The sequence below is a fragment of the Eurosta solidaginis genome, chromosome 1, assembly GCF_040869045.1.
Source record: "Eurosta solidaginis isolate ZX-2024a chromosome 1, ASM4086904v1, whole genome shotgun sequence".
NCBI classification, from domain to species: Eukaryota; Metazoa; Arthropoda; class Insecta; order Diptera; family Tephritidae; genus Eurosta; species Eurosta solidaginis.
Genome location: NC_090319.1, coordinates 105,274,025 through 105,346,113, shown reverse-complemented (window position 1 = coordinate 105,346,113; position 72,089 = coordinate 105,274,025). Strand labels below are relative to the sequence as shown.

Here is a 72,089-nt window from a genome sequence, read left to right as displayed (position 1 = left end):
ATGTCGGCTCAAATTTCAGCACAGATATCATCGCAGATCTCTGCTCAACTGGAAGAGCAAGAAGGACGTATTTCCTCGAAGTTGGAGGCGCAAGATACAAAAATTTTACAGTTTGAAGAAAAAATCGAGGCCGATGTGTATGCTTTGAGAGGACGTATCGAGCAGTTGCAACTAAATCGCCCAGCAGTTTCAACTAGTAATCCAAAGGTAAAAACACCATCCTTTGACGGTTCTGTTCCTTTCCAGGTCTTTAAGCTACAGTTTGAGAATACCGCAGCAGTGAACCAATGGAATGCTGAAGATAAAGTTGCAGCTCTGTTCATGGCACTGAAAGGGCCTGCCGCGGAAATCTTACAGACCATCCCAGAGTACGAGCGGAACCACTACAAAACATTGATGAGCGCTTTAGAGAGATGTTACGGAAGCGAGCATAGGAAACAGATATTCCAAATTGAGTTGCAAAACCGCTACCAAAAAGCAAATGAGACATTGCAGGAGTTTGCTTCAGATATTGAAAGATGGCTCATCTTGCAAATGCGGACGCACTCGTGGAATACACTGAAAGGGTAAAAATCCAGAGCTTCATAAATGGCATACGAGGTGTGGAAACGAAGCGGGCTACATATGCGAATCCAAAGCTAACGTTTGCTGAAACGGTATCGCATGCACTGACTCAGGAAACAGCCTCACTTTTGAGTAAGCCAGCGTACAAAGCTCATCGCGTGGAAGTGGAAAAGCCAGACTGGGTAGACGCAATTTTGGAAGCATTGAAGGGTACGCAGCAGAAGAATAATGATGCAGTCAAATGCTTTAAGTGTGGAAAGCCAGGGCATATTGCGCGTTATTGCAACACCAACCCTAACAGTTCCAACAATGTGGGTGGTCGTAAACGCAGAGCAGAAGGAGATGAGCAAATCTCCAAGACAAATCAATCGCTAAACTAAAGCGAGTCAGCAGCAAGGGGCGACAGCTGACTCCCTCAATTGAATGCCCCATAATCTCTATCTCACAAATTGGAAGAAGGTCGAGCAATCTTACTGTCGGAGGACATGTGGATGGAAAGGAACGTTTACTGACTGTAGATACGGGTGCATCTCATTCCATCATTCGAGCGGATTTAGTCAACAAGAAGATAAGACCATTGCATGGAGCAATATTGCGTACAGCCACTGGAGAAGACACCCAGGTAATTGGAGAAGTAGAATGTGAAGTAGTAATTGGGAACGTCACGGTACTACACAATTTTATAGTGGCAGGTATTGTTGATGAAATCATAATTGGAGTGGACTTCTTAATCAACCAAGGCATCAAAATCGATATGCAAAGCAAGACGATGCGATATAAGAACATGGATGTGCCACTTAATTTCGGCTACGAGAGAGGCTACAGCAGTAAACGAGTGCTGGTGGAAGAGAGTCAGCAAATACCACCAAAATCAGAAGCAGTCATCTGGGCAAAGGTTGATGGAGATTGTGGGACAAACAAATTGTGGGTTGTCGAAGCAGCAAATAAATCAGCACTGAACATACTTGTAGGAAAAACCCTGGCTATGACAAAACAAGATGGACGTATTCCGGTAAGAGTACTCAATGAGTTCAAGTCACCATTCAATTTGACCAAAGGAGCTATTTTGGGAAGATGCCAAGAGGCCGAAGTAGTTATTAACTGTGAACAGCTCCAGGAACACGTTTCATCTAGTAATACTGATCTTTCAAATGATATCACGGCATGGACGCATGGGCCAGAGGAAGCCTATCAGAGTAAGACAAAACAACTGCTGATAAAATACGCGAACATATTTGACCAGGATGGTTCCAAACCAGGCCGCACCAATGTTGTGAAACATCAAATTGACACTGGAGATGCGAGGCCGATCCGTCAAGCTCCACGTAGTGTTCCACTGGCGAAGCGGGAAGTTGTGAGTCAAATCATACAAGAAATGAGTGACAGCGGCGTCATCGAACCATCAGCTAGTCCATGGAGCTCACCGGTAGTACTTGTAAAGAAGAAGGATGGAAAAATGAGGTTTTGCGTGGACTACCGAAAGTTGAATGACGTTACGAAAAAGGATAGCTACCCGTTGCCAAGAATTGACGACACTCTGGACTCGCTATCTGGTACGAAATGGTTTTCCACACTGGACTTGAAAAGCGGCTACTGGCAAGTTGAGGTGAAGGAGGAAGATAAAGAGAAAACAGCCTTCAGTGTCGGTGATGGTCTTTGGCAATTTACAGTGATGCCTTTTGGACTTTGTAATGCACCAGCTATTTTGAGAGACTCATGGACCTGGTACGGAAAGGACTACATTGGAAAACATGCTTGGTGTACCTGGACGACATCATCGTATTGGGCAAGAGTTTTGATGAACATCTTAAAAACTTGGAGGAAGTTTTCCAGAGAATAGCTGGCGCTGGTCTGAAGTTAAGTCCCAAAAAGTGTACGCTGTTTAAAAAGGAAGTAAATAATTTGGGCCACAAGGTAACGACAGAAGGTGTCTGTACAGCAAATGAAAAGATAGAGGCAGTAAAGGATTGGCCAAGACCACAGAATCTGCATGAATTGAGAAGTTTCCTTGGGCTGTGCACATATTACAGCCGATTTGTATCAAATTTTGCCAGCTTAGCCCATAGTCTCCACGAGCTAACAAGGAAAAATAAAGCTTTTGAATGGAAGAAGGAGCAAGAAGTAGCTTTCCAAACATTGAAAGAGCGGTTGTGCACTGCCCCAATGTTGGCATACCCGGTTCCAGGAGCAACGTTTATTCTAGATGCAGATGCGAGCGGATATGCTATAGGAGGCGTTTTATCACAACTGGTCGATGTACAAGAGAAGGTAGTTGCATATTACAGCCGTTCAATTGGAAAACCAGAGAGGAATTATTGCGTTACACGGAGAGAGCTATTGGCATTGGTAGAGTGCATTAAACATTTTCACAAATACCTCTACGGCCAACGATTCCGTGCCAGGACAGATCACGCAGCGTTGAAATGGCTTCTGCAGTTCCGTAATCCGGAAGGACAATTGGCACGGTGGATCGAGCGACTACAAAGCCACGACTTTTCCATTGAGCATCGAAAAGGTAGTACCCATGGAAATGCTGATGCAATGTCACGAAGACCATGTAGTTTGGAATGCAAGCACTGTTCAAAAGCCGAGGCTAAAGAAGACATTATAGATGTCCGGCTAATGAATATAACATGTACAGGTGAATGGGACAAGGAACAGCTAAGAAAGTGCCAGCTAGAAGATGCAGATCTGTCACGTGTTATGCAAGGGCTCGAACGAAATGAAAGATCAAACAGAGAAGAGATGTCAGCAGAGAGTCCCATTGCGAAGTCATATTGGGCACAGTGGAACAGTTTAGAGTTGATATCCGGTTGCCTTCATCGACTATGGGAGAGTGAGGATGGTAAATACAAGAATAAACTGATAGTTGTTCCCAGAAAGAGGATTCCTGACGTGCTCAGCGAGCTGCATAATGGTCCAAGCGGAGGTCATCTTGGAATCACGAAGACGCTCGAGAAGATTAAACAGAGATTCTATTGGGTTGATTGCCGTCAGTCAGTCACTGAGTGGATTGCGAACTGCGAGGTTTGCAGCAGAGCGAAAGGGCCCAGAACACGAAGTCATGGCCAGATGAAGCAATATAACTCAGGTGCGCCATTTGAAAGGATCGCCATGGATATCGCAGGTCCATTTCCTACTAGCAACCGCGGAAACAAATACGTACTGGTGGTTATGGATTATTTCAGTAAATGGCCAGAGGTATACCCAATCCCAAACCAAGAAGCCGGCACAGTAGCAGAAGTGGTTAAGAACGAATGGGTTGCAAGGTATGGTGTACCAATGGAGTTACATTCTGACCAAGGCAGGAATTTCGAATCAGCTGTGTTCCAGGAAATGTGTAAGTTATTGGGCATTCGAAAAACACGGACAACTGCATTGCATCCTCAATCCGATGGTATGGTAGAACGATTGGAGGAGCACTTAAGGAAAGTAGTAGACAAGTACCATAAAGAATGGGATACCCGCATACCGTTATTCTTGATGGTTTACCGATCAGCAGTGCATGAGACAACGGGCCAAACCCCTGCAAAAGTAATTTTTGGCAATGACCTTAGACTGCCAGCTGATTTGAAGTTTGGGATAGATGCCAATGCGAAGAGAAATGTCAGGAAATCCACTAATGATTTGGAAGAAGAGCTAAGAGAAATACATGATCTGATAAGGCAACGAACAAAGATTATGAGTGACAAGATGAAAGCCAGATATGATAAAGCAATTAATTCAGAAGGTTTTCAGGAAGGAGATTTGGTGCTGTTATACAACCCACAACGTAAAAAAGGTTTGTCCCCGAAATTGCAGTGTAATTGGGAAGGCCCATACAAAGTTGTAAAACGGATCAACGATGTAGTGTACCGCATACAAACCATCGGTAAACCACGAACCAAAATGAAAGTGGTCCATTTGGAAAGGCTGGCAACGTTTAGATCGAGAGATTTGTCTGACCGGGACGATCAGACTTAGGTGGAGGACAGTGTCACGGATATTAGCATCACTAAGTTATCCCATCACTAAGGCGATCTAAGGCCACGATAAGCAGTATTTACGTCAATAATCAAATCATGTATACAAATATATAAGGCAGCCGAAACAAGTCACACACAGATGCATTTACTTATACGCCTATGTATGCGCGAGAGACTGTAAACTACAAACATTCACATCAATAATTCAGTCATTATGTATCTACATAAACGAATAAATAATTGCGTCTACACATATGTACGTATACGAGCAGCGGAGCGGCAATGCACAAACACATGCATATATCTTATCTGAGTTGTCACAAGAGAGAGCAATAATTTGTGCACGTATTTGTGGCTGGCGATTTTGTAGCCGAAAATAACTAGTAAGTTCTGGAAATCGAAGAGCCTAGAAGTATGCAGCGTAAACTATAAAAGCGGGGCAGGCGAGTAAGAAGTAATTCAGTTTGATTTGAGTTGTTAAGCAGTTGCAATTAAGACGATATCTAGCGAGCAATAGCAGTATTATTTTGAATAGTAGAGTTTCATTGAGCTATCAATCAGTGTGGTTATTAAGCAAGCTATTCGTTGCACAGTTTCAGTGTTATTGTGAAGTATTTTAATAAAGGTCATTTTTCCATTATTCAATATTGGAGTTATTTATTCAACAGTTTAGCGATACGAACCTAGCAAAAGGGCAAATAAGAGGATTTGCAGAAAATTCGTTACAATATGTTATTTTGTGTCCTGTTTGTTTATAGTTCAACCTGAGGACGGTTATCGTGCATAACCGAAATATATTGGTAAAAAAATTTAAAACATCTGTGTTTTACTTTCCAAAACTTCAGACCTCAAGCCGGCAAATAAAAATTTATGAAATAGAAAGGTTGCCAAACTAATATTTACATAAACGGAAAGCACGCCGTGAGCATACACCAACAACAAATACTTCAAAATGGGATATGGAGAAATAAGGAACAACTATGTAAAAGCAAGAGCAGTGAGTATCAAATTACATCAAAGAAATTAGTGAAAATTAGATCTAGTATTAAGTTTCTTTTAAAATGCAGAAAGTCAAAACTTATTCCAAAATTTATAACAGATTCGACTAGATGTAATAAATTATTTTCCTTTGACCGTGATACACACATAGATATGTACAGAAGTTTAGATAGATATACATATTTCTACCACACGAAAATATTAAGTTTACTTATTCAACAAAAACACATCATACTAAAAAGACAACAACAGCAGGTGGAAAATATAAGAACAAAACTGAAGAAGCAAATGAGCGGTGATGACTTCGAAGAATTTATGATGAGAGAATATAATGTTGCCAACAAACTGACAAGGAAACTGAAAAATAAACAAGAAACAAAACACGATAAACTCCGAAATAAACAAAATGACATCTTGGTTAACAACAACAGCAAAAGCGATGAGTGGTTTGTAAACAAAGCCAAAGTAGAATTTCCAGCTGATATAAAAGCCCTATTATCGAAGGGTCTAAAGTTCTCGATCCCAATAGAAAATAAGAGCTTTCCATTATTCAAATACATAGCTGACGGTGAGAATTTAATACAAACACACAAAACCAAAGAGCAACAAGAGGAAGCGCAAAATTAGCAATATTGATAAAAGATCATACAACAACAACACAGCAAAGTGCAATAGATCGTGCAATACTAGATACAGTGGGGCGGACACGTAAATTTCTAAATAAAAATGACAAAATTTGTATTTTAACTTCTGACAAGGGAAACAAAACAGTAGCAATGGAACTATACTGACTATAACAATAAAATGGATGAAATATTAAATCACCTGACGATGTATAGAATTCAGAGACAAGATCCCACTTATAATTACAAAATAAAAATAATAGTCTTGTAGATAAACTTTTTAAAATGGAATTAATTTCGAAGGCAGATAGAAATAAACTTACGACTACAACGGCACTACCACCACGGACATATGGATTGCCGAAAATCCACAAGGAAGGAACACCATTAAGACCGATATGATCGGCCACGGGATCACCAGCACACGCACTCTGCAAATATGTTGCAGATATTTAGAAAACGTCACCGCCAGTTCATTATATAATAAAAAGAACACACAAGACTTTAAAGAACAGATCAATAACTCTTATATTTATGACGATGAAAAGATGATATACTTTGACGCAGTTTCATTGTTCCCTAGTATACCGACACATCTAGCACTTGACATAATAAGAAAAAAGTGGAAAACAATAGAAAAATATACGAAAATACCTAAGAAAATGTTAATAGAAATATTAAAGTTCTGCATTAAAGATAATCGGTATTTTAAATTTAATGAAACAATATATACAAAATATATATAGACAAAACTTACCATAATGACATAGAAAATGAAATAAAGATATTGTTAAAAGCCAATGATTTTCCTGATAAAATTATAAAAACTCTTTTAAAACGATATAAATCACCAAATAGTCAACGTAGAGGGGAAAACCCGAAAATATTCAAGTCGTTAACTTATGCACCTAAATTATCTGAGCGCCTATCAACATCTGACATCTATAATAAAGAAGACATTAAAATAGCACACAAACCTATGAGCACTTTAAAAAGTATGTTTAACCAAACGAAATCGAAAATACCGCAAATGAAAAAAAGCAACATTACTTATCAAATCCCGTGTAACAGAAACGACAAAGAATTATGCAACAAAGTATATGTTGGAACAACTAAATCTAAATTAAAGACTCGATTAGCACAACATAAATCAGATTTTAAATATTGTAATGATTTAAATATAAATAACCAAAAAACCGCACATATGACCCATTGTGCAACGAGAAAGCACTGCCCGAATTTCGAAAAAACAATAGTACTTCAACAAGTACAACAATATGGAAAGAGATTCACACTGGAAATGCTACATATACTAAACACACCAACTAACACAAGAATTAACTACAAAACAGATGTAGCAAACACCGCGCACTCCTATAAGCATCTAATAAAAAACAAAAATAGTTAACAACTCCACGTACAAAGGGAAAGACGTGTCAAAAATGTATGTTTTCAATGTTTAAGAAGTTTTGTTAATAAATGTTAATTGTTGTTTGATGTAAATTATATGTTATTTTGTGTTCTGTTTGTTTATAGTTCACCCTGAGGACAGTTGTCGTGCATAACCGAAATATATTGGTAAAAAAATTTAAAACATCTTGTTTTATTTTCCAAAAAATTAGACCTCAAGCCGGCAAATAAATATTTATGAAATAGAAAGGTCGCCAAACTAATATTTATAATGGTTTTTTTTAATAATCACAAGTTGAGCAAGCACAAAATTGTTTAGTTAAATAACAATCTAGAGACGCTTTCTAGAAGGAAGGTTTTAGTCAACTTTTGCCTATTCGGTGAATGATAATTAATCCACGGTTTATGCACTAGCGCTTGTACTAGGCAGCTCCAGTGTGCTGGTCAGGTACTGTAGGTTTTATTTTCTGTTTACGCCATTTACAGATTCTGATAAGAGCTGTTGTCTAATTGAAATTCAACTTGAGCATGACATGTTAAAAATACTCATATAGAGTGATGTTCCAAACACTAATTTGAGCTTGAGCCATCAAAATCGTATAAACTAAAAAAATCTCAGGAGCCTATGGACAACTAAACCATTGCCCAAAAAATTTAAAATACGTTGAATTTTCTTATTTTAGGTGTGACCTATATCTATATAAATAAAAACCAAATTCTGTGTGTATGTTTGCTATGGAAACCTATTTCCCACACTTCAACCATCGCCAAATTTTGGTTATAGGTTTCTTCGATCAACGGGAAGGTTTTAGGATAAAAATAATTTCGATATATAAAAGGGGCGAGGCACCTCCCATACAAATGGAATCTTTGGTTCTGCATAACTTTGAAGGTATACATGCCAGAACATTCAAATTCAGTAAGGAGTTATATGAGGTCAATCCCTAATACCACCAAGAAAATATGGAATTGGGAAAATTGAGGCGTGGCATCTCCCATACAAATGGAATATATCATACTGCTTATCTCTGGATGTAGTAATGGTAATATAATGAAAATTGCTTTTGCAATTACAATCAACAAAGCACAAGGACAATCGCTTACTGTTGCAGGCTTAAATTTAGAGAATCCAAGCTTTTCCCATGGCCAGCTATATGTTGCTTGCTCTACAGTTGCAACACCAAAAAATGTGTTCTTCTTTGCACCGAACCAATAAACCAAAACTATTGTGTACCCACATGCATTACAATAAGATACAAGAATAAAATGTATTAACAGAAAATTTCACCAAATATGCGTGCAAAATTCCATTCCATTTACAGAACAATAAATTAAATTATCAACAAACAAAACAGAAAAAAAACGCAACATTCATTCGATCTCGGGCGTTACAACGTACGCCGGGTAAAGCTAGTCTTCTATAATATAACAATTAACGAAGCCTAAGTTCGGGTAAAATCGAACATTACATACCTCGCTGTATACTTGAAATGCTGTTGTTGTTGTTTTGTGTGCTTAATAGTATTACAAGGCTGCGCAATACATATACATATCATATGGTTCTATTTTGAACTAATTTTCGTTTAAAAGAAACAAAAAGGATGCAGAGGCTAACACCAATGACCTTGAGTGGGTAATAATGCAGTTTTCCTTCAGATATGGGGATTTCCCTACTGTTTCTTTTAAAATAAAGATATAACAGAACAATAAAAATACGATTGGTACAAAACTATTTTTCGCTAAGATTTAACTTATTTTTTTTGCCTACGACTCTTTTTAAAGTCATTTATATAAAAGCTGGCGTGGTCCTTAACCAATCTTATCCATTTCCACTAGAAATATTTCCTGTTATAAGGAAAATATTGCAGCCAATTTTGTTACGATATGTACATTTTTCTTCTATTTATGGCTCTCGAAACATTGATAATTGCTTAGACAAAAAAGGGGCGGTGCCACACCCATTTTCAAAAATTTTAGTTTTTTCCAATTTAATGTTATAATTCAATTTAGAAAGTAAAATTCTATTGATACAAAGTTCTTTTTCTCTTAGACATAGCTTATTATTATTGTCTACGACCCTTTTAAAAATCTTTTATATAAAAGTGGGCGTGGTATTTAACCTATCTCGTCCACTTTTTCTAGAAATGTTTCCTGCTATAGGGAAAATTTGTGTACCCAATTTTATTACGATCCGTTAATTTTTCTTCCCGGAACATAGAAAATTGCTTAGTCGTAAAAGAGGCGGTGCCACGCCCATTTTTTTTATTTAAAGTTTTTCCTATTTATTGTTATAAATCCACTTGAGGAATGAAATACCATTGATATAAAGCCCTTTTTTGCAAAGATATAGCTTATTTTATTCGTCTACGCCCCTTTTAAACATCTTTTATATAAAAGTGGGCATGGTCCTTAACCGATTTCGTTAATTTTTCTTCAAAACATTCCTTATAGTAAAGGCAACCTCTCTGCCCAAGTTTGTTACGATAGGTTTAACGAGTTTTGATTTATGATTAATAATATTTGTAAAATTGATTTTATCACAAGTGGGCGGTGCCATGCCCATTTAAAAAAAAAAATTTTAAGTTTGTATCAAGAGTCTCAGTATCAGTCCACATGTCAAATTTCAGCATTATAGGTGTATTGTTTACTAAATAATCAGGTTTTTGTATTTTCCAAAATTGTATATATATAAAAAGTGGGCGTGGTTATCATCCGATTTCGCTCATTCTCAATACAAATCTATTCTGGGTCCAGATAAGCTCGTGCACCAAATTTGGTGAAGATATCTCAATATTTACTCAAGTTATCGTGTTAACGGACAGACGGACGGACGGACATGGCTCAATCAAATTTTTTTTCGATACTGAAGATTTTGATATATGGAAGTCTATATCTATCTCGATTCCTTTATACCTGAACAACCAACCGTTATCCAATCAAAGTTATAATACCCTGTGTACAAGTAGTATTATCACTATTATATTTATAAAACTCTTTTAGAGCGTTTGGAAGCTTGTGATCGGTTTTTGAGTAACTTCTCATTGAGATAGAAACTTGAAACCTTACACATAGTTCAGTGCATCGTGACAATGCAACAAATAAATTCCGCTAGAATGCTCACTGGTATAGATAATTAAAAAATCAAACTACGCCATATTGAACACCCTGTCAAAACGCGGATAAGTAACCATATTGAACATCCTGGCAGGCAGTTGACAGATAAGATATCAACCTTACAGCCTGATTCTAATGTAGTAACAACTTTCTTCACCACGGCAACTTTCTTCATGTGGTAACTTTTGTACCCTTTTGGTATTCTGCCCACGAAAGCAGCCGGATAATTGTTTACCCACTAAAATAGGTGGTAACATCGATGTAACCACACAAAAGCTGTTGTTTAGAAAAAGGCAATATTGAAAAATAAAGAATTTTGAGCGCAAATAAGTAAACATAATAGTAAAAAAGTGTTGCCTCTTGCTATACATATTTGTTTCCATTTATATTACAATATAGCTATGTAAAAACGTATGCATGTATGCACATATATATGTATTTACACATCGTCCCGTTTATTCGTTAACATCGTATCTACGAGTGACACATTTTCGGTAAAGCCATGGCGGAACCATACACGGTGGCAGCATGGTGACATACCTACAAACATAAATAAAAATTCCATGTACTCCGTTTTTGTAAATTCGATGGACAAATGTCAAAATCGTACTGCGCCGGAAGTTGATGTATCAAATTAAATAAAAAAAGTTTATATTCAGCTGTACCATGCTGCCACCTTGTCTCGTTCCGCCATGGGTAAAGCGAAGAAAACCAATTTTTAAATTTCACCACAGACAATGGTGAGTTTTTCGGTGATGACAGCGTTTCCACTTTGGCCAGAATCGCGAATAAAACAACTGGTAACGAATTTTGGTTACATAATGTTCTGGGTACTATTTTACCAGTAACGCTAAGAATCGGGCCGTTAATGTATGATTTGGTTTGTGTGCATAGCTTGTGTTACTGCCTGGTATGATTTTGTGTAATGTTTTGTTGTCTGTTAGGTGTGGTATGTAATGCTAATGTATGTTCTTTTTTGGTATTTTCGCTATTTGCTGTGTTCAGGTTCAGGTTCGAATGGATCGTGCAATACTAGATACAGTGGGACGGACACGTAAATTTGTAAATAAAAATGACAAGATTCGTATTTTAACTTCTGACAAGGGAAAGAAAACAGTAGCAATGGAACTCAATGACTATAACAATAAAATGGATGAAATATTAAATGACCTGACGATGTATAGAATTCAGAGACAAGATCCCACTTTAAAATTACAAAATAAAAATAATAGTCTTGTAGATAAACTTTTTAAAATGGAATTAATTTCGAAGGCAGATAGAAATAAACTTACGACTACAACGGCACTACCACCACGGATATATGGATTGCCAAAAATCCACAAGGAAGGAACACCATTAAGACCGATATGCTCGGCCACGGGATCACCAGCACACGCACTCTGCAAATACGTTGCAGATATTTTAAAAAACGTCACCACCAGTTCATTATATAATATAAAGAACACACAATACTTTAAAGAAAAGATCAATAACTCTTATATTTATGACGATGAAAAGATGATATCCTTTGACGCAGTTTCATTGTTCCCTAGTATACCGACACATCTAGCACTTGACATAATAAGAAATAAGTGGACAACAATAGAAAAATATACGAAAATACCTAAGAAAATGTTCATAGAAATATTAAAGTTCTGCATTAAAGATAATAGGTATTTTAAATATGATGAAACAATATATACACAACTAAAAGGATTACCGATGGGATCACCAACCTCCCCAATAATTGCATATATTGTAATGGAAGAACTGTTGTACAATACGATGAACAAATTAGCACGAAAACCAAGATTATTAACTAAATACGTGGACGATCTTTTTACAATAATCAATGAAAACGAGGTACAAAACATACTTGACACACTAAATTCTTTTGACAAAAATATTAAATTCACTACGGAACTCGAGAACGACGGAAAATTACCCTATCTAGATTCAATAGTAACACGACGAGGAAACCAACTAAAGTTAATATGGTATAAGAAGTCCATAACATCGGGTAGAATTATAAATTATTATTATAAACATCCCAAAAACATGATCATAAATACGGCAATGGGCTGTATAAGACGAATGATGAATATTACAGATGACACCATAATGACATAGAAAATAAAATAAAGATATTGTTAAAAGCCAATGATTTTCCTGATATAATTATAAAAACTCTTTTAAAAAGATATAAATCAACAAATAGTCAACGTAGAGAGGAATACCCGAACATATTCAAGTCGTTAACTTATGTACCTAAATTATCTGAGCGCCTATCAACATCTGACATCTATAATAAAGAAGATATTAAAATAGCACACAAACCTATGAGCACTTTAAAAAGTATGTTTAACCAAACGAAATCGAAAATACCGCAAATGGAAAAAAGCAACATTATTTATCAAATCCCGTGTAACGGAAACGACAAAGAATTATGCAACAAAGTATATGTTGGAACAACTAAATCTAAATTAAAAACTCGATTAGCACAACATAAATCAGATTTTAAATATTGTAATGATTTAAATATAAATAACCAAAAAACCGCACATATGACCCATTGTGCAACGAGAAAGCACTGCCCGAATTTCGAAAAAACAATAGTACTTCAACAAGTACAACAATATGGAAAGAGATTCACACTGGAAATGCTACATATACTAAACACACCAACTAACACAAGAATTAACTACAAAACAGATGTAGCAAACACCGCGCTCTCCTATAGGCATCTAATAAAAAACCAAAATAGTTAACAACTCCACATACAAAGAGAAAGACGTGTCAAAAATGTATGTTTTCAATGTTTAAGAAGTTTTCTTAATAATTTTTAATTGTTGTTTGATGTAAATTATGTTATTTTGTGTTCTGTTTGTTTATAGTTCACCCTGAGGACGGTTATCGTGCATAACCGAAATATATTGGTAAAAATTTAAAACATCTGTGTTTTATTTTCCAAAACATCAGACCTCAAGCCGGCAAATAAAAATTTATGTACTACAAATATGTATATAAAATTGTTTAGTACAGCTCTTAAATACATATGTGTACGTCATCTTTTTCGAAAAGGTTGTTTGATAGAATAATATCCACATTAACACCGCAGTAAACTTCATCTGGGGTTATTTTCGTCTGAATCAATATTTAACATCCAGATAGGACTGGAGTCTAAATAAGATTTTTTTATAAAATTTTTAATTTGGTAGTAAGTAAATGAATGCGAATATCTTCAGACTGCATTTCTATATTCACATTATTTATTTCATTTAAAATATAAGAAAGAAATGTAAAATATACCTTATAAAAAGGGTTTTGAAAAATTTCAGATATAAGATTAATATTTTGATTACTTTTATTTTCAAATACGTAAAAATTAAAATAATACTTGAGGGCATCCCATTGCTCAAGAATTCTATCTATGACTGCTTGTCTAGAAAGCCACCTTGTGGGGCGTACTTGCATTTCTGTACCGGAATGTTCTTGAAAACTCTTTAAAGTCTGCTCTACTAAGGGGGCTGTTACAAAAATTATAGTTTACGTGTTTTAAAGATTTATCAATTTTGTTGGGAAATACATCACAAGCGGCCATTGAAGCTAATTTTAAAATGTGACAAACACATCCATTAACATGCAGATTTGGAACAAATTGCTTCAGCCTTGCTTGCACTCCGCTTTTTGCTCCCATCATAACCGAGCAATTGTCGGCAGTGAAACCAATAATTCTTTCAAGTGGTATTGAATGGTTTTTCAAAGATTTAATAATGGCATTAAAAATATCCTCGGTGCTACTATCGGTCAAAGGTATCAAATCTAAAAATCTATCAATGCACTTTTTATCAAAAATTCGAATCGAAACTGCCATGGCGAACGATACAACGTAGCAGCATGGGACAGCTGATTATAAACTTTTTTTATTTGATTTGATACATCAACTTCCGGCGCAGTACGATTTTGACATTTGTCCATCGAATTTACAAAAACAAAGTACATGGAATTTCTATTTATGTTTTTGGGTATGTCACCATGCTGCCACCTTGTATCGTTCCGCCATGGAAACTACCAAATGTTTTGATATACTTATATCAGTCGTTCCATCTATTGTTATGGATTTATAATTTTCTGGCCCTGTGTGAGTTATTATCTTTTGTGCTTTAATTCTATTGATGCAAAATTTGTTCACAATTTTAGAATCAGTTATGCTATTTTTTGTAAGCATATTTAAATGATCCATAATTGCAAATGGCAAATTGTGCTCGGCAACAAAACAACTTAACTATATATTTTCTTCGAAAAATTTAAAATTTGTTTGTACATTCAGGGCTGCTTTGCAAATGATTTGAAGTGTAGTGCTGTATTTTACAAAAATGTACCAAATATGTCAATGTATTACCATCGTACTTTCGTGAAACGAAATGTACCAAAAAAAGTACAAATGTAACGTGATTATAATCACTGGTTCTTATTAACCCTATACACATAACCTTGTAAGCTGCCCTTTTAAACATAACCATTCGTCAGAAAGTCGTGTGAAAATATATATTTCTGAAAGTTTTAACACACAGTTATATTAACCAAGTATAACTTAAGTAAAACACACAATAAATTAAATTTTTTGTTAGTATATTTTTTTATAATCTATGTTTTTATAAAACGCTCACTTTTGTGATCACTGTGAGATAACATACTTATAAAATCTAAAAAAAAAAAAACCCCAACAAAAACAGCCTCTTCTTCTTTGGCGATATTTAACTATATTCTATTATTAATATGAAAAAAAAAAATTCATTGCAAATTTTTTGAAGCACGTTGTGTGCAAAAGTCGATTTTGTGTTCACCACAAATTACAACATTGCATTTCAAGCATGATGACTTCGTCATACGTCTCTTTTTATATGAACAGAAATTACAGATTCTTCTCTTATTGGAATTGGGTACTTCAACTGGCTGAAACTCATTGCTGGTTGAGGGCAGACTTTCATCGTGACCTTTGACCTCATTTCCTTTTAATACATGTAGAATATTGTCTATTACATTCCGTGGCATTGTGCGACACTCTAATCGGGGTTTGAGCCAAGGTTCTACAAGTTTTGAATGTAGCTGCTTCATGAACTCACGCCGGGTAATTATTGATTGTCCCAGTACAGAAGCCTTATGGCAATAAAGTATGTAGCTGTTGATATAAGATATATTTATCATAACATAAAAGACACACATTAGCCATCGATTGGTTTTTCTGTTGCATGACATTACTGAGCACATTTGGTCGAACGTGTCTATTCCACCTTTTGTACTATTATAAAACTCGACCATAGACGGCTTTTTTGTTTCCGGATTCACCGATCCCTCTTCATCGCAATATGATAATAGGTAAACCATTTTAGAGGGTTTAGGTTTGTATGACAGTAGAGTAAGTGGGCCATCGTAACAAAATATCGATGTATTGATATTTCTCAACCGATTATTTTTCATTTCTTCTGGGATTTCTTTCTTGTTTGCTCGCAATGTTCCTACAATTGTCAACTTATAATGCTGCTGAAATAGCTGCTTCGCTAGTGGTATTGACGTAAACCAGTTATCATTGGTAACATTTCTGTTTGAGCCATGTATACTACGAGTAAGTTCTTTGACGAAATACTCTCCTAAAGGCAGGCCTCCAGTATATGTTCCTTTTCCAAGATATGGCATAGTATCAATCATATATCTAGTGCCACTGTCACACATCATAACCAATTTAACGCCATATTTTGCCGGCTTATTCGGAATATACATACGAAATTAACATCTCCCACGAAACGCTAATAATTGCTCATCAATTGTGGCATTTGTTCCAGGCATATAGTTTTGACGGTACTGAGCCATGAGTAATTCCCAAATGTTTCTTATGGGTATAAAAGGATCTTCTGTTTGCTTTTGTAATCGTAAGATTTTATCCTCAAAACGTAGACAACGGAGAAGAAAATCGCATCTCTCTTTACTCATGCGCGATATATATCTAGTCCCAGAATACTCTATATTGAAGAATTCGTTGAGTGTCAAATGATTATCTTTCAACGCTGCAGTTAATACTAAAATACCAAATTTGCTAGTTTCACTCTTTGAAATTTAGTTTTCTTTCCTGATTGTAATCTCCGAGTTTGTCCACTTCACAATTTCTTCTAACATTTGATCAGTCATAAAATGCTCAAATAATGCAAGTGGATCAGTTATATTTTTGATAGAACGGGCAGGTCCTCTAGCAACACGATGTTCTTTTTGAGCTACTCCCTTTACTTGTAGCCCAAGTATGTCGTGAGCGACTACGAATGCTACTTCTTGAAAAGCTTATAATAAATGGATTGTTGTTTGAAAGTTGGACTGAAGGAGAACGCGACTCTAGTGAACGGTCCAGCGAAACAAAAGAAGATTGATCTTGTGTATTTAGGGAGTTATCCACTTTATCAGAATAATCGTCTACGTGATCGCTTTCTACATCATCAATCTCCACATTATCTTCAAGTTCGCTGCCAGACGAGTCATCCAACACACTGGCATCTTCCTCCTCCAATAAGAATCGAATCGTGATCGTTTTCTACATCATCAAGCTCCATATTATCTTCAAGTTCGCTGCCAGACGAGTCATCCAACACACTGCCATCCTCCTCCTCCAATAAGAATCGAAGAATAGATTCCTCAGATAACACTCCTTTTGACGACATTAAAAAAACTACACAAAATAAAAATACTAAACTGTCACAAAATCTACACAATTTAAAAAAAAATACACAAATACTAACCGTTCGTCGAAATGACATACAATTTCTCGGAATCTCAAAAAACTACCCAACTACGCGCCTCACACGTACGCTTCTGAAGAGAGCTCAATGAATACTGAGTTGACAAGTAAAGGTATAGCGATCATCCTGCATATTGAAAAGTTAAAACGACATCTCTATCTTCTGGTCGACGATTCGACGAAGGTTAGGTGTATAGGGTTAAGTGGGGCTTAGTGAGACCTCTACTTGACCCTGGATTGACTGAGTGCTACCTCAGCCTTCGACAAAACCCACCTCATACACTTAATCTTTAGATAGGCTGCTAAAGCCCAGTTTTTCAGTACAAGTTCAACTCAGTTTGTCAGTTAAACTACGCTTAAACTTATTCTGCAATTTTTCAGTTCACTTTAATAGAAGTATAAAGCGGCCGAACTGGCAGGCTTAAACTCTAGTTAACCTATCAGTTATTTCGTTCATTCGAAATGACGTTGAATATACCCAACAAGCATTTGGACTTGAATACCATTAGAGCTCATATTGATAACTAGGCATGCTTCTAAAATCTCAAGAGTTGTTTCGAAACAGTGCTATTACTTGGATTGAAAAAATTGAATTCCCAACTTGTGCCTCTCAAACTGGACTCAAATTTAAGATTCCATAGTACAGTATTTTCACGAAATAGGTTAACTAGGGTTTAACCCTGCCAGTTAAAGTATACTGAAAAACTGCAGAATAAGTTTAAGAGTGGTTTAACTGACAAACAGAGTTGAACTTTACTGTAAGTTGGTTACGCTAAGCTTAAACTAAATTTGCTCAAACTCTAGTCAGATTTAAACTCCAGTTAAACTACTGAGCAGTTTTTCAGTCACAATTTAAGGTCACATTTGGGGTAGGCTGTTGTGTACGGCAACACTGGTTTTTTTTCTTATCTAGATAATTTCTAGATACGGCAACAGCTCGATTTTTTTTACCAAACAAACACGGAAAAAATATTTCTCCAGCCTGAGAGAAATATATATCTAGTTCCGGAGCTGATATCCAACATCATGCTGTAATTTTTCTTAAACCAGATAGTTATCAAGTTGTTATCTAATTTCATTCTCCAATCACTATCCAACCTTGAGAAATTTTGTAAAATGTTCTCGAGTTGACCTCCATCTCATTCTCAAATTATTTTCGGACTTTTGAGAGATTTTGAGAAATGCACAGCTTTCAAATCTGCACTTTATATCCTACTTTGGATATCAAGTTGAGGTGGGTTGAAAAAATCTTCCCCGAGGTGGTACGACCAAAGCCAGGTTAGGTTAGGTTGAGGTGGCTGCCCGAGGGCACACTTAGGCCAGTAGTATTAGGCCCGTTGTGATACCACGAAAATACACCGTTACCTTTCCTCTTCGAACCATTGTGAGGACCTGATGAAAGCTACCAAGTCCGTGACGTCATGCTCCATAACCTGGCCCATATTATGTCGCGCTCCGCTTAATCCTGGGCTTTTGCATATGAGTTGCACCACCGTTTCCTCATCCTCTTTACAACTCCTACAGCATCGACGATAAGGTGCTCCTAATCCTTCTGCATGCCTACCTAACAGGCAATGACCAGTTATTGCCCCCACAAGTGTATCCCTTCTTAGGTGATATACATGACGGGATCTTTTAGGATCCCATTTAGGACAGGTTTCTTTCGATGTTCGACACCCCGGTGTTCGTAGCTATCTTTCGTCGGCTTGACGGTGGATGTGCTCTTTTAGCATTAGCTTCCATGTGGACAGGGGCATACCTAAGCGTTCTTGGCCAGGAAGAACCTGCCTGGTTGTACCCTGCCTAGCGAGTTCATCTGCAATGCAGTTTCCCTCAATGTCCCTATGTCTAGGGACCCATGAGAGGTGTATACGTTTCTGTTGAGCAATCTCTTGAAGAGATCGGCGGCAGTTTAGTGCTAGTTCAGAATTGAAGGAGTAAGAGCCAAGACATTTTATGGCAGCTTGGCTGTCGCTGAAAATAAAAATTTCTTTGCCGACGGTGTGTGACCCTATCCTAGCTGCGGCTTCCATTATGGCTGCAACTTCTGCCTGGAATATACTGCAGTGGTCGGTTAGTCTGAAGGAGAGCTGGAGGTCAAGGTCCCTTGAGTATACTCCACCTCCAACTCTACAGTTTAGCTTGGAGCCGTCCGTGTTTTATCTTAAAGTTGGTTTCTGCAACTGTTGTGGTCGCACAGCGATCCGCGCTAGGAGGAAGAAAGCTGTATTCCTGTTCTGTTCCAACACGTCAACTCCCTTAAACGCAGAAAGATGTTTATTGTGAGATATAAATACCTGGTTGATAACAGTAAAAAAGCGCTATTAAATAAAAATAAGTTATACATATTTTATTTTTTTTTCGTAAAAATACTGTGGCATTGTAATCTTACATTTGATTCCGGTGAGAGAACCACACAAAAATACAAAATGTAATCTATCTTTTTTCAACTTTAAAAAATTTTCTTTTTTGCTCAGAACGTTATCATTTTCAAGTTGAATCACTGTTTCGAAACAACTTTTGAGATTTTAAAAGTATGCCTCGTTATCAACATGAGCTGTAGTGGTTCTTAAGCCCATATGTGTGTTGGGTATATTCGACGCCATTGCCAACGAACGCAAATAACTGATAGGTTAACTAGAGTTTAATGCCCCTATTACGGTATAAAACTCAACTTAGTTGGGTAGTAATTAAAACAACTCAACTTTCAGACAACTGAACTCTTGTTTGGTATCACGAATTACAACTAATTTCAGTTGAAGTTGAATTGGTGCTGCCAAACTAAGGAAGTGGTGATTTGACAGATAAATGAACAGCTGGTCAATTTGTGGCGAAAATTTAAGCATTTGCAAAAGTGATTTTGTTATTACAAGATATTATATGATATGAAATCTTTTTATAATGGCGAAAATGTTGGTGATTAACATGTCGCGAATACGGAAAACATTCGCGTGATCATTCCAGTCCCTTGGAACTACCAAGCACCAAGTAAAAAAAGTGTTTAAGTGACAAATGATGATCTTCAAATGAAGTTATTTTGCAGATTTGAAAGGAAACATTTTACTCATTACTAAAAACTAAGGACCATTTCCGCAAACGCTTTCGAGGAAAGGCTTTACCCCTATTCACCCCACTCAGATTCCCTGCTGTTGGCAGCTATCAAAAATGCCGTGAAAATGATTTTGGTGTTGGACTGGTTTTAAATATTATTGAGGAGCATATTTGTGCGAAGTGGATTAAAACCCAAACAGCAAAAACTGTATTTTACTCTAAAATAGGATGCCCAGGAGTAGTGATTAGTATCAATGGGACTCACGTTAATTTGACCTATTTTGGTTGCATCCGAACTGCGGCCAGCCTCGTTCAACTTTGGAAAGTCGCTCCATAAAGTCAAACAGTTATTCAATGTAATCCTTCGTTTAAACGTTGTTTTTTCTATTACTTACTTACTTAATTGGCGCTTAACCGTCTAAACGGTTATGGCCGTCCAACAAGGCGCGCCAGTCGCATCCCATTGCTCAAGAATTCTATCTATGACTGCTTGTCTAGAAAGCCACCTTGTGGGGCGTACTTGCATTTCTGTACCGGAATGTTCTTGAAAACTCTTTAAAGTCTGCTCTACTAAGGGGGCTGTTACAAAAATTATAGTTTACGTGTTTTAAAGATTTATCAATTTTGTTGGGAAATACATCACAAGCGGCCATTGAAGCTAATTTTAAAATGTGACAAACACATCCATTAACATGCAGATTTGGAACAAATTGCTTCAGCCTTGCTTGCACTCCGCTTTTTGCTCCCATCATAACCGAGCAATTGTCGGCAGTGAAACCAATAATTCTTTCAAGTGGTATTGAATGGTTTTTCAAAGATTTAATAATGGCATTAAAAATATCCTCGGTGCTACTATCGGTCAAAGGTATCAAATCTATCTATGCACTTTTTATCAAAAATTCGAATCGAAACTGCCATGGCGAACGATACAACGTAGCAGCATGGGACAGCTGATTATAAACTTTTTTTATTTGATTTGATACATCAACTTCCGGCGCAGTACGATTTTGACATTTGTCCATCGAATTTACAAAAACAAAGTACATGGAATTTCTATTTATGTTTTTGGGTATGTCACCATGCTGCCACCTTGTATCGTTCCGCCATGGAAACTACCAAATGTTTTGATATACTTATATCAGTCGTTCCATCTATTGTTATGGATTTATAATTTTCTGGCCCTGTTATTTGAGTTATTATTTTTTGTGCTTTAATTCTATTGATGCAAAATTTGTTCACAATTTTAGAATCAGTTATGCTATTTTTTGTAAGCATATTTAAATGATCCATAATTGCAATTGGCAAATTGTGCTCGGCAACAAAACAACTTAACTATATATTTTCTTCGAAAAATTTAAAATTTGTTTGTACATTCAGGGCTGCTTTGCAAATGATTTGAAGTGTAGTGCTGTATTTTACAAAAATGTACCAAATATGTCAATGTATTACCATCGTACTTTCGTGAAACGAAATGTACCAAAAAAGTACAAATGTAACGTGATTATAATCACTGGTTCTTATTAACCCTATACACATAACCTTGTAAGCTGCCCTTTTAAACATAACCATTCGTCATTTCGACGAGCTGTTATTCGCGATATATAAAATCGTGTGAAAATATATATTTCTGAAAGTTTTAACACACAGTTATATTAACCAAGTATAACTTAAGTAAAACACACAATAAATTAAATTTTTTGTTAGTATATTTTTTTATAATCTATGTTTTTATAAAACGCTCACTTTTGTGATCACTGTGAGATAACATACTTATAAAATCTAAAAAAAAAAAAAAACCCCAACAAAAACAGCCTCTTCTTCTTTGGCGATATTTAACTATATTCTATTATTAATATGAAAAAAAAAAAATTCATTGCAAATTTTTTGAAGCACGTTGTGTGCAAAAGTCGATTTTGTGTTCACCACAAATTGCAACATTGCATTTCAAGCATGATGACTTCGTCATAAGTCTCTTTTTATATGAACAGAAATTACAGATTCTTCTCTTATTGGAATTGGGTACTTCTACTGGCTGAAACTCATTGCTGGTTGAGGGCAGACTTTCATCGTGACCTTTGACCTCATTTCCTTTTAATACATGTAGAATATTGTCTATTACATTCCGTGGCATTGTGCGACACTCTAATCGGGGTTTGAGCCAAGGTTCTACAAGTTTTGAATGTAGCTGCTTCATGAACTCACGCCGGGTAATTATTGATTGTCCCAGTACAGAAGCCTTATGGCAATAAAGTATGTAGCTGTTGATATAAGATATATTTATCATATCATAAAAGACACACATTAGCCATCGATTGGTTTTTCTGTTGCATGACATTACTGAGCACATTTGGTCGAACGTGTCTATTCCACCTTTTGTACTATTATAAAACTCGACCATAGACGGCTTTTTTCTTTCCGGATTCACCGATCCCTCTTCATCGCAATATGATAATAGGTAAACAATTTTAGAGGGTTTTGGTTTGTATGACAGTAGAGTAAGTGGGCCATCGTAACAAAATATCGATGTATTGATATTTCTCAACCGATTATTTTTCATTTCTTCTGGGATTTCTTTTTTGTTTGCTCGCAATGTTCCTACAATTGTCAACTTATAATGCTGCTGAAATAGCTGCTTCGCTAGTGGTATTGACGTAAACCAGTTATCAATGGTAACATTTCTGTTTGAGCCATGTATACTACGAGTAAGTTCTTTGACGAAATACTCTCCTAAAGGCAGGCCTCCAGTATATGTTCCTTTTCCAAGATATGGCATAGTATCAATCATATATCTAGTGCCACTGTCACACATCATAACCAATTTAACGCCATATTTTGCCGGCTTATTCGGAATATACATACGAAATTAACATCTCCCACGAAACGCTAATAATTGCTCATCAATTGTGGCATTTGTTCCAGGCATATAGTTTTGACGGTACTGAGCCATGAGTAATTCCCAAATGTTTCTTATGGGTATAAAAGGATCTTCTGTTTGCTTTTGTAATCGTAAGATTTTATCCTCAAAACGTAGACAACGGAGAAGAAAGTCGCATCTCTCTTTACTCATGCGCGATATATATCTAGTCCCAGAATACTCTATATTGAAGAATTCGTTGATTGTCAAATGATTATCTTTCAACGCTGCAGTTAATACTAAAATACCAAATTTGCTAGTTTCACTCTTTGAAATTTAGTTTTCTTTCCTGATTGTAATCTCCGAGTTTGTCCACTTCACAATTTCTTCTAACATTTGATCAGTCATAAAATGCTCAAATAATGCAAGTGGATCAGTTATATTTTTGATAGTACGGGCAGGTCCTCTAGCAACACGTACAATATTAATTGAAGATGTTCTTTTTGAGCTACTCCCTTTACTTGTAGCCCAAGTATGTCGTGAGCGACTACGAATGTTACTTCTTGAAAAGCTTACAATAAATGGATTGTTGTTTGAAAGTTGGACTGAAGGAGAACGCGACTCTAGTGAACGGTCCAGCGAAACAAAAGAAGATTGATCTTGTGTATTTAGGGAGTTATCCACTTTATCAGAATAATCGTCTACGTGATCGCTTTCTACATCATCAATCTCCACATTATCTTCAAGTTCGCTGCTAGACGAGTCATCCAACACACTGGCATCTTCCTCCTCCAATAAGAATCGAATCGTGATCGCTTTCTACATCATCAAGCTCCATATTATCTTCAAGTTCGCTGCCAGACGAGTCATCCAACACACTGCCATCCTCCTCCTCCAATAAGAATCGAAGAATAGATTCCTCAGATAACACTCCTTCTGACGACATTAAAAAAACTACACAAAATAAAAATACTAAACTGTCACAAAATCTACACAATTTTAAAAAAAATACACAAATACTAACCGTTCGTCGAAATGACATACAATTTCTCGGAATCTCAAAAAACTACCCAACTACGCGCCTCACACGTACGCTTCTGAAGAGAGCTCAATGAATACTGAGTTGACAAGTAAAGGTATAGCGATCATCCTGCATATTAAAAAGTTAAAACGACATCTCTATCTTCTGGTCGACGATTCGACGAAGGTTAGGTGTATAGGGTTAAGTGGGGCTTAGTGAGACCTCTACTTGACCCTGGATTGACTGAGTGCTACCTCAGCCTTCGACAAAACCCACCTCATACACTTAATCTTTAGATAGGCTGCTAAAGCCCAGTTTTTCAGTACAAGTTCAACTCAGTTTGTCAGTTAAACTACGCTTAAACTTATTCTGCAATTTTTCAGTTCACTTTAATAGAAGTATAAAGCGGCCGAACTGGCAGGCTTAAACTCTAGTTAACCTATAAGTTATTTCGTTCGTTCGAAATGACGTTGAATATACCCAACAAGCATTTGGACTTGAATACCATTAGAGCTCATATTGATAACTAGGCATGCTTCTAAAATCTCAAGAGTTGTTTCGAAACAGTGCTATTACTTGGATTGAAAAAATTGAATTCCCAACTTGTGCCTCTCAAACTGGACTCAAATTTAAGATTCCATAGTACAGTATTTTCACGAAATAGGTTAACTAGGGTTTAACCCTGCCAGTTAAAGTATACTGAAAAACTGCAGAATAAGTTTAAGAGTGGTTTAACTGACAAACAGAGTTGAACTTTACTGTAAGTTGGTTACGCTAAGCTTAAACTAAATTTGCTTAAACTCTAGTCAGATTTAAACTCCAGTTAAACTACTGAGCAGTTTTTCAGTCACAATTTAAGGCCACATTTGGGGTAGGCTTCTGTGTACGGCAACACTGGTTTTTTTTCTTATCTAGATAATTTCTAGATACGGCAACAGCTCGATTTTTTTTACCAAACAAACATGGAAAAAATATTTCTCCAGCCTGAGAGAAATATATATCTAGTTCCGGAGCTGATATCCAACATCATGCTGTAATTTTTCTTAAACCAGATAGTTATCAAGTTGTTATCTAATTTCATTCTCCAATCACTATCCAACCTTGAGAAATTTTGTAAAATGTTCGCGAGTTGACCTCCATTTCATTCTCAAATTATTTTCGGACTTTTGAGAGATTTTGAGAAATGCACAGCTTTCAAATCTGCACTTTATATCCTACTTTGGATATCAAGTTGAGGTGGGTTGAAAAAATCTTCCCCGAGGTGGTACGACCAAAGCCAGGTTAGGTTAGCTTGAGGTGGCTGCCCGAGGGCACACCTAGGCCAGTAGTATTAGGCCCGTTGTGATACCACGAAAATACACCGTTACCTTTCCTCTTCGAACCATTGTGAGGACCTGATGAAAGCTACCAAGTCCGTGACGTCATGCTCCATAACCTGGCCCATATTATGTCGCGCTCCGCTTAATCCTGGGCAGTTGCATATGAGTTGCACCACCGTTTCCTCATCCTCTTTACAACTCCTACCGCATCGACGATAAGGTGCTCCTAACCCTTCTGCATGCCTACCTAACAGGCAATGACCAGTTATTGCCCCCACAAGTGTATCCCTTCTTAGGTGATATACGTGACGGGATCTTTTAAGATCCCATTTAGGACAGGTTTCTTTCGATGTTCGACACCCCGGTGTTCGTAGCTATCTTTCGTCGGCTTGACGGTGGATGTGCTCTTTTAGCATTAGCTTCCATGTGGACAGGGGCATACCTAAGCGTTCTTGGCCAGGAAGAACCTGCCTGGTTGTACCCTGCCTAGCGAGTTCATCTGCAATGCAGTTTCCCTCAATGTCCCTATGTCTAGGGACCCATGTGAGGTGTATACGTTTCTGTTGAGCCATCTCTTGAAGAGATCGGCGGCAGTTTAGTGCTAGTTCAGAATTGAAGGAGTAAGAGCCAAGACATTTTATGGCAGCTTGGCTGTCGCTGAAAATAAAAATTTCTTTGCCGACGGTGTGTGACCCTATCCTAGCTGCGGCTTCCATTATGGCTGCAACTTCTGCCTGGAATATACTGCAGTGGTCGGTTAGTCTGAAGGAGAGCTGGAGGTCAAGGTCCCTTGAGTATACTCCACCTCCAACTCTACAGTTTAGCTTGGAGCCGTCCGTGTTTTATCTTAAAGTTGGTTTCTGCAACTGTTGTGGTCGCACAGCGATCCGCGCTAGGAGGAAGAAAACTGTATTCCTGTTCTGTTCCAACACGTCAACTCCCTTAAACGCAGAAAGATGTTTATTGTGAGATATAAATACCTGGTTGATAACAGTAAAAAAAGCGCTATTAATTAAAAATAAGTTATACATATTTTATTATTTTTTTCGTAAAAATACTGTGGCATTGTAATCTTACATTTGATTCCGGTGAGAGAACCACACAAAAATACAAAATGTAATCTATCTTTTTTCAACTTTAAAAAATTTTCTTTTTTGCTCAGAACGTTATCATTTTCAAGTTGAATCACTGTTTCGAAACAACTTTTGAGATTTTAAAAGTATGCCTCGTTATCAACATGAGCTGTAGTGGTTCTTAAGCCCATATGTGTGTTGGGTATATTCGACGCCATTGCCAACGAACGCAAATAACTGATAGGTTAACTAGAGTTTAATGCCCCTATTACGGTATACAACTCAACTTAGTTGGGTAGTAATTAAAACAACTCAACTTTCAGACAACTGAACTCTTGTTTGGTATCACGAATTACAACTAATTTCAGTTGAAGTTGAATTGGTGCTGCCAAACTAAGGAAGTGGTGATTTGACAGATAAATGAACAGCTGGTCAAATTGTGGCGAAAATTTAAGCATTTGCAAAAGTGATTTTGTTATTACAAGATATTATATGATATGAAATCTTTTTATAATGGCGAAAATGTTGGTGATTAACATGTCGCGAATACGGAAAACATTCGCGTGATCATTCCAGTCCCTTGGAACTACCAAGCACCAAGTAAGAAAATGTTTAAGTGACAAATGATGATCTTCAAATGAAGTTATTTTGCAGATTTGAAAGGAAGCATTTTACTCATTACTAAAAGCTAAGGACCATTTCCGCAAACGCTTTCGAGGAAAGGCTTTACCCCTATTCACCCCACTCAGTTTCCCTGCTGTTGGCAGCTATCAAAAATGCCGTGAAAATGATTTTGGTGTTGGACTGGTTTTAAATATTATTGAGGAGCATATTTGTGCGAAGTGGATTAAAACCCAAACAGCAAAAACTGTATTTTACTCTAAAATAGGATGCCCAGGAGTAGTGATTAGTATCAATGGGACTCACGTTAATTTGACCTATTTTGGTTGCATCCGAACTGCGGCCAGCCTCGTTCAACTTTGGAAAGTCGCTCCATAAAGTCAAACAGTTATTCAATGTAATCCTTCGTTTAAACGTTGTTTTTTCTATTACTTACTTACTTAATTGGCGCTTAACCGTCTAAACGGTTATGGCCGTCCAACAAGGCGCGCCAGTCGCTCCTTCGCTCCCGGTTGATTATTGTTTGCTTGAAAAATGTTTAACTACCGGTTTTAAATTTTTTGTTTTTTTTTTGTAACGTTTTATGAGACCATCTAACTCTTATCAAAGGTGGTATCAAAAGACGCATTTAGGACTCGAAAGCGGAAATTAAAATTTTTATTTCTGTCGCAAAATATTTACAAAAACCCACAAAATGGCCCAAGAGGGTCCGAAATATGAGGCCCGATCCACGGTTTTTTTGCACAGAAGATTTTTCTGTGTTGGCGGCCTTTGGCCGCGATTTGTAAAAATAACTCTGGATGGTCCACCGCATTAGTGTGTACAAAAAATCTGGAAAAATACAACCACATGAAAATTTGAACCGAACTGATATGATAGAAATTAAATTATTAATTTTTGTTTTCGGATTCTTAGATCGGGAGGTCGAAATGCGTCTTTTGATACCAACTTTAAAATTTTTTGTTAAAAATTAGGTGATGAACCGTCTTCTAAAACGTTACATTTTTTCAAAGCAACTGCAAAATTGTATGAGACAACTGCTAGTAATCAGTTGTAAGATTTTGACGTCTTTGACAACTACACTAACACAACGTTGTAAACGGTAATGCCACAAAAAATTGTTAGACTATACAACTCAACCGACGTTTTTTTTGACAGGTTGAGTTGTAATCTGTAATACCAAATTGCGAAATTTCAAACCAACTAGAGCTGAGTTGTAAACGGTAATAGGGGCATAAGCCTGTCAGATCAGCCGCTTAGATCTGCTTAAGACTGAAAAACTGCAGAATAAGTTTGAGCGTAGTTTAACTGACAAACTGCGTTGAACTTGTACTGAAAAACCGGGCGTTAAGGTAACAGTAAAACGCCTTGCTGACTTTTTCGCTTTGAAGCGAGCAAAGCTATTTCGGGTTGGGTGATTGTCTGTTTTGAGGAGCGTCCTCTTACGTACGTCTGTGATAACACTAGCTACGACATACACAAAGTTCAACGGATAAATTCATGGTGAATATACCCAACTTGTTCGGGACTTGAATAATTGTGGTGAGTGACGTATTAGGCTATTACCGTACGTGCGTAATGGTCATTTACGGGATTTCAAAACAGGAAAAATTTGTTCGCCCCATCTTGCGGATTTTCTTAAAAACAAAAGTTTCACGTGTTTACTTTTGCATCAATTTTTAATAGCAAATTCGACAAGTTGACCAAAGTAAAGTATTATTTTAACCCTTACCTGCTTGGTTTTCCAGCGGAACGTGTAGCTCTTCCTGTCTTCATGGGTCGTGAGCCTCAGCTTCAGTTCCCTGAAGAACTGTTCGGGATCGAGGTCCCCCTCATATACGTGTTGGATGTCGCCTTGTTCGAGGCCTTGCCGTTCTTGTGGCTCGGGTCCAAATCTGGTTTTGTGCCTGGTTCGTTTATGGCCATCAGGTGTTCCGTTATTGGTGGCCCATAAAAAAATTGTATTTTTTGAATATTTGCTTTGTTTGCCGGCCACACTGTTACCTCGAACCAGGGATGCACCTTAACGTTAAGCTAATCGTTTATCAAAAAATTTCCACCGTTTCCGTTGAAACACTTCGAAATATTATCGATAAAGAAATTATCAAGATAAATTGTATCTCGTTTTTAACCGAAACGAAAAGCTTTCGTTAACGTTAAAAACGTTAACAAAAACGTGATACTTTATGTTTGAATTGTGCTGGCAATGCTATAGCCATGGTGAAGCCGTAAGGTGGTAACAACGAGCGCACATACACACACAAACTCCATATAATTTGTTTGTGTAATTCGTTGGTGGTAATGTCAAAAACACTCTGAGAAATGTTCGTACTGTCAAAATTCATGAGAAAAGTTGCAATCAGCTTGGCTAATGCTTTCACCTTTAATGACTCCGCCATCAATCAGCTTTGCCAGCATAGTTTGAAATTAATAATGAACATAAACGATTTGATTCCGTTTTGATATGGCAGAAAACGAAACGAAATCATTTCGTTAATTTGACGTTTTTAACGTTAATAAACGAAACGAAATGACTTTGTTTCGTTTATTAACGTTAATTATCGTAACGAAATGATATCGGTTCGTTGGTTAAGCATGCCTGCCTCGAACGGCGGGCGCCACGGGCGTATCGGTTTTGGCTGGTCTGGCGTTGTGGGTTGGTAAGGCGGATATTGAAAATGTAGTAGTTTGTGTAAGAAACATAAATTTCTAATTTTTAGGAAAGTACAAACGTCGCTTCCGAGAATTTGGGCAGCGTACGAAGATATATGGTCAAATTTCCTCTTAGAAAATACGAAACGAGCAGTATTGTTTATGGCTAGCTGCAATTTATTAAGCGACAGCGAATCAAGGCTACCATAAATAAGTTCTCCATAAGAAATGTGAGGTATTATAAGAGCTTTGACTAGCTTCATTTTAGCGTCTCGCGGTAATAAATAGGCAGTTCTGTATGAGTTACGAAGGATATTATAGATTTTACCAACCACAAAGTTGATATGGTCAGTGCAGATCAGATTTGAATTGATTTTGAATCCTAAATTGGTGACAGCATCGTGAAAAAATATTTTATCGCCATTAAGCATAATTTCAGGAAGGCTGCTTAGATCCTTGCGGAACACCAGACATTATGGGCTTCAAATCAGATAACTTATCATCACACTGAACTTGCTGAAAGCGGCCAGTGAGATAGCTTTGCATTAACTTAATTGCGAAAGGGCTGAAGTTATATACTGTTTCAAGTTTGCGAAGTAATATTTTATAATCAACCATGTCAAAAGCTCTTGAGAAATCTAGAAGAACTAGAACTGTGAATTCATTATGGTCGTAGGCTGGACGTATGTCCTCAAGAATTTTTAACATAGATGTAGCACAACTATGCCCTCTTCTAAATCCAGATTGGGCCTCAGATAGTAAACGGTTATTATAAACATAGTCAGTTATCTGCTTTGATAGTAATTTCTCGTATACTTTGGATAGCGCAGGTAGCAAGCTTATTGGTCTAAAGTCTTTGCATGAAACCGGAGTCTTTGATTTAGGAACCTGAATGACATTAGCCATTTTCCACTGAGTAGGAAACCCACAGGATGTGATGGAAAAATTAAATATATACGTTATCGAGGAGATTACATAAGGAAGAAGAAGCTTGATAAAACGTACGCTAATGCCATCGATTCCTACTGCATTGGACCTAATAGCCAAGATAGCATCCACCACATCACCCTCTGTTACTACTGTGAAATCAAAAATATTGGTATTCGGTCTATTCTTTACCGCAATCATATCTTCGTTATCCTTATTGACATTAGCATTAGGTGTACTATGATTTGTATGATCACGTAAGAAATGTGCATTCAAAACATTGGGGTCTACGTTGCATTGCAGATGATTATTTTTAGATATGCCGAAACAGCGAAGATTTTTCCAGAGAATTTTGGAAGGAAGTTTGGAATCAAATCTAATGCTGAAGTAAGCTACCTTAGCATTTCGGATGCAGAGGTTGGTTTGGTTCCGTAAGAGACGGTAGGCTTCCCAGTGGTAATCATTCTGGCATCGCTTCCACACCCTGTAAGCTGTCTCTCGTTTTTTTATTAATTTCAAGATCTCTGATGTAAACCACGGTTTTTTATGGCTCTGGATTTTTACGGTCTTTAGCGGGACGTATGTATTAAACAGGTAATTAACGTGGTTATTAAAATATTGTAATTTTTCGTCTAACTTAGAAAATGGTAAACATCCACTCCAGTCAAGACGAGAAGCCTCTTCACTAAGGGCTCCTAAGTTTACACCATTCTAATTCCTATACGTTATTTCAAAGCCGGGTTCTTTTACATTGAATTGCAAATCATATGATAAGAACAGCATTTCATGGTCAGATATACCTTCCATAGGGAGTTGGTCAAAATGATTTACGTAATTGGCATTGTTAACATAAATTAGGTCAAGCAAGGTAGGCTTACTGTTATTAGCAAAGCGAGTTGCTAATGGATTTATAATATTTAAATCACACTCTATAAAGTTATTTATAAGGGACTTACTACGGGTGTCATTATTAAGAATATCTATATTAAAATCCCCGCATATAAGCACATACTCATAATATATAGAAAATTCCGACAATTTCTGAAATAGGACTGTCAGGTCATTGGACCTATTAGGGTTGTAGACACAAGCAACAAAACATTTTACCCGAGCGTCACCCATCTCAATAAAGATGCTCTCAACTTCAGTTTCATGCTCTGACCGATACAATATTTTTGGATGTAAGGAAGCTTTACAGTATATAGCAACACCTCCACCTCGAACGTTGTGTTTCCTGTCGTTTCTCAATAACACATAATTACCCATTTTGTATGCGTGATCATCAACATTGGATCTAAACCAAGTCTCCGTAACACAAATCAAGTCAATGTTGTGGCCATCAAATAAATACGAAAGGTAGTCCAATTTATGTGCCGTAAGACTACGAGTATTCAAATGGCACATATTAAATGTTTTATGACTTTTGCAAATTTGACCCAAAATACACCTCACATGCCCACTGTCAGCACAATCATTATTCAAATTACCTATAAACATAACAAATAAGCGAGATGTTGTCCACAAAGCAGTATGAGATAATAAAAAGTTTTGGAGAGAGGAAGAATACGGTAAGAGGAATAAATAAAGAAAAATTACCAATAACATAAATTGAAAATAATCTATTTACTACAGAGAAAACCATTATATTAGAATGCATGTACAAGTGAAAATATTGCATCAAATATCATCGTTGATGTTACTGCAATTCGGTCAGCGCTCTCCTGTCACTAATTTTTATTGCTTCGCCTTGCTGTTGACTACGCACATACACATCTCCGCGCAAAGAGAAGACAGAAAAAAACCGCTTCTGTTTTTTTAGTTGCATTGCATGCTGTAATATCTCGCGGTTGTGCTTGGTAAGGCATTCATGCACAAAGATTTTACCACTTTCAGCGTGCCCAATATCATTAAGAGCAATTTGTCTCTTGCTTGATTTACAAAACCTTGTAATTGATCTTAAAAGCAAAGAGCGGTCAGTGGGAGAATTTAATTTTATTATTATGGGCGAGCTACCAGTTTTGCTCTTACGAATGCGAAAAGCAGAGCGTATTGGCGGTGTATTTAATTGGACAGTGCGACATATTCTATCAAACACTTCACTTAAATTTTCATTAGGGATTTGGGGAACTCCACTTATTAATACGTCTGAAAGCAAAGCATTATTTTGGCATTCATTTATTTGAATTTTTAGAGTGTTTATCTCCGCTCTAAGCTGCCTGCACTCACTTTCCGCTGACTCAACCCTAGTTTCCATACATGAGTAATTATTTTTTAAATTCGCGATCTCTTCCGCTAACTCACCAACTCTCTGAAGAACTCGCTGCTCTGATTCTCTTAAGTTTTCCTTTATACGCTCCGTCAATTCCTCTAATATGCTCTCCTTCCATATAATCATTTTTGCTTCAAACGGGAAATTTCACTTGAGACTGGCGGTAGGCTCTCAAGTTTAGAAGGTTTTGCGAATGTTGGAGTGCGATGAGGGGAAGAGGAAGCCGTTTGCCGTGTAACTTTTGGTTTTGCTGGAGCCATATTCATTAAAATTTTTAAATATGATTACTAATTTGTGATAAATATTACAGCGAAACTTCACAGAAGAATTCCACGCACTAGTTGCAAACCACTTTACAAAAGAATTGTCCGCGTGTTTACAAAATTAAAGTGACAGATTATTTAAATAAATGCTATTTTATTGCAGCGAAACGAATCACACGTCTACTCTCTTTGCATATTAGGGACCCTATTCAACATCAACAGCGGAACATAAGAAGAAGACGGCCGCATAACACAAATCTGCCCGAGTTGCCGGCTTTCGTTCAGCAAAGCAATTTTCTGGCGGCCAAGTTGAGTTGAATTCCTACTTCTTCATATGCCAAAATCTATTTAAGCCTTATTAAAAAATCCTTGCATAATTTCTGTATGGCTGCATCAAATATGTATACCAAGAGCTCTATCGTTGCTTATGATATACTTTTCGACTTAAAATAAATATTGTGGTTGTTGTTGTTGTTGTTGTTGTATTAACAGTGAGAATATTGGGGTAGAATGTAAATACATATGTATTTTAGCACAAGTTTGTACAAATAAGTGTTCTTTCTTAAAAGAACCAATTTCCTTTAACTATTTTGATGCATTCCCTTTAATTTAACTAGTGAAAAAACTCCTATGAAATGGTAGAGAAATCTCCCTCTCCCTCACATTCATAATACCTACTTTTCTCCCATAACCGGTTTCCGCTTTTTCGAACATTGTTCAGAATAGGAGGAAAGGGAGAAGTGAAAAAACTCACAAGGAATTTTTATTTAGAATACGAGGAATGGGAGAAGGGAAAAAACTCGCACGGAATTTTCGTTTAGAATTGGGCTGAGCTGATAAAGCATAATGATGTGTTCCTGGTGATGACTTCAGAGTAAAGTCGAAGTATCGACCAATTAAAAGTTTTATACGAAAAGAAACATTAGGAGGACTCATTAAATAAATTTAGGGTGTAAGGTGTAAAATTACATATATCCATTTACACACGCTGTAATATGAACGCACCTAGTATTAGGGGGACTCATGTAACCGTATAAATGCCTTATAAAGTGTGTAAACGTATAAATTTATCTAGTGCGTAAACGAGCTGTCAAATTTTGTATGAAAAACCATTTACACAATTTGTATAAATTTACGCGCACATTTCATTGTGTAAACGCGGTAAACTCAAAGGAATGCAACCTTGCAGACATTACAGCAGGCATTTTCATCAGAAATCTCCAACATCAGCAAGTAAAGGCGTTTTAGTTTTGATTTTTCACTTAATCTTGGCATTTTTTAATTTGTATAACAATCAAAAAAATTTTGTTTGGCAATAATACAGCTGATAAACAATCAAGTTTATCAAGAGTATTACTAGGTGCGTTCATATAACCGCGTGTGTAAATTGATATAATTTTACACCTTATAAGTTTATATGCTTTCATGAGTCCCCCTATTATTCTTAATAAACTTAATTGTCGATCAGCTGTATTATTACCAAAAAACTTTTGATTGTTATACAAATTAAATAATGCCAACATTAAGTGAAAAATCAAAACTTAAACATCTTGCTGTTGTTGGCGATTTCTGATGAAATGGATGACAATTAAGTTTGCAAGGTTGCATTCATGGCGTAACGATACAAGGTGGCAGCACGGGACAGCTGATTATAAACTTTTTTGTCCATCGAATTTACAAAAGCAAAGTACATGGAACTTTTATCTACGTTTGTAGGTATGTCGCCATGCTGCCACCTTGTATCGTTCCGTCATGGTTGCATTCCTTTAAGTTTACCGCGTGAACACCATGAAATGTGCGCGTAAATTTATACAAATTGTGTAAACGATTTATCATACAAAATTTGACAGTTCGTTTACGCACTAGATAAATTTATACGTTTACACACTTTATAAGGCATTTATAAAGTTAATTGAGTTCCCCTAATGTATTTTACCCTGTGAGCTCAAGCTCATCAAACATACTACATCAAGTTTTTTTTTGTATTTTTTTATTTCTTTTTTTGATGTTTTTCTTCATTTTGCTTCATTCTAGACAGCAACAACATTCGGATTTGCTGGACAAATAACCACTTCCTTAGATTATTTTTAGCTGATCTTCTTTAACCCTCTCCTTCCCAAATTAAGAATAAGCTATAAAAAAATTAAACTATGTTTTTTTAATAGAAATAGTATTCGAAATGACCCTGTATTAAAATTTGTTTGGTACATTTGGCTCAGTGGGTGAAACAGATTTGTAGCCATATGGCTACCATGGGAAGGAAAGGGTTAAGGAAATATATCTACAAACATTTTTTTCTTTGAGGAGTGTGGTGCAGTGCAATAACTCCCGTGGCAAAAACAGGGAAATATAGGCGGGCCTTATTGCTTGTTTGAAAAGTTTAATTTTTAAAAAGCAAATAACGTCCCCCGAGAAAAGGATATAACGCTCATGGCTTTATTTTTTTTAACTATATTGTCGCTGCAGAGTTGCATAAGAATAATCATTTTATTATTGAGATACATATATTTTTTTTCTTTTTTGCCTTCGTTGGTTGTGGGTAATGGTTGCATACCCCAGCGGGTTAAGGGGCCTAGAATATTCCCGCGGTAGGCATACCTGTCGTAAGAGGCGACTAAAATCCATTAACTTAAAATGTTCGACGTGGTCATATCAAATCGTTCCCGAGATGGTTGGGCCTTTAATGATGATATTTACCACAAATTACCGGATAAAAAGGACCATCCACATTGTTGGCCATGTTTCTCACATTGGTCGTGCGACCCTGTTATTTTCCTAACTGTTTTGCATTGTGTGAAGAGTCTTTGTCGGCAACCTTTTTCTTTCCTTTTTCATTGGTTTTCACCCAATGACGTTTTAGTAGTTCACCTACTGTTCAAGTATAGGTGCCGATGGAAATAGCCAGTGAGGAAGTCGAGAAGACTTACCCAGGACTGATAATCATATTGTACCTGCAGAGTTTCGTACGAACTAATCATTTCATTATTGAGGTAGTTAGCTAGTTTTTTTATATCACTAGTTTTTGGTAATGTTGTGTTTGTTTTAACGATAAAGACATTCCGAAAATTTTGGAGAGTGTTATCGGCGTGATGGTCCTTTGCCGGATAAAGATACGGTACGTTCCGGATACTATCATTATAAGGTACTAGCCCGACCACCTCGGGAACGATTTGATATGACCACATTGAACCTTCTAGTTCAAAACACCTCCCACGCCCCGGTTCGATGTGGAACTTGCGGTCGCCAGGGTCTCGTCTGATAAATATGTGTATGATATGTTCATATTTGTAACAGCTCACCTGCTACTAGTATAGGTGCCGATGGAAGTTGCCAGTGAAGGAGTCTTATGCACTGGAGTGCTGATTTACCTCATCTCGACACCATTTTTATACTCAGTTGAGCACACGTATAAAGGAATCGAGATAGATATAGACTTCCATATATCAAAATCATCAGTATCGAAAAAAAATTTGATTGAGCCATGTCCGTCCGTCCGTCTGTCCGTTAACACGATAACTTGAGTAAATTTTGAGGTATCTTGATGAATTTTGGTATGTAGATTCCTGGGCACTCATCTCAGATCGTTATTTAAAATGAACGATATCGGACTATAACCACGCCCATTTTTTCGATATCGAAAATTTCAAAAAACCGAAAAAATGCGATAATTCATTGCCAAAGGCGGATAAAGCGATGAAACTTGGTAGATGGGTTGACGTTATGACGCAGAATAGAAAATTAGTAAGATTTTGGACAATGGGCGTGGCACCGCCCACTTTTACAAGAAGGTAATTTAAAAGTATTGCAAGCTGGAATTTGGCAGTCGTAGAAGATATCATGATGAAATTTGGCAGGAACGTTACTACTATTACTATATATGTGCTAAATAAAAATTAGCAAAATTGGATGAAGAACACGCCCACATTTTAAACAAATTTTTTTTTTAATTCAAATTTTATCAAAAAATTTAACATATTTACTGTATATAAGTAAATTAAGTCAAAATTCAACTCCAGTAATGATATGATGCAACAAAATACAAAAATAAAAGAAAATTTCAAAATGGGCGTGGCTCCGCCCATTTTCATTAAGTTTGTCTAGAATAATTTGAATGCCATAAGTCGAACAAAAATTTACCAATCCTTCTTAAATTTGGTAGGAGCATAGATTCTATGACGGTAACTGTTTTCTGTGAAAATGGGCGAAATCGGTTGAAGCCACGTCCAGTTTTTATACACAGTCCACCGTCTGGCCTTCCGCTCGGCCGTTAACACAATAACTTAAGCAAAAACCGATATATCTTTACTAAACTTAGTCCACGTACTTATCTGAACTCACTTCATCTTGGTATAAAAAATGGCCGAAATCCGACCATAACCACGCCCACTTTATCGATATCGAAAATTACGAAAAATGAAAAAAATGCCATAATTCTATACCAAATACGAAAAAAGGGATGAAACATGGTAATTGGATTGGTTTATTGACGCAAAATATAACTTTGGAAAAAACTTTGTAAAATGGGTGTGACATCTACCATATTAAGTAGAAGAAAATAAAAAAGTTCTACAAGGCGAAATCAACAGCGTTTGGAATCTTGGCAGGAATACTTTTAGTGGTATTGCATATATAAATAAATTAGCTGTACCCGACAGATGATTTTCTGGATCACCTGGTCCACATTTTGGTCGATATCGCGAAAACGCCTTCACATATACATCTAAGGGCCACTCGCTTTTAAAACCCTCATTAATACCTTTAATTTGATATCCATATCGTACGAACACATTCTAGAGTCACCCCTGGCCCACCCTAATGGCGATACCTCGAAAATGCGTCCACCTATAGACCTAATGCCCACTCCCTCTTAAAATGCTCAGTAACAACTTTCGTTATTTACCCATATCGTACAAACATTCTAGAGTCACCCCTGGCCCACCCTAATGGCGATATCTCAAAAAGGCGTCCACCTATAGACCTAATGCCCACTCCCTTTTAAAATGCTCAGTAACACCTTTCGTTTGATACTCATATCGTACAAACATTCTAGAGTCACCCCTGGCTCACCCTAATGGCGACATCTCGAAAAGGCGTCCACCTATAGACCTAATGCCCACTCCCTCTTAAAATGCTCAGTAACATCTTTCGTTTGATACCCATATCGTACAAACATTCTAGAGTCACCCTTGGTCCACCTTTATGGCGATATCTCGAAAAGGCTTCCACCTATAGAACTAAGGATTACTCCCTTTTAAAATACTCATTACCAACTTTCATTTGATACGCATATCGTACAAACACATTCTAGAGTCACCCCTGGCCCACCCTAATGGCGATATTTCGAAAAGGCGTCCACTTATAGACCTAATACCCACTCCCTTTTAAAATGCTCAGTAACACCTTTCGTTTGATACCCATATCGTACAAACATTCTATAGTCACCCTTGGTCCACCTTTATGGCGATATCTCGAAAAGGCTTCCACCTATAGAACTAAGGATTACTCCCTTTTAAAATACTCATTACCAACTTTCATTTGATACGCATATCGTACAAACACATTCTAGAGTCACCCCTGGCCCACCCTAATGGCGATATTTCGAAAAGGCGTCCACCTATAGACCTAATGCCCACTCCCTCTTAAAATGCTCAGTAACAACTTTCGTTATTTACCCATATCGTACAAACATTCTAGAGTCACCCCTGGCCCACCCTAATGGCGATATCTCAAAAAGGCGTCCACCTATAGACCTAATGCCCACTCCCTTTTAAAATGCTCAGTAACACCTTTCGTTTGATACCCATATCGTACAAACATTCTAGAGTCACCCCTCTCTCACCCTAATGGCGACATCTCGAAAAGGCGTCCACCTATAGACCTAATGCCCACTGCCTCTGAAAATGCTCAGTAACACCTTTCATTTGATACCCATATCGTTCAAACAAATTCTAGAGTCAGCCCTGGTCCACCTTTATGGCGATATCCCTAAATGGCGTCCATCCATAGAACTATGGCATACTCTCTCTTAAAATACTCTTTAATACCTTCCATTTGATACACATGTCATACAACCACATTCCAGGGTTACCCTAGGTTCATTTTCCTACATGGTGATTTTCCTTATTTTGTCTCCATAGCTCTCAACTGAGTATGTAATGTTCGGTTACACCCGAACTTAGCCTTCCTTACTTGTTAATTTTGAATTTTTTAACGTTTCTTTCTAATAAATAAGGTTTATCAGAGTTGCTTTCTTTACTCGAATCTTCTTCCCAAGATGAATGTATAATTTGTATGATATTATCATCGGCATTAAATCCAGGCTTATTAATGGAAATATCGGAACACGATGGAACCAAATTTATTGTTTTCATCTGTAAATTGACACGCTTGAAAAATTTAACCACTGGCGCTTTGATCTGCAACGCTTTCTTCATCCCCTTGTGCTTTGCGAAGTACGTTGGCAACACCCAGCACATCTCGTGATACAACCGATCGCATATAGTGGGATCTATGAATAGCCTCAGCTTGACCCATGAAATTGGCTATATCCGTGATTTTATTTTCGTCCATGTTATCTCCAGCACAAGTCGTTGCAATATGTTTTCTTAAATATGTTCCACGTAGCCTTTCAGGGTATTCAGCGCCACATTCCTCTGAAAACTTTCGCATTAACTGGCAAGCCCGAAGATATTTAAACTTTCCGTCAGTGAAGCCCGGTATACCAAAAATTTAAGGGTTATTTGTTGGAACTTTCGCGGAGGTTCGGTGGGACGAAATCAAATTTATAAACGTTTCCATTTGCGAATTGAGAAGAACAGGAACAACCCGTCCCAATTTCCCCGTTATCATAAATCTTGAGTGTTTTTCAGCTAAGTTTTTCTCCATTGCAGACAGTTTCTCATAAATTTCTGGGTTTTCCGCTTCTGATATTTTCTCGATTGCTTTCAGGTCAAGAATCAGCGCCCTTTCGATTTCCCCCGCTTGACGTCGGCTAAAAGTCTGAATAGATATTAATGTATATTCCAGAAGACTTATCCAGGTCTGATATTGATATTGTTGCTGCAGGGTTTCGTAAGAACTAATCATCTTATCATTGAGGTGGCTAGCTAGTTTTTTATATCACTGGTTGTTGGTAATGGCTTTATTTGTTTCTCGCATTGGTCCTCGCTTGCGACCCTGTTAATGACATGACTGTATTGTATGCTGTGAAGGAACAAGTATTTGTCCACAACCTTTTCCTTTTCATCAGCATTGTTTTCCACCCAATGCAGCTTTAGAAGCTCGCCTACTGCTCTAATATAGGTGCCGATGGAAGTTGCAAGTGAGGGAGTCTTATGCACTCGAGTCAATGGATCAAATCCTGATATTACTCCTACAGCCTTCACCATTGTTTTATAATATGGTGGATTATAAATTGATTTAAAATCTGTTATATCTGGATCGATATTCTTCATCGTAGCAAGCAGACGGCCAAGTGTCCTTAAACGATTTCGAATCATTTCCTCCTGCTGCTGTTAATAATATTTAGTTTCCGAATTTCATAAATATAAATAGAGCCGCGGGCGTTACTTGGTAAACCTAGTTTACTTTGCAATTATCTGCGTATGTATTAATTAGTTTAAGTAGATTTTCTCTAATGAAACATAAATACAATCCCTTTTTATTTTTTTGAAATGTTTCTTATAAAAAAAAAAATAATATTTTGCTTAACAAAGTTTATTGTTAAAATATCTGCATGGATTTGATGCATTAAAATATTTCAAGATGATTTTCTGTTAGGAAACAGAACTACTAACTTTTTTTGAAGTGTTCATTATAAAAAAGCGATACAAAATTTTGCTAAACCAGTTTACTGTCAAAATATCCGCATGGATTTGATGTATTGAATAATTTTAAGTTCATTTCTTTTTTTTTTAAAGAGCTGCTTACGAAAAATACATAAAAAGTCTTCTAAACCAAGTTTACTTTGAAAATATTCCCATGGATATGATTTATTAAATTATTTTATGTTGATTTTCTGTAAAGCCCGATATCCAGATCACAAGAAAACGCTTGTAAAGAAAATGAACAATAAAAAAGTTGAATACATATTTTCAAATAAAAAGTCTTCAAGTTTGGCTTACAATGGGGAAAATAAAAATATTTCTTGAGTGTTTTCTTATGATCTGGATACCATGCTTACAGAGGCATAACTACTAACTTATTTTTCATTGAAGTGTTCCTTATACACACATATATGAACATGTACTTGCATAATTTTTGTCTCATTAATTTTATGATAAATATAAATACTATTTCATATAACATAGTTTTTGGCTTCATTAGTTGTTGTCCAATGTTTCGACAGTTTTTACAGAAATAACTTTTTGTTGTTAATGTTAGTTCTAAGGCGATAAATATAATTATAATTATGATGGTGTATTATGTGATGTCGTCCAGCGACTTGAGAATTTTTTCATTCATCAATTAAAATGGCAGAGCCAGCTGTTATTATTGTACCTACAATTATCGGCGTCGTGAAGTGTTTCTTCTAAAAAAATATTTTGCTTAACCAAGTTTTTTGTTAAAATATCCGTATGGATTTGATGTATTAAATTATTTTAAGTTGATTTTCTGTTAGGAAACAGAACTACTAACTGTTTTTGAAGTGTTCATTTTAAACATAGTACAGGTTTACAAGTATGATATGTATGAGAAGGAAATAATTCCTTCCTCTTTCTTACACTGCAGTTTGACATTTCGGTCAGTGTCAAATTAGCGTGGAACCTGCGTAGAACATGAGTTTGACACTGAACGAAGTGTCAAAATTACTGGGGTTGCTGCCGTAAAAGCGACGCAGGGAAACAAAAAAAGGAGCGGAGTATCAGATATGGGTTGCTGTGATGGTACATTTTTTTGAACGAATTTAATATGAAAATGTAGTGCCCTATATGGATCCTACAGAAAATTATACAAAAGTCTTGAATTGGGGTATCTGAGAACGCGTAGTTATTCCAGCATTAAGAATACCAACACGTGTGCTAAGTTTTTCTACCCGTTCAAAAGTTCTCCGCGAAAACCCGTTTGAAACCGGGGTCGACTTCAATAACCCGTCCAAAAATGTGGAAAGAGATATGAAAAGACGCGTTTTGTCATGTTATCAATAGTCCAAAGGCGAAAAAGTATTCGAATTATTGGAAGCGAGGCAAAAATGTGTCTATTAATACCTCCCCCGACGGTTTTGGTCTTGTTTTAGCAATCGTCCCTGGTAATAAAGTATCACAATTTATTAATTAAGATTGTCCAAAACGTATAGATTTTAAAGAGAGATGTAATTAAGTGCTCGTTTGAAAGTAACTAAGGATATTTCTTTGTAATTTTACAATAAAAAATTTACGCAGTTTTCGTTAGCAGCTACTACACTTTTCTTGGACCTAAGAAGTACAACAGTGCCAAACATAATCAAAAAAAGGAACGAACAAGAACAAGCATTTTATCGGGTGAGCGTGGCTGTGTATGTACGCGCCGCTACATATCCTACTTGTAGACCTCTACTATGATTTTAAAAAAGCTATACAAAATTTTGCTAAACCAGTTTACTGTCAAAATATCCGCATGGATTTGATTTATTAAATTATTTTAAGTTGACTTTCTGTTAAGCCCGATATCCAGATCACAAGAAAACGCTTGTAAAGAAAATGAACAAGAAAAAAGTTGAATACATATTTTCAAATAAAAAGTCTTTAAGTTTGGTTTACAATGGGGAAAATAAAAATATTTCTTGAGCGTTTTCTTATGATCTGGATACCATGCTTACAGAGGCATAACTAGTAAGTTATTTTTCATTGAAGTGTTCCTTATACATACATATATGAACATGTACGTGCATAATTTTTGTCTTATTAATTTTATGAAAAATAAAAATCCTATTTCATATAACATAGTTTTTGACTTCATTAGTTGTTTATGGTTCCAATGTTTCCACAGGTTTTAGAGCAATAAATTTTCGTTGTTAATACTAGTGCTAAGGCGATAAATATAATTATGATGGTGTATTATGTGATGTCGTCCAGCGACTTGGGACTTTTTTTCATTCATCAATTAAAAGCATGGGGCCAGCTGTTATTATGGTACAATTATCGGCGTCGGAAGCAATTTTAACTCTTGAAAAATGACATCCCATGGGCGAGAAAAATCCCGAGTCGGAACATGGAACCAGAACCGGTTCTGTGTCAGTGTATCATGTACAAAGGATCGGGGTATTCTGGATTAGATCCCAATATTTGTCCACCCCGAAGTTGTGAAAAAACTTTTGAGGCTCCTTTCTGTTTGCCCCATAGGACCTCCGCTACCTAACATGCCCGCTGCTGGTCTTGGCATACTACAACCTTCTTCCAAAACAATGGTCAGGCAGTTTCATCACCTCGGAGGGTCGTATCTATTTTTTTGCGGATTACGATAAGATATGCTTAACCCTTCTGCATTATTAAGAAAAACTTACAAATTAGCCATTAAGGTCACGAAATGACCACGCATATATTTCAGTCCAAAAATTATTACATAGGTTTAAAAAAAAAATTGAATTCGTGTTTAAACACATTAAAATAAAAAGATTTCATATTCTTTCATTAAAGAAATTATTTTTAAGTTTATGGAGCATGGTTTCCGCAATAAGACGTTGTGATAGAGACCATAGTCCGATGCTGAGGGCATACAGCAGTTCCACATACCTTACAGTGCTCAGTCTTCCGACGTTCACCCGATGGACAGATAGCGCAAGGTACTCTTTGACTCGCTTTCCTTTTACGGCTAGGCTCAGTCGTTGGTGTGTTTGGTTGCTCAGACTCGGTTCTCATTTTTTGGATAATTGATGCCGATGCTTGTGATCTTGGAACACGTTCTCTGCGCTGCATATGCTCAAACGCGAGAGCTAATCCCAGCTCTTCTAAATAAAGCCTCCTTTTATAAGTTTTGGACGAACTCCATTCGGGGTTCACTTCAGTCCACAAAACAAATCCACTGAGAGCAGATATATGTATCAATCATATTGCTAAACAAAGCTACAGGCCATCGTTTTGTTTGCCTTTTACAGGAGTATGTTTCTACCAATTGATCAATTGTATCTACTCCTCCTTTCGTGCTGTCGTAGTATGAAATAATCTCTGGTAGCTTTTTTGGATTGCTTGGAATCACATCTTTTCCGTGATGCAGAGTGCTTAAAAGTGTGACAATTTTGTATTTTTTAAGGAACATATTGTACCAGCGAAACTTGCTGGCTAAAGAAAAATCTACTTGAAAATACAGCCAGTTTACGATCCTCTTTTTTTGTACTGCATACTGGAAGGCGGCCACCGTGGTGTGATGGTAGCGTGCTCCGCCTATCACACCGTATGCCCTGGGTTCAACTCCCGGGCAAAGCAACATCAAAATTTTAGAAATAAGATTTTTCAATTAGAAGAAAATTTTTCTAAGCGGGGTCGCCCCTCGGCAGTGTCTGGCAAGCGCTCCGATTGTATTTCTGCCATGAAAAGCTCTCAGTGAAAACTCATCTGCCTTGCAGATGCCGTTCGGAGTCGGCATAAAACATGTAGGTCCCGTCCGGCCAATTTGTAGGGAAAAATCAAGAGGAGCACGACGCAAATTGGAAGAGAAGCTCGGCCTTAGATCTCTTCGGAGGTTATCGCGCCTTACATTTATTTTTTTTTTTATACTGGAAGGAACCTTCGGTTACCTCGCACCGTACCAACAAGGGTAATATTTCGTTTGAGTAGTTCTTGCGCCAATTCGTATGTTGTGAAAAAATTATCTGTTGTTATATTACGGCCAGGGTAGGAGCTCACTAGATCCAGAACAACGCGCTGTCCTTGGTTTCTTTCTGGCTGTGAGTTTATTGACTCTTTTCCCAAGTATATTTGAAAATTCAGACAGAACTTCGTGCGGACATCGGCTGCTACCCAAGCTTTCAAACCGTACTTATGAGGTTTACTGGGCATGTAAACCATAAATGGACATCTTCCCTTGAAAGGGATTAAGCGTTCATCTACTGTAACATTTTCGTACGGTGCAAACAAGTAGGGAAGATTTTCAACCCATTTTTGATATAAATCTCGAATGGGTGCCAGCTTGTCAGTGGGTCTCAGTGATCTGCGGTTTTCTTTATCATCAAAGCGAAGAATTCTGCTGATTTCACTGAAACGACCCTGGGACATAATACTACGGAATATTGGCCTTCCGTGTGTTTCATCCCAAAGGCTACATAAGCTTTCAGATTGCGATCTGTAAACATCTGTATGAAGTGGTTAAATTTAAAATCATGGGATATTTTGTCTTGAATTTAGTTCTTTACCTGCCAAAAGCAATACGCCAAGATACGCGTCGAACTCAATTTCATCTATTTTCTTGAATTTATCAGGGCTTCTCTTAGTACCTTCCATGTTACTAAACTCTATTACAATTTTTTTCATCTGCTTTGTGAAGCAAAGCTCAAATGAACTTTTGAGTGAAGTTATACGATGCACAGCGTACTGTGTGATTCCAGGTTTTCCTGGAATAATATTTTCTTTTGTTACCCTTGATCTTTCCGGTAAAGTAGGCGATAACGACCACACTACACTTTTATCTTTTGAGCTGTATGATGCTGAATTTTCTTCATAGCCATGCTCAGATTGGGTATCAGAATCAGAATCAGAGAAGGTTTCATCGCTCACATCACTGTAATCATCTATATCATCATCAATATCGAAAATCTCATCTACCATTTGCTGCAGTTGCCTTTCAGTACATAACCTCGAACACTGTACAAAATAAATGCTTCAACAATATGTTGAATTTCACTAAATAGAAAATAACACTTACACTAGGTCAATCCATGCTTTCAATATTTTTCACAATTTTCTAATTCACTTTATCACTTTCAAAAACTTCTTGCTCCGCCAAGTTGAAAAAGTTTACTAACATATATGTACTTTTTGGTCTCTCAGCTATTGTTTCAAATTATTTCATTTGAATTAATCACAGCCTACTATAACTATCTAAAACAAAACGGCAAAAAATCATCTATCAAAGCAAAGCCTTCTCATATATAAATTCGAATTCGGATTCAAAAAGTGGAACAGCTGTTATATTCATATTATTCTTATGCCGAAATCACAGATGGCGCTGAGAAAGCACACCCAACATTTTTCTTTATATTTTAGGGTATTTTTGTGGATTTGAGTAACAGTTGATACAAAATTATTCGATTGCTTCAATGGTTGTTTGAACTGTATATATTAATTTGCCTGTGGTCATCAGATGACCTTAAGGCAAATAAGGAAGTTTATGAATAACTTTTTTACTAATGCAAAAAAATAATTTTTTTTGCCAATTTAAATGTAAAATAATATTATGTAGGATAAGGTAACAGGAAATTTTAATAATGCTTTTCGTTTTCAAGATATCGGCAATTTTATCTTTAAAAGGTCATCAAATGACCTTAATGACGCAGAAGGGTTAATAAACCATTTTTGGTACCGTCGCAGCAACTTTTTCTTTCTGCTAAGGGACTGTTCTGGAAATCACTTGAATGACTGGGCCTCATACAGTGCGATGAGCGGAGGCTACTCTTAGAGCTGCTATTCGCTCTACAGATGTTAGAAGTTTATAGCATCATAACTGACGTTCCATGGGTCCGGACCAAGAAAATATATGCAACATATGCAACAACGCGGGTATCTGGCTTGCCGGTTACCCGCATGGGTTACCTTCTGTCAAATCGCTTTTCGCACGAATGAAACGCGTCCTTTTTGTTTAGATAATATTTAATTATAAATAATTCATATATACAATGTTTTTTTTTACAATTAAAATTATTTCCTTATTACTCTAGTAAACTTTACATATGTGTATATTGATATGTACATGGTACATAAGTACATTAACTTCTATTTATAGTTGTCCCTTTTCTGAAACTTTCGAAGCCCAGTGATGATGCCCAATTTTTCCTGCGCTGGTGGTGTTGTTCAACGTCAGTTTGCAGAGCCATATGAGTTTTGTACTCATAATAGCGGAAGCCCCAATTCGTGCTATCAAAGTCGATTTACAGGTGATGTTGAGATTTTGGTCTTGAGCCTTTCCCATAATATACTTGTTAGGACCTTATATGTGGTACTAAAAAGGCGGAGGGATAGTTGTCGCAGTTTTCTTATAATTTCAGGATATGTATGTTCTTCCTTCAGCCGCGGCTGGAATATTTGGAATATTGCTATGCGCACATCGTCAAAATCAAATTACCTAGAATCAGAAAGAAACTAATATCAGTAAGGATAGATTAAAGTTTTTAATATATGTAACCCGAAAAGTGTTCTATAAATAGGGCTCCACAATTAGCTCTTTTCTGAGAGGCCAAAACCACGAGGGACTCAAGGAGATTTTAGATAACCATAATCATGGATACCCGAAGATGTTGTTGCATTTATAGAGAACATAAAATTATAACAATGGATAATTGATTGATGTTACGAAGTAAATTAGACCTGTTACAAAAACAAATAAATGCAGATGACTGTTTAATCCATTATCCGAAGGTCTTGTATGGATGTGCAATTTGAAAAGGACAAAGTGCTGCGAAAACAGCTTTCCGCGAGTAACCCGGGAACGAATTGATATGACTACGCCTATCCTTCTTAAGCAGCAGGTTCGAGCACCAGTTCCCTGTTGGACAAGAAAATAAACGTTTGGTTGTATCCAAGTTGATCATATGCTAGTACAGAATATACTCGTTTGCTGCATCTGACCAGTAAATCTAAGTTTCCCAGATTTTCTGGGCTCAGCAAGGGTATCCTCCTAAATGGTGTATTTGTTGCGCCCTGCTGCCTGGCCGCTTACAAAACCAGGCACAAAGGAACTTGCCTTGGGACACCCATAGTGCACTCACGCTTCTCATGGCCCCAGCGGTTTGGGGGGCAGAGAATATACCCGCGGCAGGTATGCCTGCCATAAGAGGCGACTAAAATACCGCAAGGTTTCAAGGGCTACTAGCGCAATTTATAGCTTATCTTTTTCTGTTTCTTCAGTAGACGAGGCTCTGGCGACCCCAGGTTCCTCATGGAACTAGGGGGTGGGCCGGGATGGCCTTAAAAGTTCAATGTGGTCATGTTAAATCGTTCTCGAGATGGTCGGGCTTGCATCTCAATGGTGCTTGTTACAGCAACGGACCAGATCTATATCTGGCAAAGGATCATCAACAATGATAAAACTTGAACCTTCTAGATTATCCCACCCTAGGTTATCCAACTAAATGCAGGCGGCAGGCCACGGAGCTCGCACATTACCATTATATTGCGCCTCCCATTACCATCATCGGCAAAGAGGTTGAAAAAGCCATCAAGCTTGCTAAACCATCTAAAAAATATTGGCTAAAGGGATCCAGTTATCTGGCGACTGTTGTTGTTGTTGTGGTGCTGGTCTACCTTCCGATATTAAAAGTCATTGATTAGTGTAGTCTCCACGTAGTGAGCTACTCCCACGACTACGCCCGCGTCTAGTGCCACGATTAATGAAATTAGATTTGAAGGTTCTTCTGTCGCTTCCCAAGGCCGTCGGTTCTATGTACTGGAGCGACTCTGGATTTTTCCCGACCAAGGACTGCCATTTCAGTGTAACCCCATTTAATTGTCATCCTCCCAGCAGTTCCTAGCAGCGGGACTGCTCCTTATTCTCTTGCTCCGGGAAGATATCGAACCCAATCCGGGTCCGTCCCCTGACCTCGGTCCTAAGAAATGGTTTTGCTGCATCTGCCGGAAAAGAATCTTTTTAGGACGGTCATACTCTTGTCAGTGTGTCTCGTGTAAGGGATGGTTGCATCGGACGGGTTGTTCTAGGCTAGACCCCAAAACCAGACGTCCACGTAACTTCTATAAATCTTTTGTGGCTCCTTGCTGTTCACGTCCTAGGACGTCCCGTAGTCTGCGCCTTAGCGCCCCCCGCTACCTTCCAGCAGTCCCGCAGCCTAGCAAGCCACAACAAGTAACCGCTGTTGCTCGCACCCCACGGCGCCACCAACTCACACGGCTGCTCCCACTCATACCTACAATCTCCGTAGTAGAATCGGGAGCAATGCCTAGCATCAGCCCCTGCCCCCGTCTTCTTCCCCCCTCTTTTCCGCCAGCAATTGTGTTGGTCAGGGAAACAGACCCAGGCGTAGTCACCCGTCACTTACCCCCACAGTGACGACGTCTCCCCCTATGCACTTCAGAATTCTGCATTTATACTGTAATGGATTAACTGTGAAGATCACGGAGATAGTGGACTTCATGAAGCTGCACAACATCCGCATTTCTGCGATTCAAGAGACTAAACTCACAGCAAGATCTGCATTGCAGACCTGTTCTGCGTATAATGTCCACAGAAGAGATCGCGAGAGCGGAAATGGAGGCGGCCTCGCGTTTATCATACACCACACTGTGCAATATCATATATTTGATCCCGACATCGATCGCAGGGACAGTGTCTTAGAACGTCAAGGATTATCTGTCCGGTCGGGCGATGCAAACCTAGAAATCATCAACATCTTCATCTTTCCTGTCACCTGTTGCCCCAGTGGATACCACCCTGATATCAGCGCCGTACTCACTGGAAACAATCGCATTATCTTAGGCGATTTCAATGCCCATCACGATCTATGGCATTCAAACTTGCGGGTGGACAGTAGGGGTGAGATGTTAGCCGATCAAATAGAAGAAACGACGTTCTGCACAATAAACGGAAACGCCCTCCCATGTATGGTAGGAAGCTGTCACAGTTCGCCGGATATTTCAATCGTGAGCGCAGAACTCGTAAACTGCGTCAGCTGGCAGCCGATGGTAACATTGGCATCAGACCACCTGCCTATACTTATTTCGCTAGAGCCTTCCGCCGAGTTCTGCGTCGCAGAAAACGCACTTTCATTAACTTTAAAAAAGGAAAGTGGGACTAATACAAATCCTTTACAGACAACCACTTTGCTGCCCTCCCTAACCCAACTGATACCCGCCAAGGGGAGCGTGCTTTCCGTAAGGTCATTAAATCCGCCTCGGCTTTTCTCATTCCCGCCGGTAGCATTCCCGAAATTCGTCCCCACTTTCCGGCAGAGGCCGCAAGTTTAGCGAGAGAGCGTGACCTTATAAGACAGCTCGATCCCGGCGACCCCCAAGATAAGGGATATAAACCAACGTATAAGATTGCTTGTGGATGAACACAAGCGGGCGACATGGGAGGAGCACCTAAGCGGGTGTAACCTCTCTGCTGGTGTAGGTAAACTTTGGTCCCAGTAACGTCCCTATCGAATCCGTCTTAGCACAATGACAAAGCTTCCATCGCCTTTGGCGATAAAGTGCTGTCGGATGCGAGAAAATTCGCGAGCGCTTTCTGCCGACAATATATAATGCATTCTACGGTCGACAAAAATAGACGGAGGGCCAATAGACACGCACATAGACATAAGTTCAGCGCGTCACCAATTACCGTCACCGCCAAAGAAGTTGAGGATGCCATAGGTCATGCTAAACCATCCAAAGCAGTGGGCCCAGACGGCATAGCCATGCCGATGCTTAAAAGCCTAGGGAAAGAGGGGTTCAAATATTTATTGAACGAACTATTACACGGCGTTTATTACAAATATTTAACATCCAAACCATGGGTGAACCTCCGGATAGAGGCAAAAATAATGCCAACATGCCCATGTTAAAATGGGACAATAGCAAGACGTCTAATTTCACCCACAAAGTACCGGATTCACCGGGCAATTCCCGGCATAAAGGTCCGACGCCTTTTTATGGAGTTCACCAAGGACCTGCTTGTGTTTTTTCGCTTCATACGGCTGGGTTCTCAGGTGCCGTATTTCCTCAAAATGCTTACGGAGATGACTCCTTAAGCCCCTAGGCGGTGCTGGTTCATCAATCAGATGTCTATTGGGATGCCCAGGTTTCTGGGTATTCAACAGGAACTGTTTGGTCAGCATCTCATTTCTCTCCCTGATGGGGAGTATTCTCGCCTCGTTATGCAGATGGTGTTCTGGGGACATAAGAAGACAGCCCGTGGCGATTCTGAGAGCAGTATTTTGGCAGGCCTGTAGTTTCCTCCAGTGGGTGATTTTTAGGCTTGGCGACCATATGGGTGACGCGTAGCACGTAATCGGCTGGCTAATTGCTTTGTATGTAGTCATGAGCGTTTCTTTATCTTTTCCCCAAGTACTGCCAGCGAGGGATTTGAGGATTTTGTTACGGCTCTGAATTCTCGGAACAATTGCGGCTGCGTGCTCACCAAAATGTAGATCCTGATCAAACGTCACACCCAAGATTTTGGGGTGTAGGACAGTTGGTAGCGTAGTGCCATCGGCGTGGATGCTCAAAATGGTCGACATTTGGGACGTCCATGTGGTAAATAAGGTCGCGGAAGATTTAGTCGGTGATAATGCCAGGTTTCGCGAGGCGAAAAAACTGGAGAGATCAGGGAGGTAGCCGTTTATTTTATTGCATAGCGCATCGATCTTTGGGCCTGGGCCTGTGGCCATTATTGTGCAGTCATCGGCGTAGGAAACGATTGTGACTCCTTCCGGTGGTGAAGGTAGCTTAGATATGTAGAAATTAAACAAAAGTTGGGATAGGACACCACCCTGTGGCACCCCTTGGTTAATTCTCCTTGGTTTTGATGTTTCGTTTCTAAATTGCACCGATGCCTGCCGACCACGCAGATAATTTGCGGTCCACCTTTTATGACATGGGGGAAGGGTAGACCCTTCCAGGTCTTGCAGTAACGAGCCATGGTTGACCGTATCAAAAGCTTTTGATATGTCTAGCGCTACGAGTACTGTTCTATGGTGGGGGTATTGATTTAAACCGCAATTTATCTGGATGATAATGGCATTTAGCGCGGTGGTAGTGCTATGGAGTTTTCTGAAGCCATGCTGATGAGGGGCTAGCTGCAAATTTGCTTGGAAATAAGGGAGCAAAATGGGTTCAAGCGTCTTTGCCACTGGCGATAGGAGAGATATCGGACGATACGACTCACCTATGTTAGCTGGTTTCCCAGGCTTTAGTAGCGGGACCACCTTGGCCATTTTTCATTTCTCAGGTATGACAAAGGTGGAAAGAGACAGGTTGAAGACATGCGCTAAATATTTGAAACCCTCTTTCCCTAGGCTTTTAAGCATCGGCATGGCTATGCCGTCTGGGCCCACTGCTTTGGATGGTTTAGCACGACCAATGGCGTCCTCAACCTCTTTAGCGGTGATGGTGATTTGTGGCGCGCTGAATTTGTGTTTATGTGCGTGTCTATTAGCTCTCCGTCTATCTTTGTCGACCGCAGGATGCATTATATATTGTCGGCAGAAAGCGCTCGCACATTTTTTCGCGTCCGACAGCACTTTGTCGCCAAAGGCGATGGAAACTTTGTCTTTGTGCTTAGTCGGATTCGATAGGGACTTTACGGTGGACCAAAGTTTACCCACACCGGTAGAGAGGTTACAACCTCTTAAGTGCTCCTCCCATTTCTCCCGCTTGTGTTCATCCACAAGCAATCTGATGCGTTGGTTTATATCCCTTATTTGGGCGTCGCCTGGATCAAGCTGTCTTATAAGGTCACGTTCTCTCGCTAAGTTTGCGGCTTCCACCGGGAAGTGGGGCCGGATTTCGTGAATTCTCCCGGCGGGAATGAAATGTGCCGAGGCGGATTCAATGACCTTACGGAAGGCACGCTCCCCTTGGAGGGCATCAGTCGGGATAGGGAGGGCAGCAAAGCGGTTGTCTGTAAAGGATTTATATTCTTCTCACTTTCCTTTTTTGAAGTTTATGAAGGTGCGTTTTTCAGTGAAGTCGGCGGTACGCTCGAGCGAAATAAGTATGGGCAGGTGGTCGGATGCCAATGTTACCATCGGCTGCCAGTTGACGCAGTTTACGAGTTCTGCGCTCACGATTGAGATATCTGGCGAGCTGTGACAGCTTTCTACCATACGTGTGGGGGCGTCTCCGTTTATTGTGCAGAACGTCGTTTCTTCTATTTGATCCGCCAACATCTCACCCCTACTGTCCGCCCGCAAGTTTGAATGCCATAGATCATGATGGGCATTGAAATCGCCTAAGATAATGCGATTGTTGCCAGTGAGTAAGGCCCTGATATTAGGGCGGTATCCACTGGGACAACAGGTGGCAGGAGGGATGTAGATGTTGATGATTTCTAGGTTTGCATCGCCTGACCGGACAGATAGGCCTTGACGTTCTAAGACATTGTCTCTGCGGTCGATGCCAGGATCAAATATATAATATTGCACAGAGTGGTGTATGATAAACGCGAGACCGCCTCCATTTCCGCTCTCGCGGTCTTTCCTGTGGACATTATACCCAGAGCAGTTCTGCAATGCAGATCTTGCTGTGAGTTTAGTCTCTTGAATCGCAGCAATGCGGATATTGTGCCGCTTCATGAAATCGACTATCTCCGTAATCTTCCCAGTTAGTCCATTACAATTTAACTGCAGAATTGTGAAGTGCATAAGGGGAGACGCCGTCACTCTGGGGGTAAGTGACGGGTGACTACGCCTGAGTTGTGGAAGGCCAGGACGCAATTGCTGTTGTGGCCCTGAGACTGGGCGTTCTTGGGCAAGCATTGGGGTACCCCGATGATTTGGGTTTGCGACCTGGCAACATGGCGCAATGAAACCCGTCGGGGGGTTGCCATCGCGGAGACCAGAACATCTAAGAAAGTGGCACCACCCAAGGTAGGAGCTGCATTGGGCGGATGTCGCAAACCTATATATTCTGTGCTGGCAGACGGTGCAAACGGAGGTAGGGACTAAGAGTCTGTTTCCCTGACCTGAACGATTGCTGCCGGAAAAGAGGGGGGGAGAAGACGGGGGCAGGGGCTGATGCTCCGCATTGCTACCAACTCTACTACGAAGGTAGTAGTTATGAGTGGTATCAGCTGTTTGAGTTGTTGGCGCCGTGGGGCGCGAGCAGCAGCGGGTATTTGTTGTGGCTTGCTGAGCAGCGGGGCTGCTGGAAGGTAGTGGGGGGAGGGGGGGGGGGGGGTGCTTAGGCGTAGGCTACGGGACGCCCTTGGGCGTGAACAGCAAGGAGCCACAAAAGATTTATAAAAGTTACGTGGACGTCGGGTTTTGGGATCAAGCCCAGAACAACCTGTCTGATGCAACCATCTCTTGCACGAGACACACTGAACAGAGTATGACCGTCTTAAAAAGATTCTTTTCCGGCAGATGCAGCAAAACCATTTCTCAGGACCGGGGTCAGGAGACGGACCCGGATTGGATTCGATGCCTTCCCGGAGTAAGAGAATATGGAGCAGTCCTGCTGCAAGGAGCTGCTGGGAGGATGACAATTTGTGGGAGGGGCGAAACAAATTAGATGGGGTCACACTGAAATGACAGTCCTTGGTCGGGAAAAATCCCGAGCCGCTCCGGTACATAGAACCGACTGCCCGAACCCCGTCTTCTCCCCCTGTTTTCCGGTAGCAATTGTGTAGGTCAGGGAAACAGACTCTTAGTCCCGACCTCCCTTTGCACCGTTTGCCAGCACAGAATATATATGTTTGCGACATCCGCCCAATGCAGCTCCTGCCATGGACCGTGCCACTTTCCTATATGTTCTGGTCTCCGCGACGGCAATCCCCCGATGGGTTTGCTTGCGCCATGTTGCCAGGTCGCATACCCAAATACACCGGTTACCCCAATGCTTACCCAAGGACGTCCAGTCCCAGGGCCACAACAGCAGTTGCTTGCTAGCCTCCCACAACCCAGGCGTAGTCACCCGTCACATACTCCCAGAGTGGCGACATCTCCCCCTATGCACTTCAGAATTCTGCAGTTAAACTGTAATGGATTAAATGTTATTCTTATAATTTACTAGCAGACCCGGCAGACGTTCTTCTGCCCTAAATTTGGCCTATCTGCATACATTTTTCCGTCTAACTCTGCCCTCGCCCTCTACACTTTTTCCTAATCTTTGTATTCACTCCTCCCTCCGTATTTTTCGCTTCATCTATCTCCATCTTCTTCTCATTCTATCTCTTTCTCAGTCCCCTTCTCTCTTTTCTCTTCTCTCAAGTTTTTCTCATTCTTCTTCATTTCTTATTGCCAGTCCCAGAGGGTGCTATGTATTTTGTTGTTGGTTTTTAGGTACAATTGCGGTTGCATGCTCTCTTAAATGGAGATCCTGATTGAACGTCACACCCACATTTTCCTCGACTTGGACAATTGAGTTAATTGCTAATTAAGTTTTAATTGTTCTACAGTCGAATAGTCGAGGAAACGATATTGACGGAATTTGTCCCATAAAAAAAATAATCGTGACATCAATTAATTCTTATTCACAAAATAGATTATCTGATTATGTCGCTATCTCCGTATTAAATATAATATGCAACTTTTTTACTTTCACCAACGATATGCATATGCGATAGATGTTTGGACTCACCAGTTAAATGTTAGTATAAGATCACCATCTGCAATTTTCTCTTGTACAGAGTAACTAATAGCTTCGGCCGCCTTTCCAAATTGATTTTCTATGTACGTATCAATAAACCGCCATACATTCTCTTTCAACTGTAAGTACAATTATAATAATGACATTATACTAATAAAAATAGATACGTACACTTACATCAGATTCCGATTGATGAGTTGGCACATAGTGTACTTATCCATAGTACAGGTCTACAAGTAGGATATGTAGCAGCACGCACATACACAGCCACGCTCACCTGATAAAATGCTTGTTCTTGTTCGTTTTTTTTGTGGATGCTATTTGGCACTGTTGTACTTCTTAGGACCAAAAAAAGTTTAGTAGCTGCTATCGAAAACTGCTTAAAATTTGTATTGTTATATTACAAATAAATATACTTATTTACTTTCAAACGAGCACTTAATTACATCTCTCTTTAATATCCATATATTTTGGCCAATTTTAATTAACAAATTGTGATACTTTATTACCAGGGACGATTGCTAAAACACGACCAAAACCGTCGGGGAGGTATTAATAGACGGGTTTTTGCCTCGCTTCCAATAATTCGAATACTTTTTCTCTTTGGACTATTGATAACAGGACAAAACGCGTCTTTTCATTTCTCTTTCCACATTTTTGGACGGGTTATTGCAGTCGACCACGGTTTCAAACTGTTTTTCGCGGAGAATTTTTGAACGGGTAGAAAAACTTAGCACCTGTGTTTGTATTCCTAATGCTGGAATAACTACGCGTTCTCAGATACCCCAATTCAAGACTTTTGTATAATTTTCTGTAGGACCCATATAGGTGCACTACATTTTCATACTAAATTGGTTCCAAAAAATTGACCATCACAGCAACCCATATCTGATATTCCGCTCCATTTTTTGTTTCCCTGTGTCGCTTTCCACGACAGCAACCCCGGTAATTTTGACACTTCGTTCAGTGTCAAACGCAAGCTCCACGCAGGTTCCACTGAGTTCCACAATAGTTTGACACTGACCGAAGTGTCAAACTGCAGTGTGTTAGAAAGAGAAAGGAATTGTTTCCTTCTCATACATATCATACTTGTAAACTTGTACTATGTACTTATCCACAATGAGTTGAGCGGTGTGAAGTTAGCCCCCCCAACTAAAAATTTTTAATTTTTTAAAATGCTAATCGTTTGATAGTCGTTTGATAATGATTGATACGCTTCTATTTTCGTTTGATAGTTATTCGTTTGTTAGAAAAAAAATTTAAATATCTATGTGAAGTTAGCCCCCCCAACTAAAAATGTTTAATTTTTTAAAACGCTAATCGTTTGATAGTCGTTTGATAATGATTGATACACTTCGATATTCGTTTGATAGTTATTCGTTTGTTAGAAAAACGAAATTTTTTAAAATATATATGTGAAGTTAGCCCCCCCAACTAAAAATTTTTAATTTTTTAAAACGCTAATCGTTTGATAGTTGTTTGATAATGATTGATACACTTCGATATTCGTTTGATAGTTATTCGTTTGTTAGAAAAACGAAATTTTTTAAAATATCTATGTGAAGTCAGCCCCCCCAACTAACAATTTTTAATTTTTTAAAACGCTAATCGTTTGATAGCCGTTTGATAATGATTGATACACTTCGATATTCGTTTGATAGTTATTCGTTTGTTAGAAAAACGAAATTTTTTTAAATATCTATGTGAAGTTAGCCCCCCCAACTAAAAATTTTTAATTTTTTAAAACGCTAGTCGTTTGATAATGATTGATACACATCGATATTCGTTTGATAGTTATTCGTTTGTTAGAAAAACGAAATTTTTTAAAATATCTATGTGAAGTTAGCCCCCCCAACTAAAAATTTTTAATTTTTTAAAACGCTAATCGTTTGATAGTCGTTTGATAAAGATTGATACACTTCGATATTCGTTTGATAGTTGTTCGTTTGTTAGAAAAACGAAATTTTTTAAAATATCTATGTGAAGTTAGCCCCCCAACTAAACATTTTTAATTTTTTAAAACGCTAATCGTTTGATAGTCGTTTGATAATGATTGATACACTTCGATATTCGTTTGATAGTTATTCGTTTGTTAGAAAAACGAAATTTTTTTAAATATCTATGTGAAGTTAGCCCCCCCAACTAAAAATTTTTAATTTTTTAAAACTCTAATCGCTTGATAATGATTGATACGCTTTTATATGCGTTTGATAGTTATTCGTTCGTTAAAAAAAAATTTAAATATCTACATATGTCAAATTGCCCCCAGTTGATAATTTTTCAGGCTCTAGAGGCCTAGGAGCTCGAAGCGATATCTATGTCATTCTCTGGTTGATAATACGTGATAATGCAACTGGCTGCACTCCCCTCGTTGCGGCTCTTAAGTTAGAAGGGCATACACATTTTATGTCATTTATATATATAGGAAGAAGACAAACATTAATTTCAGGGTACCTCTTATCCGCAGTTTTGATTATATCTGTTAAACGGCTTTAAATAAACCAAATAGTTTACTTTTATGTCATCAGCATCTTTATTTGATATCCATTTTGTACAATTACATGTGAAGTTAATCCCCCAATTGATAAGTTATAATTTTTTCGAGTTGGGTACATGTATGCATATTTTTCTGAGTTTTGGTATTTTTTCATAACGGCAACAATATAATGGAGTAGAATTCAAAACTACATACATATATTAAAATTTAAACCTATATTTTTGCATTGATTGTTGTACCGTTAACTTCAAGTGATAGCCACGTCGGCGCCGACGAAAATCAACATACTGTAGACCACTTAGTTGAATAATTAGGGCTGATCACATTCAACACGGCGTCTACAGACTACAACCACAATAAAGATAAGCTTGGCGACAACCGTAGCGAATGTCAGGGTCAAATAGATTATATTGCACAGAGTAGTGGGTGATGAAAGCAAGTCTTTTCTGTGACGTTGTAACTGTGTGCAACTCCAAAACGTAAAAAAAAAGCGTATCAATCATTATCAAGCGATTCGAGTTTTAAAAAATTAAAAATTTTTATTTGGGGGGGCTAACTTCACATAGATATTTTAAAAAATTTCTTTTTTCTAACAAACGAATAACTATCAAACGAATATCGAAGTGTATCAATCATTATCAAACGACTATCAAACGAGAAGCGTTTTAAAAAATTAAAAATTTTTAGAGTGGGGGGGGGGGCTAACTTCACATAGATATTTTAAAAAATTTCGTTTTTCTAACAATCGAATAACTATCAAACGAATATCGAAGTGTATCAATCAATATCAAACGACTATCAAACGAGAAGCGTTTTAAAAAATTAAAAATTTTTAGTTGGGGGGGGCTAACTTCACATAGATATTTTAAAAAATTTCTTTTTTCTAACAAACGAATAACTATCAAACGAATATCGAAGTGTATCAATCATTATCAAACGACTATCAAACGAGAAGCGTTTTAAAAAATTAAAAATTTTTAGTTGGGGGGGGGGGCTAACTTCACGTAGATATTTTAAAAAATTTCGTTTTTCTAACAATCGAATAACTATCAAACGAATATCGAAGTGTATCAATCAATATCAAACGATTAGCGTTTTAAAAAATTAAAAATTTTTAGTTGGGGGGGCTAACTTCACATAGATATTTTAAAAAATTTCGTTTTTCTAACAAACGAATAACTATCAAACGAATATCGAAGTGTATCAATCATTATCAAACGACTATCAAACGATTAGCGTTTTAAAAAATTAAAAGTTTTTAGTTGGGGGGGCTAACTTCACATAGATATTTTTAAAAATTTTTTTTTCTAACAAACGAATAACTATCAAACGAATATCGAAGTGTATCAATCATTATCAAACGACTATCAAACGATTAGCGTTTTAAAAAATTAAAAATTTTTAGTTGGGGGGGCTAACTTCACATAGATATTTTAAAAAAATTCGTTTTTCTAACAAACGAATAACTATCAAACGAATATCGAAGTGTATCAATCAATATCAAACGACTATCAAACGATTAGCGTTTTAAAAAATTAAAAATTTTTAGTTGGGGGGGCTAACTTCACATAGATATTTAAATTATTTTTTTCTAACAAACGAATAACTATCAAACGAAAATAGAAGCGTATCAATTATTATCAAACGACTATCAAACGATTAGCATTTTAAAAAATTAAAAATTTTTAGTTGGGGGGGCTAACTTCACACCGCTAATGAGTTGGCAGCTATGTTAATATAGGTATGCTTAATATGCTTGTATGCATTTCTTACAGAACGACAATTTTGTAAATGTTCAACACATTTTGTTCTTATGAATGCGTGTTCTTTACTCTAGCAGACCTTATAATGATGATTAGTTCTTATACTATATCGATCGCAAAAAATTGTGTAGGCAGCTACATACCTTTTTTTGATTTCGAATTCAAAACTCATTGCGAGCATAATATGGCGGTATGGTCTATAAGGTTTAATGTGCTCATGCTAATCTTTCCCGAGATGGTCGGGCTAGTACCTTAATTATGCTTTATTACCGGAACGTACCGGATTTGTATTCGGCAAAGGACCATCAGCATCGATAACACTCCTCAAAACCTTCGAGGAGTGCCTTTATCGTCCTGTACACTTTCTTTTGTCTCTGATTGACGGCGTAATACAGGGCCTGATTTATACTTACATTCTACTTGTGTTTATGTTTTACATTGGACATCTAAGGAGACTGAATCCGCTTTACTTGAGCTCATTTGGATTTATCTGCGTTTTTCAGCTGGGAAGAGCTAGCTTCAGAGCAAAGTGAACGTTGGATAGCTGATAAGGAAGAAGAGTTTGAAGATTCGCTAGGGAATGTAGTAAATCGTAAAACATATGAAGATTTAAAACGTCAAGCATTGTAGTGCATTTAAGATTTAACTTTAATGATTTTGGTTTTGTGTAATTTTAATTAAATTGCCCTAAATTTAGTTTCAATCCTAAGGTATCCAAGCAGGTAAGTGGTAGAAGTGTTGCGTTCCTTTCTGCTTTCTCTTTGAACACATTGCATAGCCCAGGGAAATCCTAGAATGAAAAGCATTAGACTTTGCCATAAATGCTAATATTCACTACTTCATACCCGATAATGTGAACTGTGGCTAAAGCGTACAAACGCCTCTTGCCTTGTATTGAGAACAATTCTAAACTGTGCCCCTTTTGGTTATTTATTTAACTTTTTTAAACGTTCAGACAATTTATACAGAGGCCCGTAGGTGCTCTTCAAAATCAATGAAGAACTTATCATATAAAAGTACTGGCTCCATATCCAATTGGTCTTGAACTTCAATCGTAGGCTGAAGTTGTTTGATTACGAATGTATAATACCGCTCAGACTTAATTCATCTTGATAAAAATGCAAGCACACTGCTTGTAAATCATTACGCTGTTGTATGTCTCGGGCTGTGCTGAGTGAGGATTCATGTTAAAAATACGTAGTACAAGAACTTTTTCTTTTTAATTATAGTCAAGGTATGTTTGCAAATCCCTTAACACACCAGGTTAATCGAGATCTGGCGCTCTATACAATGAGCTCGGAACTTCTTTTGTATGTCATTAAATTTATAAGCGTGTACAGTAGCTTAAAATAATATAAATGCTTCACGAAAATTTCACAACTCACATTTATTATAACAATATAAAAAAACACACATAACTGAAGCGTCATTAAAGATGACAGTCATTTCGATGACAGTATGAAATGTTACCCAACAAGCAAAGTGAAAGAAAAGTAAGTTTTTAAAAAGTTTACAGAAATAGGGATTAAGCTTAACGTTGGTTAGAAGCTTAAAAATGTAAGCTTAAATACAATTTTAAAAGAAAGCTATACATTTGATCTTTGTTTATAAAACTAAATCATTAACAAACAGGTAATTGTTTACTTTAGCTCACAACTGCTAAAACCCGACCAAGAATATAGGGAGACGTGTCAAAAGACGCGTTTTGATCCCAGGACCACGAATCCCAGGGCGGAAAGTCAAAATTTTATTACGTTTCGGAGATATTTCCAAACAAAATTGAAAATTTTCATGTGGTTATTGTTGTTTTGATGATTTTGTAGAACCCACAAGAAAAACTGGGGGAAAAAGTGTTTTGCGGGGATATAGTTTTGGTCTCCAAACCAGTGCCGGACCCACCCAGGGTAATTTTGTATAAGCGCGGCCGAAGGCCGCCAATGCAAAAAGGTGTTCTGCGCAAAAGTACTATGGACCCCACCCAGGGTTTCGGAGCGCTTCGGGGCCATTTTTCGGTTTTTTGGAAATAACTTTTGACAGAAATAAAATTTTGAATTTTCTCTTTCGGATTCCTGGTCCTGGGATCAAAATGCGTCTTTTGACACCTCTCCCGATATTTTTGGTCGGGTTTTAGCAGTTGTGAGCTACAGTAAACAATTACCAACAAACATTCGGTCTCAATGCCTACAAAAAGATTATTGAAGAAAATTAAAATTTAGTTAATATTGAAAGCATTTATACTCCTCTTAGTTTATAAACTTACTTAAAGTTATTTCCAAAAACATTTACAGAAATGCCTGTTGGGTAAATGTGTTAGTGCAGAGCGAAAAAAGTTTGAATGAATGGGTGAACTAGTCCATTGTCTTGAAGGGCTAGGGCTATGGCGCGTGCCAGACGTTCAATAAATTTTGATGATATTTTTGGATCACAACAATTATCACACTTGTAGCACGGGATATTGATGGATCGTGATGCAGAGTCCAAAGGACATCTAGAAATTTCGAAATCCATTGCCTCCACAAATAAGTGAAATTAAGGAGTTACCTGGGGCCAGATTTTGTATACTATTCTTTGATTTTAGGGTCGTGAGAACTATGATGGAGTATGGAAAATCCCTGTGTAATTACCACGCTTGTCTGAGTGGCCCTATTGTATTTATAAAATTTAATTATTTTCATACTTTTAACAGGTAATAAAGGCTGCAACTGTTCACTTCTTCAGAATTGCTTCGCCTAGAATTGTGTGATTGTGATGATTGCGTCACATAATTAAAAGATTATTCAAAAGTAACAGTTCGCAGAGGGCGTCGGACCCTCTTTTATCAAAAAAATATAGCCGTTAAATCCCTCTACACCATTCTGCCCTAACTTTCAGAGTTATAAAGATATATTTATATCTTAAGTCACAGTACTAGCCATTAAACATAAACGACAGATAACAAATGGTCATTATCATGACGCTACATATCATATATATAGTAATCAAAATGATCGTTTTACATAATCATATATACGAAAAACATATATGAGATGGTCATTTTCATGACACTATATATATTTTTGTTTATAAACATATGTAAGATGGTCATTTTCATGACGCTATATATGATATATACAGTTATCAATATGACCATGTTACATAATCAAATATATAAACGCAAAAACATATGTTAGATGGTCATTTCCATGACACTATATATGATATATAAAGTTATCAAAGTGACCACGTTACATGTTCCGTTTTTATATATATAATTTTTCAAGTCACCAAAATGACCATGTCTCATTAAAACTGGTATATCTTTTAAAATACAAAAGATATATCAAAAAGGAATATAGTTTAAGGATATGTGAGTGGGTTGGAACCGATTTTTTAAGAAAAAACAAGGGTGTCATCAAACTACTCACCTGCCGTGAATGCCTACTCTGCGTTATACTTATCTCTCTTATTAAACCAAATAAGCAACTAAATAAAATACATAATAATAATGCTTGTAAATCGATTAACAACAATCACAATGGCATCAGTATGGATTTAAGCAGCAGCATGCACAACAACGGAGGAATTTTTACAAATGATGAGGTTATTACAAGTGAACTTCTTAATATGGCTAGTGAACCAAGCAAAGATGAATTAAACCGCTCTAAAATACAACTTCAATCAATGCCTTCAATGAACCTCGAATCAAGACCAGTTGTAATTGAAGATGTTGGTAGGCAAGTTTTAGCCACAGGTCATCGTAAACGGCCTGAACATTTCATATGCGAGATCAGTAAATAAAATTCTAGTGTTTTTATTTAGAAAAAATCAGCCAAGCTGGTATTCAGCGAGTAGCCCACCGACTTTTAACTACACCTCCATCAATGGCCTTCAGAGGCAATATAGGAAAGTTACCAGAAATGAAGGACGTACAAAATGCACTTAATAATGGTGGGCGCTTATCATCACGAATACTCTTCTTGTTTAATTAAGTTCCTGCGATTTATCGAAGTCGGTAATAATTATATGTCATATGGACAATAAAACAGATGTGTAAGACCGGGAAGTTCTGAAAAATATTTGTCTATGTCTAGATAAAAATTAATGAATAAAATAAAGTGTTCATTAAGCTAATAATTTATAATGGTACAATATTCCTATGTATTTTTTACAACCTTGTTTTTACTGTGGAATTTTGGCATAGCAGGAATATTGGCCACACATTTTTATGCTCAGCTAGGCCGCAAATCATGTTAACCATATATGTAAGTAATACCATAACTATATTAAATAAAAAACTCGAGTTTATCAATTATCTCTTTATTTATTATAATTGCTTTTCCACACCACCCAGGAGGCTGCAATTTAGGCGCGTTACCGATTTTTTTTTTTGGGTGTTCGGTTCCCCTGCAGGCCTATTTTCACCCGTATAAATAACATACATAATATTTAAATTAATATGTAAAAAGAAAAAACAAAACAAACTACTTATTTAACAAAAATTGCACATTTCAAGCAAATATAACTACTTAATAAAAATAAATCAGGTACATAATTCAAAAATGAATATTTACAATATATACAAAATCACCCACAGCGAAACCCTATAAACTCTTCCCGGAAATATCGGAAAGATGGGGAGAAGGGTGGGGGCTATTGCTAAAAAAAATACCCGAAATCTGCTTAAAAAAATTTAAGGTTAAGGTTTAAAATTAGAAGAAAAAAATTTTAGCTCTTTTCAAATGTTTAAATCAAAATATAAAAAAATACGATTCTATTAAATTACTCCTCGCAAAACTTTGGACTAAAGCAGACAGACCCCAGACTGAAAGCTGCAATTAATTGCATTTTAAAACATCAAATTCTCTATGTTTTAAATTTGGCTCATTAGCCTTTTTATTAAAATAGTTTACTAAAAAGTATGTTCTAATTCTAATAAAAACTATTTTAATTATGTCTGGGTTGCAATTTTCGCAACAAAAATAAGGCTCAACATCCACCATCTTCTCAAAAAATATTTGGAAAAATCCAACTCTATGGCAGGTGGAATAGCAATTCTCTGAAAAAATATGTTCTATCTTTTGATAAAGTCAAATAAACTCGGACGTCAATAAACTCGGACGGAGGCTCAACAAGTTGACAGTTACTAAACTGCTTACCCATCGTGAAGAGGAAGTGTTTTTCACTTATATCACCATCGAATCTGGGTAAAGGATTGAACAGTTATGCATTTTGAAATATTTGAAATATAAATAACCGCAAAAATATATAAAGGCACTTCGATGAAGAAAACTGCTTTCATCTATATCAACATATACGTCAACTTGAACATTCTGAAAAGAGCTTGGGAGGGGCCTAGGAAGACCTTGAAAAGTCTGCCAGGAGGTGTCGCGGACCAAATCGTCATTACATGCTTGCTCAAGGGTGCTAGTCGAAGGTGACACCCCCAGATCAGGAAGCAATTCGCAATTTCCTTTATCAACACATCTTATGAATCCTACGCCCACAGGTATGTAAAACGCTGTGGAGTTATTTTTGGATTAAAAGACCCACCTCTACGGATGTGTACGAAAAAATTCTCTAGTTTGTCCTGATTTAATTTCCGTGTCATTAAATGGGTAAATCCCTCACGTGACCAAAATCGCCAAAAATGAATTGAAAGCTATTTGTGATATCATGATCTACATTACTATTATCGGTTTCATAGACTCTCATGGATTTTAAAAAAAGTTCAGCTCCGTCAAGGAATCTTAGTTGCTCCGCAGACGCAGTGAAAGGTTCTTTGAAATTTCCAGTTGCTCCAGAAACGAGACTGTTAAAAATATTAAATAATTTATCAAAAGCAACTCTGGAGGTGCGATTTTCGTCACCATAATCTTCCAGACCTATAATTACATCTCTACTTCTCTCATACTGGACATGGGTTTTCAGAGACATTTCATTAATGCATATTGAAACATATCTCTGCGCGTCCGTGAAGCCACGGCTTTTAAGCTGCAGGGCTTTGATACTGCTAGAGTTGCAGCCAGGAATTCGAGGCCATCCTTGAACAAATAGTTCAGGAGTTTTCCTAGAAGGAAAGTTTGGAATGGGCCTTAAATATCTATTTACGATAGGTGCTAAAAACTTTACGACCAGAGCTAAAGTTATTAATTCCCTATCAAATCTATAACCTTTCGGAGTGCGGGGTGTGTTTATCAGGCAATTCTTCACACAAGCCTGACGATTTTTGGGCAAATTACCAATTAGCTCTGTGATTTGTGTTCAGATCAAGAACAGCAACACTTCTACTCCCTTCTAAAGCTTCAACCTTCGCTTCTAAAAATTGCACCTTATTGTGGAGTCGGACATTTTCCTCAACTAATCTATTAAACTCCTCCCGTTCTAGGAGTGCCATCGCTTAAATATTTATTTGTCTGGGTTTGTCGACTATTAGCCCCATGTCCTCATCAAAGTGGAATTTTCTAAAGTGGAAGCATATGGATGCTCTACATGGTGAATTGGTTGATGGGCCTCCTCCAAGGATCCCTCAGCTTAAAGTTCGTTACTATTTGAAGCCAAAGGGCTTGCTATTAGTACTGTAGAAGAAAGTACCGGGGCGAAATCATCACTACCGATTTCAATGAAACTATCACTAAGCTCAGGTGGCCTATCAACTATCCTATGGGTGAACATACAACTTAAATTTAAATCTCGAACCGTGTTTTTCTTAAGGAATCGTCCCTGTCGCATGCGTTCGGAGAAATGCCTCTGGCATGCAAAAATATTCTTAGTTGTTGGGCCAACCACACCCAACAAACGAAGCCATTCAAGCCGCCTGTCGAAAAAAAGGTGGAATTAGTAAGTTTAATTACATGCGTACTCGCATTATAATTCAAGACTTATACTATGTACAAACACACACCAAATTCGCAATTTATACCATTTGGGCAATTTATTACGCAATTTATCATATAATAAATAGTAATAATAAATTGTCAATTTAAACCAAATTGCGTAATAAATTGTTTCAAACTGCAAATGCAACCTTGTAAAGTGTGTTTATTGAGTAGATTTAAACGTCAGTTACGCATGGCTCACCTATAAGGTTGGCTCATCTCATCAGATGATTTGATTTTTTTCATTTCACTGGAGTAGGGCTTGTCAAAAGAAGATGGCAAACTCAAAATTAAATCAAAACATTGAACACATTTTCTTACAAAATACAAAAAATTTCAAAGTTTTATGTTTTAATTCCATTCCATTCGCCTAATACCAACATGCACGTTTTGACAGTCTGAACAAAGGTATGTTGTTGCTGTACAGATGAGCCAACCAGCTATCAATTTACTATTGTGTAAGCTAAATTGAGTTGTATGAACACCACTCAATTTAAATCGAAATTGCCTCAATTTATTTTTCTTTTTGAACATAGTATTAAGCGGTTTTAAGTTAAGCGGTTAGTTAAAAAAGTATTGTGTTGCTTATATAAACCTGAGCTCATGAAACATATTAATATATGAATGAATTGAAAAATTTAAGTAGAAAACAAACAGCCCAATTCTAAACGAAAATTCCGTGCGAGTTTTCTCCCTTCTCCCATTCCTCATATTCTAAATAAAAATTCCTTGTGAGTTTTTTCACTTCTCCCTTTCCTCCTATTCTGAACAGTGTTCGAAAAAGCGGAAACCGGTTATGGGAGAAAAGTAGGTATTATGAATGTGAGGGAGAGGGAGATTTCTCTGCATTTCATAGGAGCTTTTTCACTCCTTAGTGTAGTTTTCTTTTTTTTTAAGGGGACGTCGGACCATCCCTTACACGTGACACACTGAGAGTATGACCGTCCTAAAAAAAATTTTTTCCGGCGACAGCCCTGAAAAATAAAATAAATAAATGTAAGGCGCAATAACCTCCGAAGAGATTTTAGGCCGAGTTTCTCTTCCAATTTTTGTCGTGATCCTTTTTAATTTTTCCTAAAATTGGCCAGACGGGACCTACTTGTTTTATGCCGACTCCGAACGGCATCTGCGAGGCAGACAGAAAATTTACATTCTCGCTTTCGGGTTCTAAAAACAGAGGCAAAGACGTGTTTTTTGATATCACCTTTGATAATTTGGTAATTCTTTACGACAGCATGACACTGCTAATAGGCGTCCAAAAATGTCGAGAGAGGTATCAACCGACGCGTCTTGACATCAGTATTAATAATCCGAAGGCGGAAAATATTTTAACTCGTTTAAAAGATATTAACGAAAAACTCGCGGGCTCCTCCGAAACCGAGGGTGGTATCCATAGTATTTTTACTGAGAACACCTTTCTGCGTTGGCGGCCTTCGGCCGCGCTTATAAAAAATTACCCTGGGTGGGTCCAACACCGGTTTGGAGGCCAAAACTATATCCGCACAAAACACTTATGTTCACAGTTTTTTGTGGGTACGACAGAATTACAACAACCACATGAAAATCGCCAACTTCAACTGCAAATATCTCCGGACAGAGATAAAATTTTTATTTTCCGGTTTCGGATTATTTTTGTCGAGATTAATACGCGTCTTTTGATACCTCCTTCGACATTTTTGGACGCGTATTAGCAGTTTCATGCTGTCGTATAAAATTACCGATAATTTTTGATAAAAAATAAAGTGGTGCACCGACATGTAAAACGTTACCAAAGTTTTTTGTACTCACCTGGGCATTTCATCCTCCGCTGGAAAAGGGTACCGGGGGACTCCTAATCCGCATCCCAAAATACAACAGAGATCCGGCATTTCTGGAAATAATCAAATGGATTAGTTAAATGTATGCACGTAGGTATATATGTATAACTTCTAAATTATACTGAAATGTTACCAAGTTGGTTTCTTCACTCTTCTTGTACAGCAATATCTGAAATAGAGAATTATATAAACTTTATTGCGTAGAAGGTAGTATAAATGTTTTAAATCAAAATAATTGGTTAAAAACTTACGATATCCACAGAAATTTTGTTTTAAAATAACTGTTGTGCACATTTCCATACATATATTTGCGTACAGGGATGATTGCAAAAGTATCATTCTCAGCAAAAATTCAAAAGAAGCCCTCATTCCTCAGTTTTAAAATTACAAAGAAATATATTTATTCATTTTCAAACGAGCACTTAATTTCATCTCTCTTTAAAATCCATATAGTTTGGACATTTTTAGTTAACAAATTGTGATACTTTATTACCGGGGACGACTACTAAAATACGACCAAAACCGTCGGGTGAGGTATCAATAGACGCGTTTTGCCTCGCTTCCAATAATTCGAAAATCTTTTTGCCTTTGGATTATTGATTATTGACAAAGCGCGTCTTTTCAGATCTCTTTCCACATTTTTGGACGGGTTATTGCAGTCGACCTCGGTTTCAAACTGTTTTTCGCGGAGAACTTTTGAACGGGTATAAAACCTTAGCACCCTTGTTTGTATTCTTTATGCTGGCATCACTACGCGTCCTCAGATACCCCAATTGAAGACTTTTTTTTATAGTTTTCTGTAGGACCCATATGGGTGCACTTAAAATTTCCTACTAAATTCGTTCAAAAAATTTACCATCACAGCAACCCATATCTGATATTCCGATTCCTTTTTTGTTTCCCTGCGTCGCTTTCGACGAAGCAACCCCGGTAATTTTGACACTTCGTTCAGTGTCAAACTCATGTTCCACGCAGGTGAACACTAGTTTGACACTGACCGAAGTGCCAAACTGCAATGTGTTAGAAAGAGAAAGGAATTGCTTCCTCCTCATACATATCATACTTGTAAACCTGTACTATGATTCCGAAGTTGGACGAGGCTGGCCGCAGTTCGGATGCAGCCAGTATAGGTGAAATTATGCGAACGTGAGTCCCATTGATACTAATCACTACTCCTGGGAATCCTGTTTTAGAGTAAAATGCAATTTTTGCTGTTTGAGTTTTAATCAATGATATCTAAAACCAGTCCAACACCAAAATCATTTCCACAGCATTTTTGATAGCTGCTCACACGTATTTGTTGTCGGCTTTGCGTTGATGAAAATCAAAATTTTTAGATTTTTTCGCTTGACAGCTGGGGGTCAATTCTGTAACTGTGAAAAACTGAAAAATGTACACCCATCGAAAACTCATTTTCACACACAATTTACACTTTAAATTTTCATGCGATTCTGTAAATTATTGTGTACATTGTTTTGCTGAATGAGCGCTGAATGTAAAAGCCTTGTGTCAGTGAGAAATTATTCATCAAACGCCGCCATGAAAACAAAAATGTCATTCTACAACAGTGCGTATGAGTTTTAAATGTCACAATAGTGTACACTGGCTGCCAAGAAAACTCACGAAGTTTTTATCAGTGAGTTTTTTTGTTCACAGGTTTGCTTTACAGAATCAGAATTTCAAAGTTTACACAATTTCTTGTGTACACTTTAAAACTCACAGTTAGCGAATAGGGCCCCTGGTCTATTTGATCGTGGCCGACGTGGTTAACAAGCACTAATGTGTTAGTTTTGTGAGAACGTGCAATGAACAACTTCGCGGAAGAAAAAGATTTTACCATTGTTTACTATATAGTTTGGCAGCTTAAGTAGAGGTTATGTTGCGAATAGAGTCGAAGGCAGTGGACTAGGCAGTCGAATGTCATATAATGAAGGAATGGTGTTCGGAGTTTTTTCAAAGTTAAAAAAAAAAATGATAAAAGCCTTAATATAAATAAAACTATTGTTTTAATAACAACAAAAACGCCATATATATTCTGTATACATAAATTTATAAGGATTATCTCACTTTAAAATTTGAATTAAATAATCTAAAGTTTTTTTTTTGAAACAGAGTCGAGAACTGTGCGTGTGAATGCGCGAATTTTCACCGATCAGCTGTTAGTTGCGCTACTTGGTAAAATTTACAATGGATTTTACATTGCGGTTTATTGAAAGCTACGAATGTAAAGGTCGGATGAAAAAAAAAAATTGCCAAAAATTAGGTAATTTTCTTAGTGGCTTAAGATTAGCATCTTATTATATTAAAATTGAATAAGCTACAAAACTTCATACTCGAAAAAATTCTTAGCAAAAAGTTCAAATATGTTTATGAAAATTCGTAAAATTTATAAGCAATAAACAATCGTCATGCGATGACATGTATATGTCCGGACGCTACGAATTTTCAATGCAAATTGCGCTTGATGCTTGTGTGGTAGCCGGGCAGGCGACAATCACCCGATACGCACACAACTACCCGTTGCTATGGTAACCATCAAGCAAATTGTGCGTTGCCCGCATGGCGCAACGTTACAAGGTGGCAGCATGGAACAGCTGATTATAAACTTTTTACTTGATTTGATACATCAACTTCCGGCGCAGTACGATTTTGACATTTGTCCATCGAATTTACAAAAACAAAGTACATCGAATTTTTATTTATGTTTGTATGTATGTCACCATGCTGCCACCTTGTATCATTCTGCTATGGTTGCCCGGCAGCTTTAAATTTCCGGCACAAATCGATCAGCTGTTCATTTATCTGTCAAATCATCACTTTCTTAGGTTGGCAACTCAATTCAACTTCAACTGAAATAAGTTGTAAGTCGTAATCAAAGATGACTTGATACGATACTCTCTCATTTTTTGCGCTCTCACGAGGGAGTTATCTCAAATTTGTGCTGGCAACAACCACAGATAAATCCCTCGGGTCAGCTGAAGCGGGTGCCAGAACAAAAAATGTGTCAGCTAAAACGAAAAACAGGCCAAAAATTTCGGTAAACTTCAGTTTGACCTACAACTGTAGAAGAGGGTTAAAGATTATGGGAAAAAGGATAAATATACTTGTTTTAGTGTAAATATTATTAGTTCGAAGGCGGAGGGTAAATATTATTTCCCATTCTAAAGTTATCACTAAAAACAGGTTTTGTAAATATAGTCCCGATGCAGCCAGTCCATTTTG

General features: G+C 37.6%; 1 long non-coding RNA gene across 2 annotated transcripts; it reads right to left on the bottom strand.

Moving 5' to 3' along the window:
* Positions 1 to 47,281: 47,281 nt before the first annotated feature.
* LOC137237134 (uncharacterized) lies at positions 47,282 to 56,255 on the bottom strand. Of its 2 annotated transcripts, none has more exons than XR_010948836.1 (3): positions 56,114 to 56,255; positions 55,928 to 56,055; positions 47,282 to 47,759 (listed from the first exon to the last, which is right to left on the bottom strand). It is a non-coding gene; the product is annotated as an uncharacterized lncRNA (long non-coding RNA). The 2 variants fall into 2 exon arrangements; XR_010948837.1 differs by having other exon boundaries at positions 56,108 to 56,194.
* Between the last annotated feature and the right edge of the window lie 15,834 nt (positions 56,256 to 72,089).